This window comes from Bufo bufo, chromosome 1 (assembly GCF_905171765.1).
Source record: "Bufo bufo chromosome 1, aBufBuf1.1, whole genome shotgun sequence".
In the NCBI taxonomy this organism is placed as follows: domain Eukaryota; kingdom Metazoa; phylum Chordata; class Amphibia; order Anura; family Bufonidae; genus Bufo; species Bufo bufo.
Window position 1 is genome coordinate 290905083 of NC_053389.1, and position 60948 is coordinate 290966030.

A 60948-nucleotide genomic window follows, 5' to 3' on the forward strand; every position below is an offset into this window, starting at 1 on the left:
CCTTTAGGTGTTCCACAAGAGTTATTGGCAAATAGAGATGAAATTTCAGAATTTCAATTTTTTGGCAAATTTTCCATTTTAATCCATTTTTCCAGTAACAAAGCAAGGATTAACAGCCAAACAAAACTCAATATTTTTTGCCTTGATTTTGTAGTTTAAAGAAACACCCCATATGTGGTCGTAAACTACTGTACGGGCACACGGCAGGGCGCACGAGGAAAGGAACACCATATGGTTTCTGGAAGGCAGATTTTGCTGGACTGGTTTATTTACACCATGTCCCATTTTAAGCCCCCCTGATGCACCTCTAGAGTAGAAACTCTAAAAAGTGACCCCATTTTGGAAATTACACCCCTCAAGGTATGTAAAACTGATTTTACAAACTTTGTTAACCCTTTAGGTGTTCCACAAGAGCTATTGGCAAATGGAGATGAAATTTCAGAATTTGAATTTTTAGGCAAATTTTCCATTTTAATCCATTTTTTCCAGTAACAAAGCAAGGATTAACAGCCAAACAAAACTCAACATTTATTGCCCTTATTCTGTAGTTTATAGAAACACCCCATATGTGTTTGTAAACTACTGTATTGGCACACGGCAGGGCGCAGAAGGAAAGGAACATCATATGGTTTCTGGAAGGCAGATTTTGCTGGACTGGTTTATTTACACCATGTCCCATTTGAAACCCCCCTGATGCACCCATAGAGTAGAAACTCCAAAAAAGTGACCCAATTTTGGAAACTACGGGATAATTTGGCAGTTTTGTTGGGACTATTTTTAGGGTACATATGATTTTTGGTTGCTCTATATTACATTTTTGTGAGGCAAAGTTCCAAAAAATTGAAATTCTGAAATTTCATCTCCATTTGCCAATAACTCTTCTGGAACACCTAAAGGGTTAACAAAGTTTGTAAAATCAGTTTTGAATACCTTGAGAGGTGTAGTTTCTTAGGTGGGGTCACTTTTAGGGAGTTTCTACTCTAGTGGTGCATCAGGGGGGTTTCAAATGGGACATGGTGTCAAAAAACCAGTCCAGCAAAATCTGCCTTCCAAGAACCATATGGCACTCCTTTACTTGTGTGCCCAGCCGTTTGGCAATATAGCATTTTACGACCACATATGGGGTGTTTATGTAAACCACAGAATCACCGATTGTCTTAGGTAGGGGCTCATTTTTTTCAGGATGAGAGGACGGTTTTATTGGCATTATTTTGGGGTGCATATGACTTTTTGATCGCTTGCTATTACACTTTTTGTGATGTACGGTGACCAAAAAATTGCTTTTTTTACACCGTTTTTTTTTTTACTGTGTTCATCTGAGGTGTTAGGTCATGTGGTATTTTTATAGTTCAGGTTCTTACGGACGCGGTGAAACCTAATATGTATACTTTGTTAATTTATTTTAGTTTTACAAAATAATATATAAAAAAAATAATATGTTTTGTTTTAGTGTCTGAGAGCCATAGGTTTTTATTTTTTTTCTGGGCAATTGTCTGTGGCCAAATAGAATTACAATTGGGGAAGGGGATTATAAATTTAGTACTCCATGGAAGTGTGGTACTCCCTGAAGCAACTGTCAATGCATAGGCTCGGATGATCGGGGCATGTGTCACACTGAGTGGTGGTGTCCTTCCGTATCCCCCTCCTGTGACACACTCTGCACTTTTTTTGGGACCGTCCCTTCTTTCCAGTATGGGGGACCACACCCGGAAAGTGTTGGGCAGGGACGATCCAGGCGCCTCCAGTTCCCGAGGTACTCCGGCCTGCTCTTTCCTGGTCAGAAAAGATCAGGGCCTTGAGGGCTGCCTCACAGAACTGCAGGAATTTCCCTGTGTTGCCAGCGCTCTGGGACAGCACAAAAGAGTTGTACAATGCAACCTGTACCAAGTAGACCGCACATTTTTTGTACCATGCCCAGGTTTTGCGCATGGCATTATATGGCTTGAGGACTTGATCAGAGAGATCAACTCCTCCCATATACCAATTGTAGTCACTATACAATCAGGCTTGAGAACCGTTGCCGCGGTACCTCACACAGGGACAGGGGTGATGCCATTACTGTGAATTGTGGACAATACAAGGACATCCCTCTTGTTCTTATATCTGATCAGCAACAGGTTTCCACTGGTAAGGGCACGGGTCTCACCCCTGGGGATAGGTACCTGGACTGGGTGGGTAGGGAGGCCGCGTTGAGCAATAAACTGTTGGGCGAACAAGTTTGTTTGCTCCACCATCAGATTCACAAAGTGGTCACTGAAAAAAAAAAAAATAATTTCATATTCAGTGAAGCCCACTGTGCGAATCTGGATTCCTGGTTGGCCAACAAAGTCAGGAATCATGGGCTCTAAATCCTCTGGGGTACACCAGACAAGTTCACCGGTAGGGGGCTCAGGTGGACTTATCTGGTGGGCCGGAAAACTAGTACGAGCCCCAGGGCTGCTCATACTAGTGTGGGCCACAGGGTCCCTGGCATGGGGCCCCCCTGGCTCCGCCTGGCGGTTTCTCTGCCACCTTGGGGGCTCATCATCACTAGATGAGGAGGAGGACTAGGATGACAAGAGGAAAGTGGGGTCATCCTCGTCCTCACTGGGGCTCTCGGAGTTGGAGACAAGCAGGGCATATGCCTCCTCGGCCGAGAATGTCTGGCGTGCCATAGGGGAGTGTGTGTGTGCGTGTGTGTAAAACTTTATTTAGTGTGCGTGTGTGTGGGGGGACGGGTGTTGACGTTCACTTATAAACCTAACAGAAAAAATAAATAAAACAAAACAAAAAAAAATCGCCGGCACAATAGGACTGCAACGAAAGTGCGGATCCACAAGTGTGGATCCACAAGTGTGGATCCGCAAATGCGGATGCGGACAGCACATTCCGGCCCCATTAACAATGAATGGGTCTACATATGTTCCGCCAAATTGCGGAACGGATGCGGACCCATTTTGTGTATGTGTAAATGGACCCTTAATCAGTTTATTTTGGGGCAACAACAGGTATATCACACCCGTTGCAATTAGTTGTTCCAATAGTGTTTGTCCCTCTGTATAGCTGCGGTATCTCAGCAGAATTGCACAGAAATCCTGCACAATACAAATGCACTATATATAAATTATATTATAGGTATATCACACCCCTGCCTCAATCAGTTTTTTGGGGGGGCAACTGGTATTTCACACCAGTTGAAATTAGTTGTTCCAGTAGCGTTTGTCCCTCTGTATAGCTGCGGTATCTCAGCAGAACCGCATACAAATGCTGCACAATACAAATGCACTATATAGAAAGTATATTATAGGTATATCACACCCCTGCCTCAATCAGTTTTTTTGGGGGGCAACTGGTATATCACACCAGTTGCAATAAGTTGTTCCAATAGCATTTGTCCCTCTGTATAGCTGCGGTATCTCAGCAGAACCGCACACAAATGCTGCACAATACAAATGCACTATATAGAAATTATATTATAGGCATATCACACCCCTGCCTCAATCATTTTTTTTGGGGGGCAACTGGTATATCATACCAGTTGCAATTATTTGTTCCAATAGCGTTTGTCCCTCTGTATAGCTGCGGTATCTCAGCAGAACCGCACACAAATGCTGCACATGCACTATATATAAATTATATTATAGGTATATCACACCCCTGCCTCAATCAGTTTTTTTGGAGGGCAACTGCTATATCACAACAGTTGCAATTAATTGTTCCAATAGCGTTTGTCCCTCTGTATAGATGCGGTATCTCAGCAGAACCGCACACAAATGCTGCACAATACAAATGCACTATATAGAAATGATATTATAGGTATATCACACCCCTGCCTCAATCAGTTTTTTTGGGTGGCAACTGGTATATCATACCAGTTGCAATTATTTGTTCCAATAGCGTTTGTCCCTCTGTATAGCTGCGGTATCTCAGCAGAACCGCAAACAAATGCTGCACAATACAAATGCACTATATAGAAAGTATATTATAGGTATATCACACCCCTGCCTCAATCAGTTTTTTGGGGGAGCAACTGGTATATCTGCATTGTGCCAGTCCCCAGGGGTTGAACACGCGAGGTTCATGGTGGGCCGGAATGTACATACAGTTCATCAGTTACTCACGGTTTAGCAGACGCCTCCTTGGGTCAGCAGTGCAGTTAAGGGGAGAACAGCACTGGATTCTCCGGGGCTCACTCGGTTACAGGGGACACCAGCCAGGTGGTGATTGAGGTGCCCTTGATGGTGAATGGTTGCTGAGTGCTTGTGCAGCTGGGCCCCTGACTTAGGTATTGTCGTGACGCCAGCACCTTGACGGTGCAAAATGTTAAGAGTTGTAGTAGTATGGAGTTAGAGGAATGAGGCAGGTTTAAATCCAACTGTAAACTTTACTATAACCAGGTTCTTGATAGTTTAAATACAGTAGTAATGCAAGTTGGATGTGAGGAATCCCATTTCCAGACTGTGCTGGTAGTAATGTGTCAGACTAGGGTAATTAGTTAGGTACTCACTAACATTCAGCTCTTTGCCTTGCTTCAGTCTTAGTTGAGGTAGCTCCAGTCTTGATATTCTACACAAGTGATATGATAGAATCCTTATCTGTCTTAAGAATAACGGTGAGGCTGCCAGAAGCTAATAAGTCCTTCACCTAACTACAGAGGCGCCTAGAGCCCAGAATAATGGCCTTGTCCTTCCTTTGTCTTGATCCAATAATAAACTTGAACAGAAATTCCCATGTTACCCCTGAAGAGTGAATAGTAGAATGTAGACCTTCCTCTGCCTGTCTTCCTGGCTTTGTTACTGAAGTTTAAGCTGGTTCCTCTGGGCCGTGGAGCTCCAGAGAGAGAGAGAGCTGAGAGGAGAGGGGACCTCTCCTTCCCCCTTAGCTCCTCACTCCATCTTCTTCTCTCAACGACTCCCAACTCTCAACTGAGAGAACTGAGAGGACTCCCTAGTAGGGTTGAGTGAACCCGAACTGTAAAGTTCGGGTTCGTACCAAACTTTAGGATTTTTGGACCCCGGACCCGAACTTTTCAGTAAAAGTTCTGGTTCGGATTCGGTGTTCGCCGATTTAATGGCTCTTTTTGAAAGGCTGCAGAGCAGCCAATCAACAAGCCTTTATCTTTTGTGCCCTTAGAAGCCATCACAGCCATGCCTACTAATGGCATGGCTGTGATTGGCCAGTGCAGCATGTGACCCAGCCTCATATGAGCTGGAGTCACGTAGCGCTGCACGTCACTCTGCTCTTATTGGTGTAGGGATAGGATGCTGCTGCTGTGAGGGAGATAATAGGAAAGAATCAGTTCTCAGAAGTGCTTGTTAACTCAGCGATCTACAGCGATTTTGTTTTGTGGGTGCAGTGCACAATTTTTTTACCCTGCTCTGAGCCCAGTGAAAGAGAGAAATAACTTTTATCCGTCTGTTAGTTAGGTAGGCGTCGGTGGCCATTTTATGCAAGTTCAGTGCACCAGTAAAGCATATTTGAATTTGTGACAGTCAAATACAAGGTTTGAATACTGCAGTTATATTCAGGGTTTAAAAAAACAACCTTTTTTTGCAAGAAAATACATTTTGAGTCCTTTGCTGAATTTGTGACAGTCAAATACAAACTTTAAATACTGCAGTTATATTCTGGGTTTAAAAAAACACCCATTTTTTGCAATACCCTACATTTGGGGCCTTTGCTGCATTTGTCACAGTGAAATACAAGTTTTAAATACTGCAATTATATTCTGGGTTTAAAAAAACACCCATTTTTTGCAAGACCCTACATCTGGGGCCTTTGCTGCATTTGTCACAATGAAATACAAGCTTGAAATACTGCAATTATATTCTGGGTTTAAAAAAACACCCATTTTTTTAAATAGCCTACATCTGGGGCCTTTGCTGCATTTGTGTAATGACCGGCGTCACGCAAAGGGAGGGAAATGGGAAGGCCCTGTCCAAGGTAGAGGGAAAGATGGTGACCCCTGACTCACCTTGCGGCTGGCACCTGACTGCCCTGACGTCCCTAGACGGGTTCCTCACCCATACGCCGATCACGTGCCTAAACCCTGGCTTTCCCTAAGATGAGCCCTATGTAGTGAACGGGGCAGTGGGATCACTAGTCCGCACCACTGGCACTAAGAGGAAAACACCAAGGAGAGGACAGACAATACAGACAAACATATAATCCCAGGTGGGTGACAACAGCAGACCACCAAGGCCCAACAGGGATCCGGAGGGTAACGTTCTGGAACAACAACCAGGGAACACAGCCACAAAGCTCCAGTGGGTCAGTATAGAAGTCCAGGCAGGAAGCTCTATATCTGGCAACCAGAGAAGTGAGAGATGGGAATATAAGGAGGTTGGGATTGCTGGACAAGAAACAGCTGAGGAGGAGAAGCTACGGATCCCTGAGTGAGCCAAAAAGGATTGCAAGGCAAACCCAGAAAGCTACCATTAATAAACAGCACTGTCATTAGACATAGAGCGCGCAGCTACCCGCTGCGACTTCCTGACCCCGGGTATAACGGAGTCAGGCGTGGCTCTTGACACCCTCGTGACTATTTGTCACAGTCAAATACTAGCGTTAGATACTGCTGTTATATTCTGGTTTTAAAAAACAGCCATTTTGGGCAAGAGCCTACATCTGGGGCCTTTGCTGCATTTGTCACAGTCAAATACAAGCGTTCGATAGTGCTGTTATTTTCTGATATTAAAAAAACACCCATTTTGGGCAAGATAATAAATTTGCGGCTTTTGTTGCATTTCTGACAGTCCAATACAAGCGTGATATACTGCTGTTATATTCTGGTATTAAAAAAACACCCATTTTGGGCAAGATAATACATTTGCGTCTTTGTTGCATTTGTGACAGTCAAATACAAAGTTTAAATACTGCAGTTATATTCTTGGTTTAAAAAAATACCCATTTTTTGCAATACCCTACATCTGGTGCCTTTGCTGCATTTGTCACAGTGAAATACAAGCTTGAAATACTGCAATTATATTCTGGGTTTAAAAAAACACGAATTTTTTTCAAGACCCTACATCTGGGGCCTTTGCTGCATTTGTCACAGTCAAATACAACCAGTCAATACTGCAGATACATTGTTGGTTGACAAGTAAAAAAAAATTGTGACTGTGAAGAAATTGTATAAAATTCACCTGGCACACTGTTGTGTGACCTCTAGAAATGTTTCCTCTTTATGACACCGGCACTGCCTTACTCTCAGTGAACTTAATTGTTGACTATTGGCGGTTACATTGTCGGGCCGAATGCGACTCTACGAATGGTGAGGCCAGAGCAAGTACAGGCGATAGTAGATTGGGTGGCTGACAGTGCCTCCAGTTCCTTCACATTGTCTCCCACCCAGTCTCCTGCTGAAATGTGCAGGGATCGCGTAGTATAAGTATAAGTCTCTTTCCTCGGGTTAGGTTGGGTAATTTGTAGCTTGCAGGCTGGTCCTGCAAGCTACAAATTACCCACCCTAACCCGAGGAAAGAGACTTATACATCGTTGGTCAATATAAGCACATTGTTGGTGATCTGGATACCAGTGAAAGCGAAACCGGTTAGACCTATCGCGAGACTACGCGATCCCTGCACATCACTTCCTGGAAGGCGACACGGATCCCACATCGTGACATAAAGGACCCAGCGACCATTGGCAGCATAAATCACACAGGCATTCTAAAAGGGCAAGGTAAGAGGGTTTACGGATAGGGGGACGCCCCATTCATAAAACCCGTCTATTTCAATATATACTGAACCCTGAGTGCAGACTTTGTATGCTGGTGAAACCGGATGTTTCACATCTCTATATTAGCGCTACATTAGTTGCTACATCAATCTACATGGACACAATTATCACCTAAGAAGACACATGCAAGTTCTTTACAGCTGCTCAATCAGCAGTTTTTTTCACTTTTGAATAACCCTTCATTCACAGGTATCAATCCTTATACGGGACATTTCTGTCACAGATTTTTGATCTTATTTATTATACACAGTATCACTTTCTTTCTTTTTTATCAATCCATCATATTGAAGCAACTTTTCTAAATATATCGCTATAATATTTGTATTTTGCGCAACAGAGCGAATGTGATAGAATATATGTGCCAACCCCAGTGCATATTATGATACATTGCATTTTATTTTGTATTTTATATTTTATGTGATATTTTATGTGATATTTTATATAAACATTCTACTATAGACATACCAGCTGGTGAGTGCCTGTTTTTATTTTCATTTTACCAATTTTGCCATATACAAACCCCTGCTCTGCAGAGGTGACATGGACCTAATTTTTGTAAAATCGTCTGTTCAATTGGTGGGTGACATGAACACAGTTTTGCTGTGAATAAACACCTGCTCTGCATAGTTGACAGGGCCCGAAACTTTTAAAAATTGTCTGTTCCATTGGTGGGTGACATTAACCCATTTTTGCCGATGAAAAACCCCTGCTCTGCATAGGTGACAAGGACTTAAATTTCTAAAGTTTGTGTTTAATTGATGCGCGCCACCTCCATTCATTCGATCCTTCCGCTTTAATAACTTGTCACACATTTCAGCTCGATCACATTGCAGCCATTGACCTCACTTGGATGTGGTCTCCCTTTCTCACGCTCCCTCTCTGGCGTGGAACCCTGATTCGCCGCTAACCGTGATCAACATGGTAGGTGCAGAAAAGAACATCGAAAGTTGATAGAGACGATATCCAATTGGATCGTGGACATCACGGGGACGTGCGATCAGGCAGAAGTTATCTAGAGTCAACAAAGCGGCAGCAGGGCCTCTCCTGTCTAACGTTTCCAAATCCAAAATACCGCAGTGACATTCCCTGTAAAATTTTATTAATCATTCCAATAACAGGGCATCTTAAGAGTCCTGTATTGTTATTTATCCTCACTACCTCCCCGAGTCGGGAGTGGGTAATTGCCGCGCGCCCCCTTCTTTACTTGGAAGCTTTGGCTTCAATAATTTGTCCCACATTTCCTCTCGATCACATTTAATTTCACACATTAACGTCCCTTGGATGTGGTATCCCTTTCTCACGCTCCCTCTCCGGCATGGAACCCTGTGATTAACGCTCCCTCTCCGCTAACCGTGATTAACATGGAAGGCGCAGAAAAGAACATCGAAAGTTGATAGAGCAGATTTTCAATTGGATCGTGAACATCATGGGGATGTGCGACATGGTGGGGCAGTATGTGTGCACACACCTACACGTACTGACTGATGGGTTTGCCCCCTTCAACTTCTGGGTCTCCAAATTGGGCACATGGCCTGAGCTTGCCCTTTACGCCTTGGAGGTGCTGGCCTGCCCTGCAGCCAGTGTATTGTCTGAACGTGTGTTTAGCACGGCTGGAGGAGGTTATCACAGGTTATATTTCCCAATGTTTTGGGGTGTACTCTAATTTAAACAAAAAAAAATATTAAAACCAAAAACCAGTGTTGGCTACCTCCTCCTCCTCCGCCGCTTCCACCTACACCGCTACATCCACCGCCTCCTCAACCTCCTACTTCATATGGACCTCGTCCTCCTAGATCAAGATTATTATTTTTTATTTTTATGTATTTTATGTTATTTTAAGTCATTTTCCTATCCACATTTGTTTGCAGAGCACTTGCCATGCTCTTAACCACATTTTGATGCGATTTGCAGCCCTCTAGCCCTTTCCATGACTTTTTTAGAGCCATTTTAGTGCTCCAAAGTTCGGGTCCTTATTGACTTAAATGGGGTTCGGGTTTGGGGTCAAGTTCGGGTCCCAAACTCAAACTTTTTGGTGAAGTTCGGACGAACCCGTCGAACCCGAACATCCAGGTGTCCGCTCAACTCTACTCCCTAGCTAGGCCTAAACGTCCCTATATATACTTTGGTGCTACCCCATCTAGTGGTGGATGTATGTAGTGCACCTGACAGCCTGGTAAAAATGGATTTCACATGGTAGTACAATGCAGCATGATATTACAGAAGACGACAAAAGCTTTTGCAGTTCCCACTAGCTAATGGGAAGCTCCATATCACACCAGTTGAAATTAGTTGTTACAGTAGCATTTGTCCCTCTGTATAGCTGTGGTATCTCAGCAGAACCGCACACAAATGCTGCACATGCACTATATAGAAAGTATATTATAGGTATATCACACCCCTGCCTCAATCAGTTTTTTGGGAGGGCAACTGGTATATCACACCAGTTGCAATTAGTTGTTCCAATAGCGTTTGTCCCATTGTATAGCTGCAGTATCGCTGCAGAACCGCACATAACTGCTGCACAATACAAATGCACTATAATATACTTTCTATGTTAGAAAGGATATTATAAGTATATCACACCCCTCAGTATACCACACCTATCGATAGCACACCTATACCAGTCCTTAAAAGGATTTTTGTGGCCCTATTAGCTAGCGTTTAGTGTCTCTAACAGTCTGTCCCTGCTCCACACATCAACCTCTCCCTACATTGGCAAAAGACTGAATGTAAAAAGGCGGCCAGATCGGGTTTATTTATAGGGTAGGGGGGGTGTCCATGTGCTGAAACCTCTCAATTGGCTGTCCTGTCCCACCTGATGGATGTGTCATGGGTCAAAGTTCGGCACAATGCAAAAGAATATGGCGCTGGCGGACATCGCCATATGTTCGCCTGTTTGGCGAACCTCGAGCGAGCAAAGTTCACCGCGAAACGACCCCCGGACAAACCGCAAGGCCATCTCTATTAATTTCTACCTTATCTTTTTTGGTTGGCAGAGGACTGAGAAGATGGGCATTCTTAAAGGGGTTTGCCACTTCAAAACTAATTTCACCAGTATGAATTGTATTCTTGCAGCTTGAACCCCACCTCTCCTCCACCTTCACAGCCTGAACATCTCCCTCTCTTCTTCTTCATTGACATAGTCAGAATCACTCCATCTGCTACACCTACTCTTCCTGTATTGTTGCAGACGACATTTACTTCTGAGACGTGGCATGACTGATCCAGCTAATGTTTTCTACTCAACTAGGCCATTTTTGGGATTTTATTGGTTAGGCTGATTGGAGCTCACAGAGGCGGAAGTGCATGGGCACACATGTTGTTTGCATCTTGATAACATAGTACATGCACTGGACAAAGGAGATGGAGATGAGGAAGACAAGCGAGGAGGGGGAGGCATTTTGGTCATATTATGTTGTGACACTCAAAACACTACGGGCGTGTTCAGCATTGTGATGTATGTGACTTATGGTCATTACCACCGACGACCAATGACCTTATGGTGCTGACACAGTCGTGTGGCAGGTGGGAGAATGGAGATATTGTGGGGAGAATTTCTGGAGGTTCTTCACTCATACTTATGTGCCTGTTTTGCAGGAGCTTTGGTGGGATCTAAACACAGTAGGTAAACCATGGTGTACTGGTGAAGAAGGAAAGATGCAATACAATTGAATTATTGTTGGCGCCAATTGGGGCAACAAACAAAATACCAAGGGCATGTGCCCCTGCTGCAAGGTGTGAGCCATTTAAATTGTAGATTCAACATGACAGTGATGTGCCAGTATAGCCAATATGCCAGTGAAACAGTGGTAGGTAGGTATGGAGATGGTCTATCTGCCTATCTATCTTTAAGTTTTTCCAATCTCTCCATTTATGTGGACCTCCTAGAAGCAGTGTTGTGAATATCTCCCATGGTTCTACTGACTATCATTTCCACCCTTACATCTTTATGTAGTCTGTTAGCTTCCTGCCTTCCTATTTAGGTTTACTTGTGGTAACTGCCTATCGGTATTTCAGGAAACATATTCTGCCTTTGAAGATAACCAAATGATGACAAATTCTGGACTCATGCATGTTATTTCAGATTTTTGTAGCAGCTTCATTGATCCCAGGGAAACCCCTGTAAGGATGGTTTCACCAGCGTAATATTACCCCATTTTAGGGCTCATATTACAACTGCAACATCAGTAACCCATGAGTTCTAGTAAACTGAGCAAAGATTACTATAGTAGACCAGTGGTGGGGGGGGGGGGGCTGGGGGGGCATGTGCTTCTGTAATATAGACCCTGCCTTATTTATTTTATTTGTTTTGTGCACTTATATAGCGCTACTATATTCTGCAGTGCTTTACAGACATTAGCATCCAACTGTCCCCAATGGGGCTCACAATCTAAGTTCCCTACCGGAGGAAACCGGAGTACCCACGCAAACACGGGGAGATCATACAAACTCCATGCAGATGTTGTCCTTAGTCAGATTCGAACCTAGGACCCCAGTGCTGCAAGGAACCAGTGCTAACCACTGAGCCACCGTGCTGCCCGTATTATGATCAAACAATAATATGGTTAAATATTATTATATAATGGTCAAGCAACAATAGTTGAATTATATTTTAGTATATTAAGAACTTTTTTTTTCAGAAAATTTGCATCAAAGAAAATTTTTTCATAAATAAACTGAAGCCATTTTAAAAACAATCATGGATTAAAGTATTTGAGTATACAGCTAATATGCAGGCATTTGTGTCTCCATAGAACCAAACAAAAAAAGCCTCACTATAAACTCGTAATTTAGGGCAGGGAATAGACAACCATATAAACCTAGAGTGTTGTTATACAAACAACAAAAGAATGCCCAATGTATTCAAAAAATATATATACTTTATTTCATTATAATAAACATATCATGATTATTAAAATATTAGAGATAACAAGAAAGAGTATGAAGAGTCAGCAGAAAAACCGGATGCCGCAATCCACTGTCCGGTGTCTCTGCTACCCGCCAACAGATGGAACACATGTCAAGTATGCCAATATTATGCAGCAGAGTGATTCACAGAACAATAGCACATAAATATGACTGTTCAAATGTTATAACTGTGATCATCACTCTGGTGCATAACCACCAAAATAAGTCTCAAACACTAGAATCTAGCAATGCGAAAATAAAAAGAATGAAAATGCATGTAAAGCTCTCACATAGGTGAGACCACGCGCACCAAACCTTATTGTGAAGGAGCTCATCTGTGGACACCAGATAGAAAATTTAAGGCATACCATGAGACATGATGGAGGGTAAAGGCAGCAGGCAAGGGACAGGCTGGGAACCTCGATGAAGCATGCCGAATCCATCATGGCGACGCCGCACTCATCAGGAGGAGGGGTGGAACGCAAGCTAAGCGCTCCAGCCCGCCTCCCAAGGAGACGTAGCGGCGTCACCACGTGACCCGGCGCACAGCGCATCACGGCACAGCGCTGTATCAGCCTATCCGATCATAGAGGTGTCCGAACTGTATCTAACATATTAGCCACAGTCCTTCACACTGAAGAGCCCTATATGCGGAATCTACATAGGGGATATCAATTGTACAGAGGGCGTAAGTGGAAAGCTGAATACATCTGAATACATTTAAACATAGGTATCATTGAGAGAGAGTGGATATACAACGTCACGATTATTGCATCTGAACATAAATACTATTAAAAGGAAGTAATTACATAGTATCATCATTGTCTTATCATGTCATTCGGTACTATACATATCACATAATTTGGCCAAAAGACAGAATCTCCTATTAATATACTCATGGTGCATGTTGTGAATAGATACCATACATGATCATAAGGGCACAAGTGACATAGACAATACATAGTATATACTATATAGTCACACATATCATGATTGTATCCTATTGTCCTCAAGCCCCAATATACAAAAGAGTAGAAAGTACATGATATTGTCCCCATAACAAACAAAAGGTGATTAATTGCTTAATACACGAATATCTAGTATAGGCAGTCTTTTTTAATAGTAGCATAGTGAAACTGTCATGATTCATAATTTTAATGCAGAGCATAACCGCGTTGACAAGTACAACATGGTCATGTTGTCAACCCCCCCAGATCCGCAGTGTATATCCTCACATATAAAGTGCAACGTGCATAAAAAATAATTAACAGCAGAAATACAGAAATAATTCTCCTTAATCGTTTAAGTGAAAAATAATTATTGTCTAACCAGTGTGACTGGGGCAGCAAAGCCCTAACATAATAAGTCACATCAGCTGTACAATAACTAGAGTGTCCTTAACCCTTTCATGACCAAAGGTCATTGATGCCCCAGTGTCCAGGTCAAAATTTACAAATCTGACATGCGTCACTTTAAGTGGTAATAGCTTTGGAACACTTTTAGTTATCCACGCCATTCTGAGATTGTTTTCTCGTGACACATTGTACTTCATGACAGTCATAAATTTGAGTCAATATATATCACCTTTATTTATGAAAAAATCCCAAATTTACCAAAAATAAATAAAAATTAGCAATTTTCTAAATTTCAATTTCTCTGCTTCTAAAACAGAAAGTGATACCTCATAAAATATTTATTACATAACATTCCCCATATGTCTACTTTATGTTGGCATCATTTTGGAAATGTTATTTAATTTTTTTAGGACGTTACAAGGCTTAGAAGTTTAGAAGCAATTCTTAAAATTTTTAAGAAAATTTCCAAAACCCACTTTTTAAGGACTAGTTCAGGTCTGAAGTCACTTTGTGGGGCCTATATAGTAGATACCCCCATAAATGACCCCATTGTAGAAACTAGACCCCTCAAGTTACTTAAAACCAATTTTACAAACGTTATTAACCCTTTAGGTGTTCCACAAGAATTAAAGGAAAATGGAGAGGAAATTTCTAAATTTCACTTTTTTAGCAGATTTTCTATTTTATTACATTTTTTTCTTTAACACATTAAGAATTAACAGCCAAACAAAACTCAATATTTATTACTCTGATTCTGCGGTTTACAGAAACACCCCACATGTGGTCGTAAACTGATGTAAGGGCGCACGGCAGGGCGCAGAAGGAAAGGAACACCGTATGGTTTTTGGAAGGCAGATTTTGCTGGATTGGTTTTCTGAACGCCATATGTTTTTTATTTTTCTACCGATCGTCTTGTGCAGGGGCTCATTTTTTGAAGAAAGAGTTGAGGTTTTTATTGGTACCATTTTTGGGTACATAGGATTTTTTGATCATTCATTATTACACTTTATGGGACAAGGTGGCCAAAAAATTGGCTGTTTTGGAACCTTTTTTTTTTTTTTTTTTTTTTTCCGCGTTCATCTGAGGGGTTAGGTCATGTGACAGTTTTATAGAGCAGATCGTTACGGACGTGGCAATACCTAATATGTATACTTTTTCTTATTTATTTAAGTTTTACACAATAATAGCATTTCTGAAACCAAAAAAATGATGTTTTAGTGTCTCTATAGTCTGAGAGCCATAGCTTTTTTATTTTTTGGGCGATTGTCTTAAATATGGGCTTTTTTTGCGGGATGAGGTAACGGTTTGATTGGTACTATTTTGGGGTATATACGCCTTTTTTGATCGCTTGCTGTTGCACTTTTTGTGATGTAAGGTGACAAAAATGGCTTATTTTTTTACACCGTTTTTATTTTTTATGGTGTTTATTGGACGGGGTTGATGATGTGATATATTTATAGAGATGGTCGCTACGGACGCGGTGACACCTAATATGTGTGGTTTTTGTTAGTTTTTTTGTTTTTTTTTATAGGAAAAGGATTTTTTTTTTTACATTTTTATTTATTTATTTTTACTTTTATTATTTTCAATTTTTTTTTTATCAGTTCCCTCTTGGATCTTGAAGATCCAGTGGGGCTGATGGTTGTACTATACTTTGCAATGCTTTTGCATTGCAAAGTATAATACAATCAGATGCCTGTAGTGGCAGCACCGGACGCCTATGCCATGGCAACCGGACGCCTTTGCAAAGCGTCCGGTTGCCATGGCAACCATCGGGCGCTGCGATCGCAGCAGTCCTGATGGTTGAGAGAGAGGGAGCCCCCTCCCTCTATTAACCCCATGGATGCCGCTACTGCGGCATCTATGCGGTTACAGCAGTGTCAGCATAGAGCTGACACACGCTGCTGATGGCGGCGGCTCAGGAATGGAGACGCCGCCATCACTCACAGAAGGGGGACCGCATCGGGGGCAGCATTTTACTTATAACAGATCGGGGCAGGAGGGGGCGGACGCATCGGGGGCAGGGGGCAGCATTTTACTTATTACAGATGGCGGCAGGAGGGGGCGGACGCATCGGGGGCAGGGCGCAGCATTTTATTTATTACAGATCGGGGCAGGAGGGGGGGCAGGAGGGGGCGGACCGCATCGGGGGCAGGGTAAGAAGAAGGACAAGAAGGGGGCACAGATCGGGGGCTTCAGGACACATTACCGATTTCAGGCTGTGATCTGCAGAGCGCAGATCAGAGCCTGAAACCGGCATTTTAACACTGCCGCGATCCGATTGGTTAGTCTGCACAGACTAACCAATCGGATCGATTGCCGGCAAGGGGCCACTCTGATTGGCCCCTTGCTGGCATTACTAGACTGTATGCTGTCCGTGACAGCAGCAGGGCTCGGGCAGAAGCTTTAATCCAAGCGCTTTGCAGCGCTTGGATTAAAGAGCTGGCTTGACGTCTATACACATGGTAGCTGCACGGGGTATGTGCAGCTATCACGTATATATACAGATTGCGGTCGTGAAGAGGTTAAGAAACCAAGTGCTTAGCCGTGACAATAGGCCCACAAGTACATAGGTGTCACAAAGTGTATCAAATACAAATCTTAAATCTAAAAGTCTGTCCTAATATTTGCATGGTAATCCATCTCCATATTCACAGTGTGTTCAATGTCCATCTCCATGTTCACAGTGTATATGGATCATCTCTCTCCTCGCAACTCTACAATCATCGCTTTATATGGCCACACAGAAAACTATATAAGTAAAGAAACAGTTAAAATCACTGAAAAGGATTCAGTATAGAAACTTAACTAAATAAAGGATTTGAAACTCAATGTCTCATTCAATCTGTGAGGAGTCACAGTGTTGAGCAGAACCATCCACTTTGTTTCCTTTTGGAGTAGACAATGTTTTATGTTGCCCCCCCTGATCCCCAGTCGTACACGGTCTATCCCTTTAAAGGAGATGCCTCTAGGATTACAGTTATGGGCTACCCTAAAGTGTTTCGCCACTGGTTTAAATTTTTTGAGTTTGTCAAACTCAGTGATCTTAGCAGCCGCCTTAATATCACGGATGTGCTCCAAAACTCTCGTCTTGAGTGCCCTTGTGGTCATCCCAATATAGATCAGGCCACAAGGGCATTCAGCATGGTAAACCACTGCTTTGCAGGAAATATGATGTACAATTTTGTACTCTTTCTCCCTATTCTCCCTACTTGTGTTGGTAAACTTGTCCGTTCTCGCCATATATTTGCATGCGGTGCAATCACCGCATGGAAAGAATCCCCACTGTGGACCCTTGTCCCCAAAGATACCCCCTTTTTCCTGGTCACTACAGTGGGATGCGAAAGTTTGGGCAACCTTGTAAGGGCTCTTTCACACTTGCGTTATTGTCTTCCGGCATAGAGTTCCGTCGTCGGGACTCTATGCCGGAAGAATACTGATCAGGATTATCCTAATGCATTCTGAATGGAGAGTAATCCGTTCAGGATGCATCAGGATGTCTTCAGTTCCGGTACGGAACGTTTTTTGGCCGGAGAAAATACCGCAGCATGCTGCGCTTTTTGCTCCGGCCAAAAATCCTGAAGACTTGCCGCAAGGCCGGATCCGGGATCAATGCCCATTGAAAGGCATTGATCCGGATCCGGCCTTAAGCTAAACGTCGTTTCGGCGCATTGCCGGACCCGACGTTTAGCTTTTTCTGAATAGTTACCATGGCTGCCGGGACGCTAAAGTCCTGACAGCCATGGTAAGTGTAGCGGGGAGCAGGGGAGCAGCATACTTACCGTCCGTGCGGCTCCCCGGGCGCTCCAGAGTGACGTCAGGGCGCCCCAAGCGCATGGATCACGTGATCACATGGATCACGTCATCCATGCGCATGGGGCGCTCTGACGTCATTCTGGAGCGCCCGGGGAGCCGCACGGACTGTAAGTATACCGCTCCCCCGCTCCCCGCTCCTACTATGGCAACCAGGACTTTAATAGCGTCCTGGGTGCCATAGTAACACTGAAAGCATTTGGAAGACGGTTCCGTCTTCAAATGCTTTCAGTACACTTGCGTTGTTACGGATCCGGCAGGCACCTCCGGCAACGGAAGTGCATGCCGGATCCCAACAACGCAAGTGTGAAAGAGGCCTTAATCGTCATGATTTTCCTGTATAAATCGTTGGTTGTTACGATAAAAAATGTCAGTTAAATATATCATATAGGAGACACACACAGTGATATTTGAGAAGTGAAATTAAGTTTATTGGATTTACAGAAAGTGTGCTATAATTGTTTAAACAAAATTAGGCAGGTGCATAAATTTGGGCACCACAAAAAAGAAATGAAATCAAAATTTAGTAGATGCTCCTTTTGCAGAAATTACAGCCTCTAAACGCTTCCTGTAGGTTCCAATGAGAGTCTAGATTCTGGTTGAAGGTATTTTGGACCATTCCTCTTTACAAAACATCTTTAGTTCATTCAGGTTTGATGGCTTCTGAGCATGGACAGCTCTCTTTAAGTCACACCACTGATTTTCAATTATATTCAGGTCTGGGGACTGGGATGGCCATTCCAGAACGTTGTACTTGTTCCTCTGCATAAATGCCTTAGTGGATTTTGAGCAGTGTTCAGGCTTGTTGTCTTGTTGAAAGATCCAGCCCTGGCGCAGCTTCAGCTTTGTCACTAATTCCTGGACATTGGTCTCCAGAATCTGGGTAGCAGGTGTTTTTCTTGGAATGCTGTGTTCTTTTTCCTCCATGCATAACGCCCCTTGTTATGGCCAATTAACTCAATTTTAGTTTCATCAGTCCACAGCACTTTATTCCAAAATGAAGCTGGCTTGTCCAGATGTGCTTTAGCCCACCTCAAGTGGCACTTTTTGTGCTGTGGGCGGAGAAAAGGCTTCCTCTGCATCACTCCCGCATACAGCATCTCCTTGTGTAAAGTGCGCCGAATGGTTGAACGATGCACAGTGACTCTTTCTGCAGCAAGATGATGTTGTAGGTCTTTGGTGCTGGTCTGTGGGTTGACTCTGACTGTTCTCACCATTCGTCGCTTCTGTCTATCCGAGATTTTTCTTGGTCTGCCACTTCGAGCCTTAACTTGAACTGAGCCTGTGGTCTTCCATTTCCTCAATATAACTGTGGAAACAGACAGCTGAAATCTCTGAGACAGCTTTCTGTATGCTTCCCCTAAACCATGATGGTGAACAATCTTTGTCTTCAGGTCATTTGAGAGTTGTTTTGAGACCCCCATGTTGCTACTCTTCAGAGAAAATTAAAAGAGGAGGAACACTTACAATTGACCCCCTTAAATACTCTCTCATAATTGGATTCACCTGTGTATGTAGGTCAGGGGTCACTGAGCTTACCAAGCCAAGTTGAGTTCCAATAATTAGTTCTAAAGGTTTTGGAATCAATAAAATGACAACAGTGCCCAAATTTATGCACCTGCCTAATTTTGTTTAAACAATTGTAGAACACTTTCTGTAAATCCAATAAACTTAATTTCACTTCTCAAATATCACTGTGTGTGTCTCCTATATGATATATTTAACTGACATTTTTTATTGTAACAACCAACGATTTATACAGGAAAATCATGATGATTAACAAGGTTGCCCAAACTTTCGCATCCCACTGTATATCCTTGAGGTTTTTTGCTCTCTTCCAAGTGACCAGTGGTCTCTCAGAGATAACTTTCTTTAGGTCCCTGTCAGTTCGAAGGACCTGCCAGTGTCTTTGGAGAATATCCTGCAATTTTCTCCATTGAGCATTGAAGTTGGTAATAAATCTGGGGAAACCATGATCTCTTTCTTTTTTACGGGGAGAGTGATTTAACAGGTTATCCCTCGAAGAGTTCTTAGCCCTGATATATCGCTTCCTAATCACTTTCTTGATATAGCCCATCTCCAGGAATCTTCTCGATAGGATTTTCTTCCTCTCACACAAAACTGGCTTCACTGGAGCATATCCGCCTAGCCCTACAAAATTGGCCAATGGGTATGGCACGAGAGACCTGTGGGTGATGTCAAGAAGAGGAGAACAGCAATGAGTTGGTAGCCGTGGGCTTTCTGTGTATATCAAAACCTAGGAAGCCCTCATCCTCCACAGTGATCGCAAGGTCCAAGAAATCTACACGATCCCCACTGTAAATCCACGTAAATTTGATGTTCTGATCATTCGAGTTCAGATCGTGCAGAAACCCCTCCAAGTGCGACGTCGAGCCCTGCCAGATAAACAAAACGTCATCTATATACATCGACCACGAGACCACGGCGTCGTGACCCTCCAAATTCATGACTATCTCTCTTTCCCACAGCCCCAGGAACAAATTAGCATACGAGGGCGCACAAGTCGCCCCCATCGCCTTTCCCCGGAGCTGTAGGAAATAGCGATCTTTAAACGTGAACGCATTATGTTTCAATGCGAATTCTAATAATGTCATGACCAAATCAATTAAATCTCTATCCAGATTATTTGTTTCCAAAAAGAATAGTGACGCCCATAGTCCGTGGTCGTGGCAGATAGACGTATACAGGGACTTGACGTCACACGTGACCAAAAGCATATCACTGTCCAAATGCAACCCACCGAGTCTCTTAAGGACATCAGTGGTATCACGCACAAAGGAGGGTAAGGTCTCTACACATCTCTGTAGATAGAAATCCACAAAGCGGCAGATAGTCTCACATAGACCCCCAATCCCAGATACTATGTGTCTCCCTGGTGGTACTCTAGGGTCTTTGTGTACCTTGGGGAGTAGGTAAAATGTGGTGAGCACTGAAAACTCAGTGACCAGGCCCTCCCACATTTTAGCGCTGATAATACCACTCTCGTATGCACTCTTGAGTATTCCGTCCAATTCCAGTTTATATTGTATCGTAGGGTTGCAGTCCAATTTCCGGTTGCAAGACCCATCCCCTAATTGGCGGAACACCTCCTTTTCATACATTCGCACCGGCTAGACCACAACATTGCCCCCCTTGTCTGCAGGTTTAATAATGACATCTTTCATGTTCTTAAGTTCTTTCAATGCAAGCCGTAGCTCTTTACTTAAATTGTCATGAGATCTAACGTCACATAATTTTTCTAGGTCTTGTTTGACCAATTTAAGTTTGTCAGTAAAACCCCCATCTAAATGCCCAATAAAGATGTATAGATGTCAGAGAAGCAGTTACTTTGCTTGGGACCCCAATCTATTACTTACAATGAAAAGCTGCTGACGTGTGAAAATGTTTTGCATTCACTTACTGTAAATGGACATAATGAAATAACATACTTTGCCTGTAGCGGCCACTGGTGTTAAAGTACATGACCAACCAACCAGAGAAGAAATGTATGACCGCTTCAATCCAATTTTGATTATTTTTGGTGTTACTAAATAGCATATCCGTAAGGGAAATCCAGAGAATGAGGGTGAGCTGCCGTACCAAACAAAATGTATGGATATGAATGGTGCATGTCTGGGAAAAAGGAGATATGGGCATTGTGGGGACTTGCTCTGGTAGACAGGATTAGCGGACGCAGTATAGAGGCAACAACGAGTTCTTTGGATCAAACAGTTCAGTGTTTTATTCACACTTTAGGCAAGTGACAAAACAAGCAGTCATATTCAAACAGTCACCTTGCGGTGTTGGTGGCAATTCACACCATGCAGAAATTCTGCCTCAAAGAGTCCTTGCTGATAGCAGCACCAACCTGTTTTCAAGCCAAACAGTTAGCAAGCCTCCATCCAGACACAAGGCTCCCAGATCCCAACACAGAGACATGGCTTCTGAGCCCAGCTGCCTATTTAAGGACAGCCAGGTGCTGCCAAAACCCAGACCAGCATTTAAAATCCGGTCCGATATTTGGCCTTACCTGGCTGTAAATCAGCCCAGCAGCACATGCTGGGAGCAAAATACCTGTTTTCCCAGACCAAACCTCTCGCTGTGTCACATACTTCCCCCCTTTGTTCAACCTTGAGGGGGTGAACACACGCCAGACAGTGTACCTGGGACAGGGCATCCGCATTTCCTGTAACCGGCCTGCCCTGTGTTCCACTGAAAACTTAAAGTTTTGTAGGGAGAGAAACCATTGGGTGACTCTGGCATTTCTGTCCTTGGCCTGGCTCATCCACTTGAGAGGGGAGTGGTCAGTCACCAGGCAGAATTTTCTCCCCAACAAATAATAGCGGAGAGAGTCTAGTGCCCACTTGATAGCCAGGCACTCTCTCTCCACTATACTATACCGGGTCTCGGCTGGGGTGAGCTTACGGCTGAGGAAGACAACGGGATGCTCCTCCCCGTTGACTTCCTGAGACAGTACAGCACCGGGGCCTACTTCGGAGTCATCGGTCTGTACTATAAACTCCCTTTTGAAGTCGGGCGTCACCAAAACCGGGGACCCGCACAGGGCCGACTTCAAAGCGGAAAAAAACTCTTCCGCCCGATCATCCCAGCGAACCATCATTGACTTGTGTCCCTTCAAGAGTCCTGTCAAGGGCGCGGCTAGAGTAGCAAAGTGGGGAACAACCTCATGTAATAGCCCACCATTCCCAGGAATTACTTTATTTGCCTAGTGGTGACAGGTCGGGGCCAATTCCGTATCACCTCTATTTTGTTAACTTGGGGTTTGATGACTCCGCGCCCGATGACATACCCCAGGTACTTAGTCTTTTCTAACCCTATCGCACATTTTTTTGGGTTAGCAGTTAGGCCAGCTTTCTGAAGGGAGTCCACTACAGCCTGCACTTTGGGTAGGTGACTTCCCCAGTCGGTACTGTGGATGACAGTATCGTCCAGGTAAGCCGAAGCGTACCGACGATGTGGACGAAGCACAATGTCCATTAGTCGCTGAAAAGTGGCGGGGGCGCCATGCAGACCAAAGAGTAAGACCTTATATTGATACAGCCCCTCAGGCGTCATGATGCAGTTTTCTCTTTGGCAGCCTCCGTTAAGGGCACCTGCCAGTACCCTTTCATGAGGTCCAAAACAGAAAAATACCGGGCTTATCCTAACCTCTCAATAAGCTTATCCACCCGGGGCATGGGATACGCATCGAATTTGGAAACCTTGTTACGTTTTCGAAAGTTGTTACAAAACCGCAACGTCCCGTCCGGCTTGGGTATCAATACTATAGGACTGGCCCACTCAATTTTTGACTCCTCAATGACATCTAGCTGCAACATTAGCTGGACCTCCTCCGATATAGCTTGTCTCCGAGCCTCGGGCACTCGGTATGGTTTTAATCAGACTTTTGCCTGAGGCTCAGTGACAATGTCATGCTGGATTATGGAAGTGCGTCCAGGGAGGTCCGAGAACACATCCATGTTCCGACTAACGAACTCCCTGGCCTCCTGAGTCTGTTTAGAGGAGAGGCTGTCAGCAATTTTTACTGTGGCAGCCTCCTCTCTTGCATCAGACAGAGGGGCCGGTACCTCTTCTCCTAGAAAACACGGCCGCGGGCTGTCTTCTATACAGGTTTCCCTATCTTTCCCCGGTTTGAGTAAATTCACATGATAAACTTGCTCTGGCTTTCGCTGTCCTGGCTGGTGCACCTTGCAGTTTACATCTCCAATTTTCTCGAGTACCTCGTATGGCCCCTGCCACTTAGCCAGGAACTTACTGTCCACGGTCGCACCAGAACCAAAACCCGATCACCCGGGTTAAAGATCCGGACCCAAGCCTGCCGATTATATACCTGACTCTGGGCTCACTGAGCTGCCTCCATATGCTCCCTAACAAGAGGCAACACTGTCTCTATCCGATCTTACATCTGGGTAATTTACTTAATGACACTTTTATGTGGAGTGGGTTGTTGTTCCCACGCCTCTTTGGCCCCGTCCAAGAGACCGCGAGGGTGTCTGCCATATAGCAGTTTGAAGGGTGAGAACCCAGTAGAGGCCTTGGGTACCTCTCGCACTGCGAACATGAGGTAGGGCAGAAGGAGGTCCCAGTCCTTCCCATCTTTAGACACTACCTTTTTCAACATATTTTTTAATGTTTGGTTAAACCGTTCTACCAGACCGTCCGTTTGCGGATGGTAAACGGACATCCGTAGTTGTTTTATGTGCAGCAACTTACAGAGTTCCATCATCACCTTGGACATAAAAGGGGTCCCTTGGTCGGTCAGAACCTCTTTAGGTAGTCCTACTCGGGAAAACATCGCCATTAACTCCTTAGCTATGAGTTTGGCCGAGGTATGTCGCAGTGGCACCGCCTCCGGGTATCAAGTGGCGTAGTCTAGAATGACTAAGATGTGTTGATGCCCTCTGGCGGACTTCGGTACTGGGCCTATGAGGTCCATAGCTATTCGGTCACTGTACTTCGATAATCGGGAGAGGTACTAGGGGACTACGGAAATGTGGCTGGGGGCTAGTTATCTGGCAGGTCGGGCAAGACTTACAAAACTGTTCCACTTCTTTGAATATGCTGGGCCAGTAAAACCGCTTTAGAATACGATCCTGAGTTTTCTGCAACCCCCAAGAACATGTTGGTGGGCTAGATCTAACACAATCTTGCGTTAAGCCTTGGGGACCACCAAGTGTCCAATAGGCTCACCCCGTAGTTGATTTACCCAATACAACATATCTTGATGGACCACAAAACGGGGAAACACTGACTCTGCCCCAGGTTGTTGTGGTTCACTATCTACCATTAACACATTTTCCCAGGCGAGGGATAGGGTTAGGTCCCGACATTGGGCGGTACCAAAATTATCCCTGGAGACATTGAGGTCTGCCAATTCAGGACCCAGCGGCAAGTCCTCAACGTCTCCCACCATCACACTTAGCGGGGCTCTGGTCCCCCTCCGGTCTCAGGTTCCCAGGGTTCTGGTCTCCCCCCTTAGTCAGGCCACTCTGCTAGGGTTACCCCTGTCTCATGGGTATCAGTCACTCTCATAGCAGGCCACAGTGCCAGGAAGCCCGGGAATTCTCTCCCTAATATGAGTTCATAATGTAGATTTGTGGTGACAGCCACCTCGTGGGTCCATCTACCGGTCACCGTGGTTAGAGACACCAGCGTGGTGGGGTAGTCTTTTAAGTCTCTGTGAATGCACGGAGTCCAGCAGAGCCTCCGCTGGAGTGTCTCCCACTTCCACCTGGCACAAGTGATCTAGAGACTCTGGGGTACCTGTTGCACACAGCCTCTTGGCATATAGAGACTGACGGTAGCCATAGTTAGTGTCCATGGGCTCAACCCGATGGGGACAGTCAGCCCTTACATGGCCAGGCTCCTGACACCGCCAGCAGACTATCGGAAGCAGGTCCGCCATGGGTACATCCCGCGCGGGTTTTATCGGCTCAAATCTCCGGACCTGGGGGTGGAGATTTCCGGGGTTTGCCGATCCCCCTCCCGACAAAACCCTCCTTTAGATTCGTGGTAGCTTCATAGCGTTCCACCAGGTCCACCATCTCAAGGCCATTGCCAGGAGACTCCTGACCGATCCAGTGCTGGAGAGGGTATGGCAAAGCCCTTCAGAACATATAGGCTAATAGTCTATCCAGCATGGCCGGGGGACTCAGCACATCAGGCTCTAGCCACTTTTGCAAGAGGTGGAGTAAGCTCAGCCTGCTTAAACCCCCACTGATGTACCCGCTGGGCCCAAACCAACACATTTACCCCCAGTCTTGCCAAAATCTCACCCTTTACTTTTTGATAGTCGGTTGCTTGATCATCAAGGTGATAATCGGCAAGATGAAATACACCCGCTGGGAATCGGATGCCAGGAATGGAGCGACGACCTCAGCCCACTGGTCACGGGGTAGCTTTTGCCTGATGGACACTTTCTATGTATATCGCCAGGTAGATTTGGATGTCGTCTGCGGGGGTTATCTTAGGAATCGCGGCACGGACTGCTTTCCGGGCATCATGGACTCTTGGAGTTGCTCCTGCTGTCTGCAAAGCCATCAGGTGTTGTAGCAGCAACTGGTTAGTCTCTTGCTGCTGCTTATTAGCCTCGCGTTGCTGCAGGTTTGTTTCTCCACGAGGGCCTTCACAACAGCCTCCATTTTGTCGTGGGGCACCGGTTGTAATACAGCTAGCTGGTTTAATGTACGACATACAACCGTGCCTGAAAAATGCAGAAACCAAAAATATTGGCGTTTACGCCAGCCTCACTGCTTTGTCCGCATCCTCCACCAATTGTGGGGACTTGCTCTGGTAGACAGGATTAGCGGACGCAGTATAGAGGCAACAACAAGTACTTTGGATCAAACAATTCATTTTTTTTTTTCACACTTTAGGCAAGTGACAAAACAAACAGTCATATTCAAACAAAACGTCACCTTGCGGTGTTGGTGGTAATTCACACCATGCGTAAATTCTGCCTCAAAGAGTCCTTGCTGATAGCAGCACCAACCTGTTTTCACGGCAAACAGGTAGCAAGCCTTCATCCAGACACAGGGCTCCCAGATCCCAACACAGAGACATGGCTTCTGAGCCCAGCTGCCTATTTAAGGACAGCCAGGTGTTGCCAAAACACGGACCAGCATTTAAAATCCGGTCCGGTATTTGACCTCACCTGGCTGTAAATCAGCCCAGCAGCACATGCTGGGATGAAAATACCTGTTTTTCCAGACTAAACCTCTCACTGTGTCACAGCATACACATAAAACATGAGACTGAAATGGGCTGTATACTAGCTGTACAGTCAGTGTATTCCTCCATGCTATACTTTATTACAGCACTGTATTAGTGAATATGGTGATATTTCCAGAGGAAAGCACAAGTATAGTCTGACAGAGAAGAAAAGCATCTAATTTGAACATTTTCAAAATAAGACAAATGAAACAAGTGCAAAAAAATTATAAAACAATATTATAGCAGTAAAATAATTTGTGGACATATTTTTCAGTTGTTTTTAGTGCTTCTTTATGACACTGGATTTAATACTGTGTCTTCTGCATCCATATATACAATGTACAAGTTCCGCCACCGCCATTCTTGTCAATAGTCCCGCTAACCACACTGTTTAAGGGGTAGAGTTTATGGTAATTTCTAAGACGATTGGGGTGGTCTTTGTATTGTTTCTCAGTTTTTTCAAATTCAAAGGTTGGTAGGCATAACAGCAAGTATAGAATGCTAAATGTCTGTGTAAAGTAGGTGCTTGAACCATTTAGGCTCTTGAACTCTCTCAGTGCCACTTTAGCTGAAATCCAAATTTCTAGGGGGAGAGCGCCATGACGTCTTTATTTTAATATGGGCCCTTCCATCCATAGCTCTCCTGTCAACGGGTCCTCTCTGTCCACCAAATGATACCAATATCCGGAATATCATTTTACAGATTTTAGTGCTATTGGCTACTTCTGATTGGATGTGTCCGTACTCTGTAGATAACGACGGCTGCAGCTGGAAAGAGAAGAAGTGATGTCATCACCAAGATTGTAGCCAGGATGATTAGAACGATGACCCAAATATCCAGTATATGTTTGGGGATATCTTCCGGTGTTGGACTCACAAGAATAGGCATAATGGCTTTTGAAGTAGATATAACAATCTGTAAGACAAAAAAATATAGTCAGTTCATGAAGCTCTATTGTGATGTGTCCCAGTTTAAAAGGGAACTAAATTAATTTAAAATAAATTGATTTATAGAATAAGAAACAAATACTGTAGTTGTCGAAGAGAAAAACCATCAAAAACAAATACATTCACAGTAGTCGTAGTCAGGGTCAGCCTGATGACCCAAAAGGATAGAGGACATTCTCGATAAACACTAAAAAATAAGATTTAACACTCTGTCCACCACTTGTATTGTGCCATTGCATCTAATATAAAAATGAAGCATCTTTGCCAACAGTCTTAAATTAAAAATCCTCTACCATTTTGTGTCTACTGCCACTATGCAAACCTATGTCTCTCCATGGTTACAGACTACAAATAAATCCTGTGTAGTCTCATCCTGCAGTCACAATTTCTTCCATCTGTTCCCTACTTCTTGCCAAACCTACCCAATATATATTAGAAAGAAACAGGGGACAGATGGGAGGGAATATGCCTGCAGAGTTTATTTGTAGTCATTAAACATGATGACATTGGTTTGCATAGTAGCTGTAGACACAAAATGGTAGGAAATTTTGCTGCTCCTGCTTACATTTTTACATATCGATATGTGGGGACAAATTTACTAATTCTGTAGACAGCCTAAACTTAATCTAAAGAGGTACCAAATCACAGGGGCTCAGGCTGGGTGATAAATTTGGTACATAAACAGTTTTGTTGACACCACCTATTGGATGGCTTACTTTGTAACAAAATTTCATGCCAAATTTTTGGCACATAATGGTGCATTTTTGACTACACCCCTTATCTGCTATGCCACTTCCCTTCACACTGAGCTGTTCTGTTTTCTAAAATTAGATGTTCCAAATTGCTGAAGAAAAATTATCAAATTGTGCGTTTTACATGTTTTTTTATAGGTTCAATTACATTAGTAAATATGGGCTTATGTGTTTTTTTGACTATTATGACTAGTCATTATAAACTACATAAAGTTTGGTTCCTTGTCTGTGCATCTTTGTTCTATAGTTTATTGATCATATTCAGACTTCAGCACCACACAGCTACATACTGGAGATGAATGGTTCCGTAGCACCAGTAGGAGTATATGTACACAGCAGAACTGTTCACAAGTGACCCTGTGTTGTAATGCACTTACTGACATCTTTTAATAAGTTGCAGGCCACTCTTTGGATCACTGCACTGTAAACACTCTGTCCTAAGAAGACCTTGCAGGCCATCAATCAGAAATGCACGAGTTATTTTCTGAACTTACGTATTTCCATCTCTATACTAGATGTTGTCAGAGCCGGCCTAGTGCTTAATTAAAAAAATACATTATGAAATTACTTAAAGAAGAACTTCTACAAAAATGTTTACTCTCTGACCTGTTAGAAAGGTACATGATGTAAACTGTAGTGAAGGTAATCTTCTTATCAGTGATTGTATTTGTGAGTTAAAACCTCCCTTCTGATCCTCAGCTGTGTCATGTGACCAACACTCTGACTCCAACTGACACAGGACAGGAAGTCAATTACTTCTGTATTCATTCCCATGAGACTGACATTGAAGCTCCCATAGGAATACATAGAGAAACTGGCTTTTTTTTCTCCACACATAAGATGCTGTGTTATTTTTAAAGTCTGATGGTCACATGACACAGCTGCGGATCAGAAGGGAGGTTATAACTCACAAATACAGTTTCTGGTAAGAAAATTACATTCACTACAGTTTATATCATGTACCCTTCTAACAGGTGAGAGAATAACATTTTTTATGGGAGTGCTTCTTTAAATGGAAATTGGCTAAGATAACGTTTTTATACAGTAGTCCATTTTCCATTTGAAGACAGGAATGTTCCTACAATAACCCATCAATGATCTCATAATTAGGGTGGGGTCCTTTCACAGCCTTCAGCAGAATACAGACTGTTCTATGCCAGTGTCTGCTGAAAGATTTGTAGGGAGATCCAGGCCCACTTTAATGAGAATGACATCACGTGAAGCACCATCTGTTTTCCCTCCCTATGACCTAGTATGAGTTGTATACCACTTTCCACTACTGTGTAGGGCTATTGTCTGATCCTTAGCGGGTATCCTGTGTCTTAAAGGGTATGTGTCATCAGAACATGACCTATTGTTTAAATCAAGTTTTTATGTTAAACAATTTAAAAAATAAAAAATAAACATTTTCCGATTGTCACTATCCATAGTTTAAAAAAATATTAAACGCATGCCGTTTTCACATTGGCCACTGGGCCTAAAATATGTAAAGAGGACCTGTCACCACTCCCCACAAGTCTGTTTTAATAGCTTTATGCATTCACCATGTAATAACAATTCTGGAACATCTATTCTTATGACTGTATGTTGTCCCATTCCTTTATTATTTCTACTAGAAGTTATGAAAGAATTGCTAGCAGTCTGCAGTAAGGGTACAGAGGGGAGGTAACAAGTTGGGGGTGTGTACCTGCACAGACTCACTCTATCCAATCAGTGCTGCCATTTTCAGACTGTGCAGGTACACACCCCCAACTTGTTACCTCCCCTCGGTACCCTTACTGCAGACTGCTAGCAATTCATTCATAACTTCTAGTAGAAATAATAATGGAATGGCACAACATAGAGTCAAAAGAATAGATGCTCCGGAATTGGTATTACATGGGGGATGCATGAATATATTAAAACAGGCATGTCAGGAGCGGTGAAAGGTCCTCTTTAAGACTTACTGTGCTTTGAGAGCAGCTACATGGGTCAGAGATACAATGGACCTATAGATGGATCTAAATGGATCTAATTTATTTCTATGGCATAGTTTTCTTGGCATGCTCTGTGACCTGTGCAGAGGTCAGTAGGGAGAAGAGAAGCTGTGATATCACCTATTGTAAATGCTGGATCCTGTGTTATCTATATAGAGGTGTTACTTGTCATTGTAATTCTGCCTGTAGTGATAATGATATTAGCTACTGAACAGAAAAATAAATCTTGACCTTCACGCTAGGTCGGAAATTATCAGACCTAGTGTGAAAATCCTAGTGTGAAAATTGCACGATTATATACATTTTTAACTATAGCTAGTAACATGGAAAATGTAAAAAAATCGCTAAAGATTCTATAAAAATATGTTTAACATAAAAACATGATTTTAAAAATAGGTCATTTTCAGATGACACATTTCCTTTAAATAGATATTAATTTTAAAAGAAAAGCAATGAGAATAAATGCATGTTATTTTTCAGTTTGCTTTCATTCTGGTGGAAGCGGTGAGTTGTACTGTTACCATTTTTGCAAGGAAATGACCTGAACCCTGTAGGAAGGTATTGGTATCTGTAGTGTTTAATATAAGGGTGGACCTTTAGGGACAGTTATTTCATTGGATACATAAAAAAAAAAAATATATAAATATATATATATATATATATATATATATATAATATATATATATATATCGGGAGAGGGAGAGAGAGAGACTGTATATATATATATATATATATATATATATATATATACACATACATTCAGTATAATTAAATGTAATTGGCCTAAAATATGTAGGGCTACTTTCACACTTGCGTTTGGGGTTCGGTTTGTGAGATCCGTTTGAGGGCTCTCACAAGCGGCCCCGAACTGATCCGTTCATCCCCAATGCATTCTGAATGGATAAGGATCCGTTCAGAATGCATCAGTTTGGCTCCGTTCCGCCTCCATTCCGCTCTGGAGGCGGACACCAAAACGCAGCTTGCAGCGTTTTGGTGTCCGCCTGGCCATGCGGAGCCAAACGGATCCGTCCTGACTTACAATGCAAGTCAATGGGGACGGATCCGTTTGACGTTGACACAATATGGTGCAATTGCAAACGGATCCGCCCCCCCATTGACTTTCAATGTAAAGTCAGGAGTCCCTATTAATATACCATCGGATCGGAGTTTTCTCCAATCCGATGGTATATTTTAACTTGAAGCGTCCCCATCACCATGGGATGCCTCTATGTTAGAATATACCATCGGATTTGAGTTAGATGTGAAAACTCCGATCCGACAGTATATTCTAACACAGAGGCGTTCCCATAGTGATGGGGACGCTTCAAGTTAGAATATACTGAGAACTGTGTACATAACTGCCCCCTGCAGCCTGGCAGCACCCAATCTCTTACAGGGGGCTGTGATCCGCACAATTAACCCCTCAGGTGCCGCACCTGAGGAGTTAATTGTGCGTATCATAGCCCCTGTAAGAGATCAGGTGCTGCCAGGCAGCAGGGGGCCCCCCCTCCCTCCCCAGTTTTAAATTCATTGGTGGCCAGTGCGGCCCCCCCTCCCTCCCCAGTATTACATTCATTGGTGGCCAGTGCGAACCCCCCTCCCTCCCTCCCTCCCCAGTATTAAATTAATTGGTGGCCAGTGCGGCCTCCCCTCTCCCCCCCCATCATCATTGGTGGCAGCGGAGAGTTCCGATCGGAGTCCCAGTTTAATCGCTGGGGCTCCGATCGGTTACCATGGCAGCCAAGACGCTACTGCAGTCCTGGCTGCCATGGTTACTTAGCAATTTTAGAAGCATTATACTTACCTGCGCTGTCTGTGGCCGGCCGGGCGCTCCTCCTACTGGTAAGTGAAAGGTCTGTGCGGCGCATTGCTTATAGCACAGACCTTTCACTTACCAGTAGGAGGAGCGCCCGGCCGGCCACAGACAGCGCAGGTAAATATAATGCTTCTAAAATTGCAAAGTAACCATGGCAGCCAGGACTGCAGTAGCATCTTGGCTGCCATGGTAACCGATCGGCACCTGAGGGGTTAATTATGTGGATCACAGCCCCCTGTAAGAGATCGGGTGCTGCCAGGCAGCAGGGGGCCGTTATGTACACAGTTCTTAGTATATTCTAACTTGAAGCGTCCCAATCGCCATGGGAACGCCTCTGTGTTAGAATATACTGTCGGATCTGAGTTTTCACGATGTGAAAACTCAGATCTGAAAAAGCTGTTTATGCAGATGGATCCGTTCTGAACGGATGCAAGCGTTTGCATTATAGGTGCGGATCCGTCTATGCAGATACCAGACGGATCCGCACCGAAGGCAACTGTGAAAGTAGCCTAAAACCAACCTCTGCTATGATGACTCTATTTGTGCATTTATTGTATGAGGACTTTAATTGTGAAATAGTCTAGAAAGGCCATTACTTATCTTTCTTTTCAAAAAAACTTCCACCAAAAAATCAGCAATTAAATCAGTATCCCTAGGATAAGTCAGTTAAAGGTCACCCAGCTGATAGCATGGCACAATTTATGACCCTTCAAAGGGAAGTAAAACTGAAAAACACAATTCTAGTAATTTTCCCCTAGTTCTATTATGTTGAGCGCACTTGCACAATTCAATGCCGATAAACCTACACTCTTCAGTTTCAGATGAAACAGATAAAAGGGGCTTAAAGGAGGAACTAAATTCCTTTTTCTCACAGGCTTGCTATGCACATTACTGGTAATAGAACTTGTCTGAGATATTGGTGCACGTCAATGGGATTTGGAGACACATGTTTGAAGCCAAGATATTCTGCAAATGTAATACATAATTTTCCAGTAAGCTGTGGACTATTGTCTGCTCTCACTTTAGTTGGTAGATATACTCTCAATCTTACCCTATTCCCTCACAGAATTTCAGCCCATCTCTGAGGAGAGAATGATTGAAATCATTGGAGCTCTCAGATCCTCCTCCTCGCCTCTAGACCCATGCCCGGCCGCCGTGGTGAAGTCCGCCGCGGTTGCAATGGCACCATACATTTGAGACATTATAAATAGCTCCTTTTCCAGCGGTCAGGTGACGGCTATTCTGAAGCAGGTAGTGGTAACACCCCTGCCTAAGAAACCGGCACTACCTGTGACCGATCTGAGTAACCTTAGACCGATTTTGGGACTGCCGTTCGCTGCAAAGATAGGCGAGAGGGAGGTTGTTGCACAACTACAGGGATATCTGGAGGCCAATCACATTCTTGATGACTTCCAGTCGGGATTCCGACCTGGAAGGGGCACTGAGACCGCTCTGGTCAATGTCCAGGATGATCTACTGATGGCATTAGACCAGAACGACTCTATGGTCCTAGTCCTTCTGGATCTATCATCCGCTTTTGACACTATTGACCATCAAGTGTTACTGAACCGGTTGAAAGTGGTAGCCGGACTAGATGGAAAGACCTTGGCATGGATGGTCTCATTTCTCCAGGACAGGGTACAACGAGTGAAGCTTGGGGTATTCCACTTAGCTGATCTGCCACTGTCCTGGGAGTACCACAAGGCTCGGCACTGTCTCCAGTCTTGTTCAACATCTATCTGAGACCATTGGCCGACATCATCAGGAGCCATAATCTTCAGTTTCATGTTTATGCGGATGATAAACAACTGTACTTTAGTCTTGCCAAAGGTACAGTTGATCAAGTCGATCTGGCCGGATGTCTCTTGGAGATCGATCACTGGATGAGTGCCAATTATTTAAAGCTTAATGGCACCAAAACTGAATGTATTACATTCAGTGACCAGAAAATTACACCCTCAGCACCCCAATGTCCATTGTCTTTTGGACCTGTCCCTGAGACAGCCACCCAGGTCAGAAGTGGTCTTGGACTCCAGATTAACCCTGGCTCCTCAGATAAATCAGGTGGTTAGTACTTGCCACTACCAGCTGAAACTTCTGAGGAGGATCTTAAAATACATCGAATCCCCTCTCAGGAATGCCTTGGTCGGAGCAGCGATCAGCAGTCGGTTGGACTATTGTAATGCCTTGTACATGGGACTCCCTAAGAAGAACTTGCATAGACTTCAACTTGTGCAGAATGCCGCAGCAAGGCTACTAACGGGTGCTGCCCGCCGAGAGCATATCACTCCCTCTCTTAATGCCTTGCACTGGCTCCCCGTCCAACAACGGGTGATGTTCAAGATTGGATGCTTCATGCATAGGGTATTCCATGGTGTGGGGCCCTTGTACCTGCAACGTAAATTCACTAGGTACGCCACGTTGAGGACATTGAGGTCTAGTAACTCTGCGAATTTTAACATTGCGCAAGTTAATAAGATCAGACATGGCGGTAGATCCTTTTTGGCTCAAGGGGCCAGATTTTGGAACCACCTACCTCTGGCCCTGAAAATGATCCCCAATCTTACATTGTAAGTCTGGACGGATCCGTTTGGCTCCGCACGGCCAGGCGGACACCCGAACGCTGCAAGCTGCGTTCGGGTGTCCGCCTGCTGAGCGGAATGGAGGCCAAACGGTGCCAGACTGAGGCATTCTGAGCGGATCCGCATCCACTCAGAATGCATTGGGGCTGTACGGATGCGTTCAGGGCTGCTTCAAATGGAACTCACAAGCGGAACCCCGAACGCAAGTGTGAAAGTAGCCTTAGTGTGCACTTCCTTTCAGTCCGGCCAGGTACAGGAAACAAATGCTCCTGTACCGCAGACCGAACAGAGCTCGGCCACGCTACACTAGGGGGGGGGGAGGAGGAATGAGAGTGACAAGGGAGGGGGGGGAGGAATGAGAGTGACAAGGGAGGGAGGGGGAGGAATGAGAGTGACAAGGGAGGGAGGGGGAGGAATGAGAGTGACAAGGGAGGGAGGGAGGGAGGGGGGAATGAGAGTGACAAGGGAGGGAGGGGGGAATGAGAGTGACAAGGGAGGGAGGGGGGGAATGAGAGTGACAAGGGAGGGAGGGGGGAATGAGAGTGACAAGGGAGGGAGGGGGGGAATGAGAGTGACAAGGGAGGGAGGGGGGGAATGAGAGTGACAAGGGAGGGAGGGGGGGAATGAGAGTGACAAGGGAGGGGGGAATGAGAGTGACAAGGGAGGGGGGATGAGAGTGACAAGGGAGGGGGGTGAGAGTGACAAGGGAGGGGGGGAATGAGAGTGACAAGGGAGGGGGGATGAGAGTGACAAGGGAGGGAGGGGGGAATGAGAGTGACAAGGGAGGGAGGGGGGGAATGAGAGTGACAAGGGAGGGAGGGGGGAATGAGAGTGACAAGGGAGGGAGGGGGGGAATGAGAGTGACAAGGGAGGGAGGGGGGGAATGAGAGTGACAAGGGAGGGAGGGGGGGAATGAGAGTGACAAGGGAGGGAGGGGGGAATGAGAGTGACAAGGGAGGGGGGGGAAATCAGAGTGACAAGGGAGGGGGGGGAATGAGAGTGACAAGGGAGGGGGGAGGAAATGAGAGTGACAAGGGGCGAGGAAATGAGAGTGACAAGGGGGGGAGAAAATGAGAGTGACAAGAGGGGGGAGGAAATGAGAGTGACAGGGGGGGGGAATGAGAGTGACAAGGGAGGGGGGGAGAGAGTGACAAGGGAGGGGGGGGGGGGGGGGACAAGGGAGGGAGGGGGGAGGGAGAAGAGAGTGACAATGGAGTCCCCAGAGCCAGACTGCAGCCAGAGACCAGATCATCTTATTGTCCTGGTGGTAAGTAGACAATGCAATATGTTTATTATTTAATTGTTTAGTTATTAATACTACATTGGAAACTAATTTACCTCACATTTAGGGTCCATTCACACATCCGTGTGTGTTTTGCGGATCCACAAAACACGGACAGCGGCAATGTGCGTTCTGCATTTTGCGGACCGCACATTGCTGGCACTAAGAGAATATGCCTATTCTTGTCCGCTATTGCGGACAAGAATAGGACATGTTCTATTTTTTTCAGGATCGGAATTGCGGATCCGGGTCCGCAATTCCGGATTGGGGCCGCACGTCGTGCGGCCCTATAGAAATGTATGGGTCCGCAATTCCGTTCCGCAAAAAGAGACAGCCACAAGAAGCTTGATTAACCCTAAGGGAAACATAGCAGTTCTTTTAATTTAAAAGCTCAGAAAGAGGTGGAACATATGTGATGTCATGATATGGGCAGATCATCTGATAAGGGATGGGGGGGCGTCAATTTTTATCTTGCCTAGGGCGGCAAAAATCCTTCCACCGGCCCTGCCCACTCCTATCTCAAAAACAGGGCCCTGAAGTGAATGGAAAATAAGCCATTCCTCTATTCACCAGAATGGTACAACCAATTATAATGGAGCCCTGGCTTGGCTATTTTCAGAAGTGCCATAGTGGTCAGTGGAAGGTTGGCCACACGTACGTTCTCGGATATGTGACTTCTGAAAATAAGCGCGCTCGTTTAGCTATTTTTTTGAAGTCCTATAGCAGTAAGTGGAGAGAATATGGTGTGCTCTCCATTCACAGAGGGGCTCTTGAGATAGGAGCAGGTTCCAGGGGTGGGACCTTATCAAACCTATTTAAGGAATCTGTAATTGACCATGAGAAGCCATGTTCATTTCAAATTTCTTACACATTTCTCCAGCCAATCAGCAGCCAGCCAGCCCTGTGATGTCACAGCCCTATAAATAGCCTCAGCCATCTTGGATTCTGCCATTTACCAGTGTACTTAGTGCAGGGAGAGATGTCAGCAGGCGCTAGGGACAGTGCTAGGAAAGACTTCATTGTGCTAAAAGATTTACAAGTGCAGGGAAAGATTATTGAAGGTGTAGGGAAAGGATAGGGAGAAATCATTCCACAGCATTTATGTAGAAGAGGGTTCAGTAGGGGAGGTTACAGCCTCGGTAATAGGAACAATCCTATTACACCTTGCTGCACTGACTGGGGATCCAAATTGCCATTATACAGCTCTGTAATTCCAGCAAAACTTTCTTGTTATTGGGTGCAAGTGCTGTTTGATACAGGCATTAACAGTGTTTATTACAAGGAGATATTTCTATGTCTTATTTGCCCTTGTGCGGTGCAGTTATATGTTATAAAGCATTTTTTGGCTTTTATTAGTGGGGAATAAGGGCTTATTAGCTTCTGTGTGGTAAAGTGAGAAAATTACAGCCCCTTTTGGCGTCTATAAGTGGAAAAAGAAAAATATATTTGCCGTTCAGCGGGAAAAAAAGGGCTTATTACTAGCCGTTGTGTGCTGAAGTGAGAAAATTACAGACTTTTTTGGGGTGTTTTAATTTCCTTTTTATTTATTTATTTGATCTAACAGTATGTCAGACAGAGAAGTGCCAGGTCCTGCACAGGGGAGTGGCAGAGGCCTAAATGTTTCTGGCGCATGCACAGGTCGCAGCAGAGTAAGGGAGCGTGGCAGCAGGAGTCGCAGCGAGAGGCCTGAGCTCCCGGTGTCATCTCCCGGTTGTGTCTTGACCAGCAACCCAGTGGTTCTTAAATGGTTGACTGGGTCATCCACTTCATCCCAAGTGACATCAGACACCCCCAGCCAATCAGTGTATAAGCGTTTAATAGAACAGGTTCTGTAGACATCTATGTGTAATCAGCTGACGGTGTAAAAGGAGTGCGCTTGTTCTTGACGCTAACATCGACCTGTAAGGCTGAGTTCATACTTGAGTTACTTGGTCAGTTTTGGTCCCCGTGACTGCCCAAATACGTGAAATATGCAGTGATTCTAATAGCGACACCTGTCATCTGCATGTCATACTGATTATTATTTCACTACCAGAGCAGGCTCCCTATGCGTGTTACTACAAGGCACAGTGTTTTACACCACTATAAAGGCTCTCTGCAGCCAGAAAATAGCTGTTTTTTAACGCAATTCACCGCGAATAAATTCGGATCGAACCAATTTTTTTTTTAAAATTCGGCAAACTGCCCGAATCAATTTTTTAAAAAATTTGCTCATCTCTAATTGTTAGGCTACATCCACAAAACTGTATCCACTTTGCAGTCAGCAAACTGCAGATCTATAAAATATAGATAACTTCTGTGCGCAATCTGCATTTTTCTCAGTGCCATTAACAGACATGGCTATTCTTGTCCACAGAAAGGACAAGAATAGGACATGTTCTATAATTTTTGGGATGGACATATGGATGACATCTGTGTGCTGTACTTTTTTTGTGGACCCATAAAAATGAATGGGTCCATATGCAATCCGCGGACATGGATCCAAAATACGGTTGTGTGCATGAGGCCTTAATGTAGACATTCACACTTGTTTCTTTCTCACTTTTAGAGGCCACATTTTTATCAATCCATGTCCTAGAAGAAGCCTCAGTAAGTAGTAGGAATCATCCTGGTGCAAACTCCACTGTATGTATAATGTATACACTGTGGGTACGGTATATACTGTATATTTCAGATGTTAACTATGTGAGGGGCATTTTACAGCTTCTCCTATGTACTGATGTAATGGCTTCTGATGTTTCAATAGTAAAGTTTTCTCCATACACAAAGTTGTGAAAATATTCACATCCAAAGGTGATACCGAGTCTTCATTTCCATAGGGGCATATTTGCGTGAATGGGTGTAATGCAGAAGCTATTGGCTTCCATTCTGTGCGATGTTGCTGAAGTAGAATCGCACCTATTCCATATTTGGATGAATCTGTTGATAGTTTTGAAGGAGCAGCAGAGAAGGGCTTTCAGTAAGATGGACTCATTTTTCGGCTTCCTGGCATTTTTGTAACAGGTTGCACATATTAAGTTTTGTCTGCTCCCTTCAGAATGTGCTTCCTCAATAATTTAACATGTCCATTAATCTCAAAGGTTCCTTTTTGGTTCTGGGGACTGGCCATTCTTCTAAGTGCTAGAACCGTAGATGGATCTGGCTTCACTCAACTATTAGATGCTAAAACTGACAGTTTCAGGCCACTTTCTTTTGCAATCTTTTACGCTCATTTTAACCTTTCGTCATTCTCAGCTTCTGTGACACAGCAATGTCATCTATGTAGACTTTAACTCCTTCAGCCCACCTAGAAGCTGTTGCATTGTTCTCTGGAAAACCTCAGGAGCAGAACATAATCTAAATGGATGACACGTATACTGTCTGGGACCTTCCTCAAATTTTCCATCACTATTTCAAAATTATTACTGTCATCTGTGAGTGATATATTTGTAAGGTCTCCTGCTCTGTGAAAGTTAAAGGGTTTCTACCACTTAGGCTACTTTCACACTAGCGTTCGGGTGTCCGCTCGTGCGCACCGTTTGAAGGGGCTCACGAGCGGCCCCGAACGCATCCGTCTGGCCCCAATGCATTCTCAGTGGAGGCGGATCCACTGAGAATGCATCCGCCTGCCAGCGCTCAGCCTCCGCTCCGCTCAGTGAGCGGACACCTGAACGCTGCTTGCAGCGTTCGGGTGTCCGCCTGGCCGTGCGGAGGCGAGCGGATCCGTCCAGACTTACAATGTAAGTCAATGGGGGCGGATCCGCTTGAAGATGACACCATATGGCTCAATCTTCAAGCGGATCCGTTCCCCATTGACTTTCAATGTAAAGTCTGAACGGATCCGCTCAGACAACTTTCACACTTAGAAGATTTTCTAAGTTTTAATGCAGACGCATCCGTTCTGAACGGATGCGAACGTCTGCATTATCGGAGCGGATCCGTCTGATGAAACATCAGACGGATCCGCTCCAAACGCTAGTGTGAAAGTAGCCTTAGTTTTCACATAATTAGCTTTCAGACACTAGCGATCCGCTAGTGTCTGCTCTACCAAACAATCCTAATATAATAGGTTTTGGTGCAGCTGTTTTGCTAAAAAAAGAACTTATATTGATATGCTAATGAGCCTCTAGGTGCTATGGGGGCGTCATTAGCACCTAGAGGCTCGGTCTACCTTCACAAAATGCCGAAACCCCGGGGGCGTCCCTCCAGCCCGCCCATCTCCTCCGGAATGCGATCCTCCCTGTGAGCCAGCGGACGAATTCTCGCGCATGCGCCATGCCCGTCTGTATTCGGCGCATGCGCAGTGAATGTCTGACCGCTTCCCTGCTCAGACATCTCCACTGCGCCTGCGCCGATGACGTCATAGTGCTCCGAGGAACAGGCGCAGTGGAGATGTCTGTGCAGAAAGCGGTCAGACATTCACTGCGCATGCGCCGAATACAGACGCGCACGGCGAATGCGCGAGAATTCGTCCGCTGGCTCACAGGGAGGATCGCATTCCGGAGGAGATGGGCGGGCTGGAGGGACGCGCTGGGCGGCGGCATTTTGTGAAGGTAGACCGAGCCTCTAGGTGCTAATGACGCCCCCATAGCACCTAGAGGCTCATTAGCATATCAATATACGTTCTTTTTTTAGCAAAACGGCTGCACCAAAAGCTATTATATTAGGATTGTTTGGTAGAGCAGACACTAGCGGATCGCTAGTGTCTGAAAGCTAATTATGTGAAAACGAAGTGGTAGAAACCCTTTAATAACAGTACTACCTTCTGAATGCTAGTATTAGAAGCCTCCATGTCTTTGTTTAACCACTTGCCTTCCACTGCAGGACTTTATACGTCAGATGGTAGGCTGTTAACTGTAACCTGCCATATTAAAGTGGCGAGTTACATTACTACAGTATCTGCCAGCGCCCTGTGACGCTGCAGATAACTGTGACAGAACAGCTTCGGTCACAGTGAAGATTCCGGAGACCAGCCAAAGTGGTCTCCGGGCATGTGATTGCTGTGACAGACTGTCACAGTAATCGACTGTGAAGAAACATTCTTGATGTGAAAGCGACCCTGGTTGTAAAGCTAACTGTGATGCTGCTGTCTCTGGATTAATCTCTTCCTGCCCTGACAGTGGCAGGAAGGGGTTAATTCACTTTCGTCCATAAAAAAGAAATAATCAAATAAAAAAGTTAAAAAATAAAAAGTTATATAGCTATATTTATTATACATACACACATTTTTCCCCAATTGTCTTTCACAAAAAAAATATATACGGTATATATTTATTCGTTTTAACAATAGTATAGAAGAGTTTGCGTGTGTAAAATATACAAACATACACACATTTTATTTTCCTCACAGAATTTTTTTTTTTTAATATAGGAATTTGTTTTAGCTATATTAGTATAGGGGACTTTTTGTGTGTAAAATATACCAACACACATATTTTTGTCATTGAAAAAAAAAATAAAAAAATACAAAAACTTAAAATGTCCAAGTTTTCCCACGATTTATACTTTAAATATAAATATATTTTTTTTTCAGAATTTTCAGTTTTTCCTTCAATATTTTTTTTAAATATTATACCTGCCATCTGATGGCACAAAAGAAAGTTCTTATGTGTCCTCTGAAAAATAATATCAAATACATGTACTTTGGCTCAGAAATAAATAGTTTTTTTCAGTTAGACAGTTCCGTTGCTAATACTGAAAAATTGGCCTGGTGAAGAAGGGTGATAAACACTCTGGTAATAAATTTTTTTCATCCGTAGTCACACCCCTTTTAACAGACTCCATCACCTTTCTGCTAATCCGTCCTCTTTCGGCCCTCTCCATGCACATTTGTGCACAGAGGCTGCATCTAGTATGGAACATGAAGGACTGTTTTCCAAGAGAAAGCAGCCCTCCATGCAAAACATGGGAGACTTGCCAGGTCGTCTTCTGGGAGTCCAGGACGTCTCTCCTTTTTCTGTGACAATCCTGGTGAGTTGACAATTATGGAAAATTGGCAGTCTGTCCTGGTCATTGTAGGAATCACTGCAGTCATTGGTCATGATGAGAATGTGGGGGATTCAGTCAGCACAACCCTGTATGCAGGTGCATATCGCTATGGCGAAATACACATACAAACGCAAAAACACAAATGCAATAGCACTCTGCAACCAGCACTCTGCCCTGCCTCTATGCTGGATGTTGAATGAGGCATTGGTGTACATTTTGGCCAAAGCATAATAAGCCACTCACCACGTCAAGGTCGCCTCTATGAGTGGTCCCTAACACTAGTTCCTACCTGTTATGGGCCATGGTAGCCACACAAAGTCCAGGGAGCGCAGGTACAGCATGCACGCCAGGCACACTCTGCTTTTAACCCCGTCCGGTGCCGTGACAGCTTTCATCGGATCCAGGGATGCAAGTACCAACATGCATGCTGAGCCCACTATATACTTCTCCTGGAGCCAAATGGCTACTGGTAGGCGCTGTAAAAGCAGACTCAGTTTTATACTGACTTTAAAACCAGCCTCCAGCGCAGACTAACTGGTCAGGTGTGCATGACTGCATGGAGATCGCCACGCCTCCAATATATACTACAAAGAAAAAAATGTGGGGGATTCAGTCAGCACAACCCTGTATGCAGGTGCATATCGCTATGGCGAAATACACATACAAACGCAAAAACACAAATGCAATAGCACTCTGCAACCAGCACTCTGCCCTGCCTCTATGCTGGATGTTGAATGAGGCATTGGTGTACATTTTGGCCAAAGCGTAATAAGCCACTCACCACGTCAAGGTCGCCTCTATGAGTGGTCCCTAACACTAGTTCCTACCTGCTATGGGCCATGATAGCCACACAAAGTCCAGGGAGCGCAGGTACAGCATGCACACCAGGCACACTCTGCTTTTAACCCCGTCCGGTGCCGTGACAGCTTTCATCGGATCCAGGGATGCAAGTACCAACATCCATGCTGAGCCCACTATATACTTCTCCTGGAGCCAAATGGCTACTGGTAGGCGCTGTAAAAGCAGACTCAGTTTTATACTGACTTTAAAACCAGCCTCCAGCGCTCCCTGGACTTTGTGTGGCTACCATGGCCCATAACAGGTAGGAACTAGTGTTAGGGACCACTCATAGAGGTGGCCTTGACGTGGTGAGTGGCTTATTACGCTTTGGCCAAAATGTACACCAATGCCTCATTCAACATCCAGCATAGAGGCAGGGCAGAGTGCTGGTTGCAGAGTGCTATTGCATTTGTGTTTTTGCGTTTGTATTGGTCATGAATGAACCTGCTGTATTCTCAATACCTCTTGAATGGTTCTAACATGACTCTCATGTCTATCTTAGGCTTCTTATTCTACTAATTAGACGTCTCTGAGTGCAGCTCCTAGTTATAAATGTATGGGGTGTCCAGTTTAGAAAATCCATTGTCATATACATTATTATGGAATTCTGAGTTCAAAGAGAGAGTTCCTCTGTTGAGGATCCTCATCTCTTGACCAGATTGGAGAGCGTTATAAAGAGGACCTATAGAGGACCTGTGCAGCATTACACAAATGTAAATGGGAACTGTGTTATGGTTAATTTCTCCTATGGGGGAGCTGTAGGGCGTTTGAACACTTAATATATGTGATCACTGGGGTTCCTAGAAGGTGTACACTTTGTTACCAGCTTATTATCAAGAAACCCTTCTATCAAGTAGGGATTGTCCAAAACATAGAACCCCTTTAACAAATATTAACACATATACTTCTATCTTTTTAATGTTTATTGCTTTTTAGATATAACTGCTGGTGGCTTGTAGAATATCATCCATTGGTTATCACGAACATGGCGGTAGGGTTTAATAAAGGATTTTCTGGAGGGCACAGCATCTGATACAAAAAACCTTTAAATAGCTGGTATTCTTAGATATCAAATTCAGGTACCCTATAATTGCATCACATAAACCAAGAAAACAGTGGGTTACCTTTAAAATATAACTTTTAATGATATATATATATATATATATATAAAACGCCCATATGTGAATAGTGCAAATTAAATGAGCGGGATATAATTTACCCCGATTTGGGTAGGTTTATGGTTGTCTAGGGAGGGGAAAGGATAGTGGGGGAGGGGGCTGCTGGGTCTCTGCCCCTACTACGCAGCCTAATTGTAGAGTCCCTATCCTAACCACCGCACACCTCCTATACCGTCCCTATGTCCTTCCCTAAACAGTGCAATGACTGCCCAGCTTCGTCCCTGGTACACAACCAATCTATACAGTGCTTGGATTAATAAATCCTGCGTCCTGCATATCCAGGCACTCAGGCGTCACAATTCATGTAGACACCCAATTACAATAGTGTGAGATCGATGCTGGAATATATGCTTAAAAGACAGCCCGACGTGTTTCTCTGGTCTTACCAGTTCATCAGGGGCCTTGACACATTGATGTCAGCAACAGAAATGGACTGTCCCTCCAAAGGAGGGGGTCAATACAAGCATCACAACAAGATACACAGTAATCAGTAGCGAATACTGTCTCAATATAAATGTCTTGCCCGCCCCCTACTTCACAACCTCCCAATGTATTGGCAGTACACCAATATGCCAAAACTACATAGGGCGGTTTGAACAAAAGGATTACTTATCTTTGGGAGAGACAGTCAGTGGACATCTTCCCAAGATTGCAGGCCTCGCATCGTGTTTCCTGCTGGCCTGGCAGCTGGATCCCGCGTATGGCAGTACCGCTCCGAAAGCAGGCACGGCCGCACTATTTAAAGCCGCCCGCGCTGTCCAGAGACCGCCCATCCTTCCGATCACATGATCCATCACGTGATCACGTGACCGCAACGTCATGGTCACGTGGGGAAACGTGATCGCAGGTCCTGCGACCACACTGCATCGGAATGAGGTACGTGGGGAGGCAGCCAGGTAGGGGGCAGGCAAGAAATGTACAAGAGTACAAGAGTACCCTACGGAGGTATTAGATATTAACCCCTGTGGGAGTAGAGCGGCAACTAATGTGCGGGGGTTAACTTAAAGGGCAATGTATCCCCACACCTTATATTAAACTAGGAAATCAAATCCATATATAGGGGCAGCTGTTCCTCACCTAGTAGTGCCAGAAACATTGCCCAGAGTATTTAAATGCCAGTGGAGGATTCAAAGGCTATGAACTGAAATCATTCACATCGTCCCCTACCCATCACATAGGGATCTTACTGATGCATTCACTAGTCATGAGAAATTCAAAGAAGGAAAGTATGTCTCCACAGCATGATAGGCAGAGTGAACTAAACCTATATTGAGAGCTGCGCAGGAGGCTTTGGGTTATTTCAAATGAAGCATCTGATAAAACCCCATATGGAGGTGACTTTGGAGCCAATGTCTTACCACTAGGGTTTATTTCTTATGGGTTGATTCAGATACGCCTGATGATATAGCCTGTGGGTGCAATGATAATTTAACCACAAAGATTATAAAGTGTTTAAAGAGGACCTTTCATCAGTTTATCCCTAGTCTAGTTATGGTCTTACCTTATAGGGCGGCCCCCACTGATGCCATGGCACATTTTTTTTCCAAGACCCCCCCGTTCTCCGTGGCTAAGAGCGGTGCGCTCTGATTGGATGCGCTCACAGCCAGGGAGAAGAGAACCGCCGCCAGCAAAACTGCAAGTCACCGCCTAGTATAACGAGTCGGCTTATTATAATATAAGGCGCCAAAATCAACGGGGCCAAGAGCGGACGAACGGGAGGGGGGGTCTTTGGAAAACAAAAAGTGCCATGGCATCAGTGGGGGCCGCCCTATAAGGTAAGACTATAATTAGGCTAGGGCTAAACTGATGAAAGGTCCTCTTTAAAGGTGGTCATGCAAAGGTTTCGTATAGATTAAGAATGGCCCAAAGGACCATAGTCTGACACTGCTAATTTGGCATCAATTATTATAATGAATGAATCAGTCACAAGCCTTCGTTACTGAAGAGGTCCATGCACTCTGTGAGGTTTCTAGGACTCTTGCAGAGAGATTTTTGGCGTGTTCAGACACATCCTTAAAAATGTAATGACTAAAGCCATGGAATTACAAACAGGCATAAATAATAATTTCATATAAACTGTACAGTGAGTTAATACTGTTAATACGGGATATTATTAACTAGCACTATTAGTGCTGCCTTGGACAAATGTTAACCAAGGGCAGACCCAATTTCAGTTTATCTGAGCTGGTTTTGTCAGAGCTGGCCTTAAAGGGAACCTGTCACGGGGATTTTGGGTATAGAGCTGAGGACATGGGTTGCTAGATGGCCGCTAGCACATCTGCAATACCCAGTCCCCAAAGCTCTGTGTGCTTTTATTGTATAAAAAAACGATTTGATACATATGCAAATTAACCTGAGATGAGTCCTGTCCCTGACTCATCTCCCATACAGGACTCATCTCAGGTTAATTTGCATATGTAGCAAATCGTTTTATTTTTACACAATAAAAGCACACAGAGCTATGGGGACTGGGTATTGCGGATGTGCTAGCGGCCATCTAGCAACCCATGTCCTCAGCTCTATACCCAAAATCCCGGTGACAGGTTCCCTTTAAGGGTGTGCGTCAAGTGCAATCATACAGGGTGTATCACATCTCATAACTGAAGGGGACACAACTGGTCATGATGGCCTACTTATCCAGAGCTTGTATTTCCTTCATACCCAAAACTGTGGAAATTCAGCTGCAAGGGATCCTTTTGTTCTTAAAGAAGCACTTCCACAAAATGTTTTATTATCTGACCTGTTAGAAAGGTACATGATGTAAACAGTGGTGAAAGTAATTTTCTTACCAGTGACTGTATTAGTGAGTTATAATCTCATTTCTGATCCTCAGCTGTGTCATATGACCAACTCTCTGCCTCTCCAACTGACACAGGACAGGAAGTCAGTTACTTCTCTATTCATTCCTATGGGACTGACATTGAGGCTCCAATAGGAATACATAGAGAAACTGGCTTCCTCTCCACACATAAGATGCTATGTTTTTTGGAAAGGCAGAATGCTGGTCACATGACACAGCTGAGGATCAGAAGGGAGATTAGAACTCACAAATCACTGGTAAGAGGTTTATCTTTACTACTGTTTATATCATTTACCTTTTGTTGCAGGTTAGAGAATAAACAGTTTGGCAGCTGCTATCTCTCCTCTCCTCATTCAGAAAATATGTTTGAAGATAAATGTGCATGGAGAGGGATGACAGAGATAGTTTTCATCTGAACAAATGTTGGACTGACACTCCTGACAGCTATCAAAAGTGTATAGCCAGTCTAAGAACGGGACAACCAACCAAAGGGTGTAAAAATTTACATACAGACTGTGTTCACCACTCCCACTTGCTGGCCTGTGCTGCTTGGTGCAAGTTTCAGTGGCAGGAATGGACTAACCATTGTGACCTTACATTGAACTGTGCACTGTGTGGGCCTGTTTGACACGACCGTTGCCTGTTTTGCTGTCAGAAAAACACAGATACCGGCCACATGGGTTCTGCATTTTGCGGAACGGGACATCCGGCCCCTAATAGATCACTACTATCCTTGTCTGTAATGCAGACAAAAATAGTACATGTTATATACACTGCTCAAAAAAATAAAGGGAACACAAAAATAACACATCCTTTAATTAAATATTCTTCTGAAATACTTTGTTCTTTACATAGTTGAATGTGCTGACAACAAAATCACACAAAAATTAAAAAATGGAAATCAAATTTTTCAACCCATGGAGGTCTGGATTTGGAGTCACACTCAAAATTAAAGTGGAAAAATACACTACAGGCTGATCCAACTTTGATGTAATGTCCTTAAAACAAGTCAAAATGAAGCTCAGTAGTGTGTGTGGCCTCCACGTGCCTGTATGACCTCCCTACAACACCTGTGCATGCTCCTGATGAGGTGGCGGACAGTCTCCTGAGAGATCTCCTCCCAGACCTGTACTAAAGCATCTGCCAACTCCTGGACAGTCTGTGGTGCAACGTGACGTTGGTGGATAGAGCGAGACATGATGTCCCAGATGTGCTCAATTGGATTCAGGTCTGGGGAACGGGCGGGCCAGTCCATAGCATCAATGCCTTCGTCTTGCAGGAACTGCTGACACACTCCAGCCACATGAGGTCTAGCATTGTCTTGCATTAGGAGGAACCCAGGGCCAACCGCACCAGCATATGGTCTCACAAGGGGTCTGAGGATCTCATCTCGGTACCTAATGGCAGTCAGGCTACCTCTGGCGAGCACATGGAGGGCTGTGCGGCCCTCCAAAGAAATGCCACCCCACACCATTACTGACCCAATGCCAAACCGGTCATGCTGGAGGATGTTGCAGGCAGCAGAACGTTCTCCACGGCGTCTCAAGACTCTGTCACGTCTGTCACATGTGCTCAGTGTGAACCTGCTTTCATCTGTGAAGAGCACAGGGCGCCAGTGGCGAATTTGCCAATCTTGGTGTTCTCTGGCAAATGCAAAACGTCCTGCACGGTGTTGGGCTGTAAGCACAACCCCCACCTGTGGACGTCGGGCCCTCATATCACCCTCATGGAGTCTGTTTCTGACCATTTGAGCAGACACATGCACATTTGTGGCCTGCTGGAGGTCATTTTGCAGGGCTCTGGCAGTGCTCCTCCTGTTCCTCCTTGCACAAAGGCGGAGGTAGCGGTCCTGCTGCTGGGTTGTTGCCCTCCTACGGCCTCCTCCACGTCTCCTGATGTACTGGCCTGTCTCCTGGTAGCGCCTCCATGCTCTGGACACTACGCTGACAGACACAGCAAACCTTCTTGCCACAGCTCGCATTGATGTGCCATCTTGGATAAGCTGCACTACCTGAGCCACTTGTGTGGGTTGTAGACTCTGTCTCATGCTACCACTAGAGTGAAAGCACCGCCAGCATTCAAAAGTGACCAAAACATCAGCCAGGAAGCATAGAAACTGAGAAGTGGTCTGTGGTCACCACCTGCAGAACCACTCCTTTATTCGGGGTGTCTTGCTAATTGCCTATAATTTCCACCTGTCTATCCCATTTGCACAACAGCATGTGAAATTGATTGTCACTCAGTGTTGCTTCCTAAGTGGACAGTTTGATTTCATAGAAGTGTGATTGACTTGGAGTTACATTGTGTTGTTTAAGTGTTCCCTTTATTTTTTTGAGCAGTGTATTTTTGCGGATACCACGGAACAGACATACGGTGTGCTGATGGCATCTTTTGCTGCCCCATTGAAGTGAATGGGTCTGAATCTGTGCTGCAAAAAATGCGGATCGGATGCGGACCAAAACCACGGTTGTGTGCATGAGCCCTAAGGCTAGCTCTCCGACTGACCCACCAGGGTACTAGAGGATCCTCTGGTAGACCAAGGCTCTAACACAAAAATAGTCCTCAAAAGACATCCCCATTTGGAACCAACCTCCTACTAGACAATGTTGATTATATGTATGATATACATGTTCTGTATAGATGAAAGAAGGACCATCAGAATCATTTCCTTCAATAGACTTTAGGTATGGTCCCAGTATGATACTGCTCATTTGAAAGTAACCGACCAAAATATATTGTAACGGGCAGCACAGGCTTCTGCTGAAAGCAAGGTTGAGCAATTTAGTTCCTCTCTGGTCTCGCAATACTCCCGAGTCCCAACAGAAGAAAATCTTTTCCAGTATCTAAAAAATGGTTCCTTATTGCCAGCATATAGACACCATGTACTGACCGACATGGAGGTCTTTATCAAGTGATTACTTCAAAAAGATCACTGTGTGGGTCGATATGTGTTGTTGTGTCGAAAAAGAACTGTCTTTTAGATGCTAGCAAAGCTTTTCTTTTACTTACTGTTCAGTGGATAGACAGGGGGGCACATGGGGTTCCTTAAAGGTGAGAGTCTGAGTCAGTGGTGTTGCGAGGGGGGTGCGAGGGGTGCGGGCCGCACCGGGTGACACCAGTGATGGGGTGACACCAGTCTGATGGCGGCTGCGGCAGGGCACAGGGAGATGAGCGCTTCCATTGTGGAAGCGCTCATCTCCATAGTCTTCTGTATCGCCGTCCTCAGGACAGCGATACAGATGGATGCTGCGGCGGGGCAGGGGAGGGAGAGGCGTGTCCCTTCCCTGTTCCTCTGATAGGCTGCCGGCACTAGGCCATCTGCTTAGCCCCCCCCACTTCAGCGGTCTGTTTACTATCCAACCCCCCCTCCCCCCGTTACCGCTTGGGTCGGTCAGCAGGCACAGTGAAGGACGTGAAGGGACGTCAGCAGTGCCGCAGAGGCAGGGCGGAGCTTGATGGACGACCCCTATGTGACTCGTCCGCACAGGTCAGAACACAATGACCACACAAAGAAGCTGTCACCAGAAGAAATTGAACAGCATTTGGTGTCTCGGTCAGCCAGCCAGCGAAAGTGGAGTGCACTTGACCTAGGTGAGCTGCTGCCAGCAAGGGGGAAAGGGGGTGCTGGGGCTCTAAGCTTTGGGGGGGTCTGCTGAGCTAACGGATGCCCCCCTACGGCAGTAGCACCCCCATAGCCCCGATATATGGCTAAAAAATTATTGCTTCGGGGGGGTGACACCATTTTCTACCGCACCGGGTGACACCAGCCCTAGCAATGCCACTGGTCTGAGTGCAACTAAAACCTGTGCACCCCATAGCTATGTTACTGGACTCAGGAGCTTACCACTGCTACAACCCAGGGATCGATCAAACCTTTTTAAGACCTATTTATGAAAACTAATATACTGGAAGAGATTGCAAGATGGAATTGCAACATTTCGTAAATTGATGGATTCTAATAGGATTGACACCAGTCTTAAGTCTCATCATTCTTGTATCGGCCAAACCACCCATCACAGGGCAAATGTGGCATTACTAAGTGGGCGCCAAAACAAACATGCTGTATGAGAGTCAGACTCCTTATCTATAACTTTCATCAGGTTCAAATATTGAAAATGAAAATGGCAAACAAATGGCTTATGGTTTCAGGGGATTACTTGGTAATGTGTTTGCTCTTCCACTCTGCACTATATACATTAGTTGCTGCTTTCCTTACTCTGTCTAGCAATTAGGAAATGAGGGTTTGGCTCCAAAACAAACAAGCAGTAGGCAGGCGATATGCTTGACTTCAGCAAACTAGGACAGAGACACAGAGAATACAAGCAATTATTCCAAGTGAGATTTCATCGATATCATCAAGATAATTGCACTTAAAATATGCTAGCGTGGGCCTGGCTTTTTTGATCTTGGCTAAATAAAAGAAAAAGGTTTTTACAATTTCAGTAATTGCCTCCATTTTTAGCATTTTAAAAGCCTTAGACGGATCAGTTATAAAGAATGATTTCCAGTGTTTGAAAAGTTCACTGAACACTGAATTCACAAGAAGCACTTCGAAGCAAGTTAGGAATTAGCAACCCCTGCTCGTAGTTTCAGATGTTGTCTCATTCAGAATGGTTCACCCCTAAAATTTGGAATCAAGAACGTAGCAAAAGCGAAAGATACCTTACTGCAGTGAAGTTTTTTTTCTTGAAAAAGGTCCATCCTGTTTGGGCCAAAACGTTGTCTGTTACTATGCATAAGATGTTGACCAAATAGATAGCACTTTTTGTGAAAAAGATGCCTATACTACATTCTACATTTTAAGGAGTCAACAGACTACACTGTATCCTGACTTCCTTCCACACATCACCTTCAGTCGGACCAGAGGGACACATCGCCATTGCCCCTGAACAGAGAAGCTTGCAGACCAGCCAGTCCTAAAGACTACCAGGCAGAGGAGAACCTCCAGCACAGGTGCAAGGTATGAGTCATCCATGGTGTGGAAAACAACAGTTTGCGCCAAAGCTCTCCACAATTATTGGACAGTGTCAGAAGAGGTAACATAGCTCCACTTGTACAAAAGTGAAGTGGTTGCCATCCCTGTACTGTGTACTGTTAATTTTCAGGGGACATATCTTATAAAAGGGGGCTCGTGGCAGAAAAAAAAACTATTGCCATACAAAGGGAACTATCAGGAATTAGGCTATATAAACATTTAGCATTTTTCAAAATGATGTCGGGTCTCGAAAACCAGATTGGTTTTGGAAAGCAATAACTTTTAGAATACCACTAACCATTGTCCAGGCCATAATGGGATATGTAGTTTCACAATGTCAAAACTATATAATTGGAGTTACTCTGAGGGAGCTTTCAAAAGTTTGCTATGGGGTCCATCATTTTCTAGTTACATTTCGGCAGTCACATGGGTGACTTCTGGGATCCCAAGTTGTTGGGAAAATGGAGTCCACTGATCCTGTTATCCTATCCAGCAATACTCTTCACTGGAGAGGTCCATATGCAGCTGGCATCTGAAAGATGCCAGGGGAAAGAAGGATTGTTGGATTTCAACATGCCCGATCCTTTTATTCTCTGGAGAGAAGCTGTTGCAGGAGGACTCTGGCAGCAGCTTACTTCACTCACCCTATTAAGAAAAACTGCACGCAAATGTACTGGGGGTAGGGAGAGGTAGCTGTCCACTGAACAAGAGTTATGTATATATACTAATATGTATGGCCCCACCTAGTATCAGACAAATGTTTTAAGCATATTATGCAATTGATCAGACTGAATGGAGTAGATGTTTCAATGATCACATTTGTCAGTGAGACATCTTAACATCTATGGCCATCCCTCCTAGGATCCCTGAAATGTCTTTAATATTCTGTAAAAAAAATTGTGGGTGAGTTTTTAACTAGCTGTGCCTGCACCAATACACAATGTATGTCTGTGTGCATGCACGCTGACAAAAATGGTGATGTCACTGCTAACACTTATGGACGTGGACCAAGGACCATGACTCATCTTGTAAGGAGGCATCTAAACTGCCAGGGGAGGCAAAACACATGGATGTGAGAAGTAGTAGCTTGCTTTGTTTTAAAGGAGACATGTGTATGAAGTTGTACTTAGACATGTATACATACGTATAGACGTGGCTTTATTCCTATCATAGAGGAAACAACCATACCACTAGGAGAGCAAAGTTTACAGGAGAGGTTTAGTGTTTTATTATCGCTCATTATAACTTCATTATCAGCAATTTCCTGCAGATTCTCTTTACATGCAAGAGAGAGAGCTAAGTAATAGGAAAATGAAATGTTCTGAGGCGGCTCTCATCTGTGCTATAGGCCAGGGACAGGTGGCCGATGCCATAATATAGAAGGTGACGATGCCAGAGATGTAGCAAGGTCACCTCAGGTAGCCAACGCAGTTTTCAGACAGCTGTTCAAACTAATTCAGGCCCTACATAGCAAACACAAACAGTTTTATGTACTCCTTAATAAATACTTACAATGGATAACTTGGTTTGCACCACTGGAAATTTCCTAGCAAATATTCTAATTAAACTTACATTTTTTCAGCTCTTTAAAATTAATCTCCACCACTATGGGGTTTTAATCTTGATGGATCCTGCACTCTACAATTATTCATTTTTAATATATGTTTATTTGAGGTCAGTAGTTTCTAATATCGAGATCCAAATCCCCATGTGCAGAAGTTTTCCAGGACCAATATATTGATGACTTAGCCACAGGTTATCAATATGAGATCAGTGGGGGTCTAATAACTGGCACCCCCACCGTTCAGCTGTTAACAGCAACCGCAGGTTCCTGGAAGTAAACAGTCTACGGAGCCAGAACACCACAGCTCTGAAAACACTGCGGGAGATTTATCAAAACTGGCGCAAAGGTAAACTGGGTCAATGGCCCATAACAACCAATCAGATTCCACCTTTTATTTTCCAAAGGAACGCTAAATAAATGAAAGGTGAAATGTAATTGTATGATTTAGAGGGATTTTCCAGGACTTAAGTATTGACGACCTATGCAGAGGATTTGGAGCTTGGTATCAGAAAACAAAGCTATAACTTCGATAAAGATATATAATGACATTTTATAAGCCCAGAAGGATGGGCCTAAAAACAAAATTATCTCAAAAGGTGGACATTTATTTTATGATAATAGCTGGTAAGTTGTGTTCACAACAATACGTTTCTCAAGGAGAAGTTGATCTTTTTAAGTCACAATCAGCTTTATGCTGGCTAGACCGGGGTGCAGAGCCTAAGGCGCCTCCCTGTTCTTCATTTTTAACCCTGCAAGGCAACACAGACTTTCCTGATCAGATTACCAAGTCATCATCCCTCGTATAGTTACTAACTGGTGGCTGCTGTGCTGTAGCTGTTACCGATCCACTGATATGGATCAAGACCCATCAGTGGTAATATGGAACCACTGTGCCAAGTAATTGGTTTGACGATGGGACAAACCCAAAGAGCGTTATTCTCGCGCCTCCCCGGTATTCACCCTTGGGATGTGGACTTCGCTGCATGTTAGCGACCAGACCGCTACCTGCTGAGATGGTCCAGGTGTACTTGACAGAGGACTCTGGTAGGATCAGGAAATGCACCCTGTACAGGCACAGTCTGAACAGGAAATAAGATTAAAACACAGGTTTCTGGAACACCACAACAGGAAGACTGTAACAAGAGCAGAACCACCAAACTGAACATGAACAGAAGTAAACTGAGACCAAACAAGCAGGGTAACACAGTAACATTTTAGAAAACAGGGATTCTACACACATTTACTGGATCAACACGTGCCTGTAGAGCACTTAGGTCATAGGTCGACTACCACTTATGTTGCTCAATAAAAACCACTACTTGAAATGGATGAAGCAAGTAATGGAATGGGAAAAGTCATGACATGGTCACTCCTCATAAAAACAAATCAGGTTAGTTTGACAGCTTCTGTTCTTAGTAAAACCATGTTGGCTATAACTTATTATAATATTCAGTTACACAATCCTGTATGTAGTCCAGTAGAAGGCCCTCAAACATTTTTTCCACTATGGATGTTAAGCTTACTGGTCTATAATTTCCTGGTGAAGACCTAGCACCCTTATTAAAAATGGGCACCACATTCGCCTTGCGCCAGTTCCTTGGTACAATGACTGTCATTAAAGAATCTGTAAATATTAGGAACAGAGGCAAAGCAATAACTGAACTGAGCTCCTTTAGAACTCTAGGGTGTAGTCCATCTGGACCTGGGGCTTTGTTCACATTAATGTTTTTTAGCATATTATGGACCATATCTACAATCAGCATGTTAAGTATGTTATTTGAGGTATTTACACCAGTGGCAACACCCTCATGAGACGCCCTCTCTTCTTTTGTATATACAGAGCTAAAAAAAACATTTTAGAGCTCTGACTTATCTTGATCCCCAGTGACCAACACCCCGTTACCATCATTTAGGGGACCTACATGTTCTGACCTTGGTTTTTTTGCATTTATGTATTTATCTATCTTACTTTCTTTGTCCACCTGTATTTCATTGTGTATTTTCGCTGATTTTATTACCACCTTACATAATTTAGTTATTTGTACATATTAAAGGCTACAGCTGACCCCTCATATTTGCATTTTTTAAAGGTCATTTATTGCCCTTTTTACACTATTTGTAAGCCATGTGGGGTTATTCACTTGTACCTGTTACCTCTAGGAATGTATTTAACAATATACTTATCCAAAGTAGGTTTAAAGCACTCCAGTTTTGCAGTAGAGTCATTATGTGACAGTAGTTGCTCTCAGGCTATTTCCTGAAGTGTTTTTGTCCTACCGACCCATGTTTGTTTTTTTACAGTTTAGTTGGAATATAATTATATTGTGGTCACTGTTACCAAGGTTTTCATGGACAGTGACAATTCTCACAAGCTCTGCATTGTTAGAAATTACTAGATCCAGAAGAGCATCGCCTCTAGTGAGATATTTTACAAACTGGCCCATAAAATGATCCTTCAAAAAGCTGAGGAATTTTCTCATTTTTGCAGCAGAGGCAGAACCAGGTTCCCAATCTATGTTTGGATAGTTATCTCCCATTATCACTACTGTGCCAGCATGAACCACCTGCTCCATTTGCACGTACAGTTGATCTTCTATCTCTTCAGTAATATTGGGGAGGGGGTGGTCTATAGATCACACCAAGAATTATTTTTTTATAATTTGTTTTAACTCTGTAATTCCACCCACTAGGTTTCAACATCCTCACAACCTTCAACCACAATTTTTTCTTTCACACTTACTTTCATATGGCTCCTAGCATACAAACATACACCACCACCTTAGCCCTATCATTTCTCAAGAGTGCAAAACATTGAAGATGTACAGCCCAATCATGAGAAGAGTATTACCGTATATATCAAACATATCTATACAGCTCCATTCACCTGAGGGTACCAAAGAAGCGTATTCTTGGCAGTTGTCAGGCTAGTAAAGGTCTGTATACTTCTTTTTTATGAATAGTAGACTATGCTAGTCAATGCACATGCCTCCCTCAAAAAAATATTTTTTTTAACGCCTATAGTCAACATATGCCAGTGTTTACTGAAGTACATTTAATGTACTGTACCATCAGTAACATAAAAGAACTTTGACATTTTGTACGGTAGATTTTTTGACACCATGAACACAACAACAGGAATCATCATTTTCAAACTTAGGGTATGAAAATCATTAGGTCTCCAGCCCGTTCAGAAGTATGGGTTAAAACGCTCTCCTGAAAGCCACAATGTGGAGAGAACAGACTTTGCTCTGCACATTAGTTATCCTCCAGACTGTGTAGATGTAGTTTTGATAATATTTGGGACTTACCTGCTTAGTTGTGCTCCAGAGAAGTCAGAATGTATGAAAGTTGAAGCGAATCAAGACTTATAACTCATGAGAGCCCCCAGACACACATTGTAGGATCCTTAGACTGTGGGTGGCACTCAGTCTGTTCTGTGCAATGTGTCTGCAGTGCTTCCTTCTCTCTGTATCATTGAGGGGATGTGTCTTGCCTTGAAGAGAGGAAGGCTAACTCCTTCCCCCCTCCCTCCAGAGATAAAAGCTCTTCAAGCTTGTCATCTTGGGAGGCACAAGCCACCTAGTGATAGAGATACAGTCTGCACACTGCCACAAGTCAGGCACTGTCAGAATTTTAATAGAAAACACTGCAGAATGTACTATGCAGAGGACTGGGTGAATCGGGGAACGAGAAATCAAAACGACATTGCAGTTGTCAAATGCGAACTGTTCCTTTCACTAAAGAGACCTCCAGTTTCTCCTATAAGAACTAAAAGAACATGTTCATTTAATACAATCTCCCCTGGAAACATTTTTATTCTTCTAAGGTATACCTATTGGTAAAAAAAAACAAAAAGCAGCGGTCAATCAGAATGATCGTCATTAGGGCTCCCACAAGTTTCATCACCCAGCTTTCACAGTCCTGTAGGTGTAGTGCTCCTTTAAAGGGATTCGTTAGGACTTCAACATTGATGATCTATCCTTAGGATGGATTGGTGGAGATCTGACCTCTGTGATTCCCACCAATCAGCACCATGAAAGGACTGTGGCATGTCTGTATTGTGGGGTCTTAGACATCGGATACCTACCACTGATGGCGAGGTGATAAAACTTAAAATCCCAAAGAGCCCATTGAACCCCCTAAGGTTGAAACGAAAGAGGCTAAGGCTACTTTCACACTAGCGTTTTTTGCGGATCCGTAATGGATCTGAAAAAACGCGTCCATTACAATAATACAACCGCATGCATCCGTCATGAACAGATCCGGTTGTATTATGTCTTCTATAGCCAAGACGGATCCGTCATGAACTCCATTGAAAGTCAATGGGGGACGGATCCGTTTTCTATTGTGTCAGAGAAAACAGATCCGTCCCCATTAACTTACATTGTGTGTCAGGATGGATCCGTCTTACTCCGCAGCACATTGCGGACAGAAAAACGCTGCAAGCGAATCCCTCGAATGTTGCTGGATTCGTGGACTCGAATCCCGACGTAATTTACTGGATACTAATCCGACGAATCCCGGTGGGGCCCAGACTGGTGGCGGCGGCAGGGCACAGCAGGAGATGAGCGCTTTGCTGCTGCGGCAGGGGAGGGAGAGGCGTCTCCTTTCCCTGTTCCTCTGATAGGCTGCCGGCACAAGGCCCGCAGCCTATCAGAGGCTGCTGCAGGCGGCGCGAAGACATCATCGCGCCGCCTGAGCCGTACAGCGCGGGATACAGGCCAGAAGAGGCCTGCATCGCAGCGGAGGTAAGTAAAAGTTTTTTTTTTTTTATATCTGTTACTGGCACATGGGTGGGGGGGGAGAGGCACTATGATACTACTGGCACATTGGGGGGGGGGGCACTATGATACTGGCACATTGGGGGGGAGAAGGCACTATGATACTGGCACATTGGGGGGGAGATGGCACTATGATACTGGCACATTTGGGGGGGGGATGGCACTATGATACTGGCACATTATGGGGGAGATGGCACTATGATACTGGCACATTTGGGGGGAGATGGCACTATGATACTGGCACATTATGGGGGGAGATGGCACTATGATACTGGCACATTGAGGGGGAGATGGCACTATGATACTGGCACATTATGGGGGGGAGATGGCACTATAATACTGGCACATTGGGGGGGGAGATGGCACTATGATACTGGCACATTGGGGGGGGAGATGGCACTATGATACTGGCACATTGGGGGGGATAGCAGTATGCTACTGGCACATTATGGGGGGAGATGGCACTATGATACCGGCACATTGGGGGGGGAGATGGCACTATGATACCGGCACATGGGGGGGAGGAGAGAGGCACTCCGCACTTGGTACTGGCACATGTGGGGGGGGGGAGGAGAGAGGCACTTGATACTGGCACATGGGGGGAGGAGAGAGGCACTTGATACTGGCACATGATTAGGGGGGCATCTATGGGGACACTTACTGGCACATTATTGGGTGGCACTATGGGGGCATCTACTGAGGCCACAAAGAAGGGGTATTTTATATGGGGGCTCTGTATTATCAGGGGTATTATCTGTTTCTGCAGTATAGTATTGGGGAGCACAGCGGCACAGTATTGGGGGTGGTAGGATGATTTGTCCAGAAGATGGCAGGATGATGGAAAAGTAGAAAAATGGCAGAAAAATGGTGGTCTGGTCTGACGGTCTGAAAGGAGAAGATGAGGAAAGAGACCATGTACGTCACTGGATGTAAGAGGTATGGGGCGCTGTATTTCTGTAGTGATAGGAGCAGGGACGAAATGATCGCGGTCATAGAGGGTGCGACTGTGACTGGAGGGAGGGTGGAGGTTCAGACAAACTAACGCGGTCTGACTTATGTACAGGATTTGTAGGATTCGAGATTCGAAATATTCGAGACCCTTTTCGGATTCGGATCTTTAAAAAAATTGGATTCATCCCACCTCTAAAAAACACTAAGTATTTCATTCCTTCATTTTTCCTTTACCTGTCTACATAGCAGTATGATGCCTTGATTTTGTATGAAGGATTTTTGTGGGAAAAAGAATTGGGCATGCTGAGTGTCAGCTCTCACTAAGGCTAGGTTCACACCTGAGCGTTTTACAGCGCGTTCCTACGTGCTGTAAAACGCTCAACTGGCAAAAACCAATGTTTCCCTATGGGCATGGTTCTCACCTGAGCGTTTTACAGCGCGTACGAAAGCGCTGTAAAACGCCCTACGCCCCAAGAAGTACAGGAGCTTCTTTGGGGCATATTGTCGCGCGTATTGTGGCAGTTTTTCATTGGTTGCCTCTGTGATTAATCACACAAACGCGCGTACTACGCGCGTTTCCAAAATACAAAAGCGCCTCAAAAACGCCCGATAAAAACGCCTGTAAAAAGTGCTTATCGAATACGCTCAGGTGTGAACCCAGCCTAAAGGAGACAAGCTGCCACCAAAGGTGTCTGGGAGTAATTTACTTCCCTCTCTGATCGCATGCATTCCAGCATGTGTATGGGGGAGGGGAGTCAGGAAGAATAGCTGTCAAGGGTATGAGCACCTTAACAATTTTTATTTTTAATCAAAAAGTAAATCCTGTTTGTTGACATGACCACGATTTGCTTTCTGACCCCTTCAAAGGGTTATTCCAGCACAGTAAAAATGTTCCACATTGGCCTCCAAACAGTAAAAAGAAAGTTCATTTCACCAATGTCAAAATTTGGTGAGATTGGTGATTGTGTCCCCACTGTGCTCCACACAGTTTCTCCTCCTGTTTTCAACACAGCAGTAAATGGCTGAGAATGCTCTTCAGCCAATTACTGGTTGCAGTAACGACCTGCCTCAGGTTTAAACAGTTTGGGGGAAATTTATCAAACTGGTGTAAAGTAGAACTGGCAACTAAGCCCATAGCAACCAATCAGATTCCACCTTTCATTCTTCACTTCTCCTCTGGAAAATGAAAGGTAGAATCTGATTGGTTGTTATGGGCAACTAAGCCAGGTCTACTTTAAACCACTTTGATAAATCTCCCCCTTTGTCTCATCTTAGATATTGCTGGCATACCAAAACGAAAAACAATGTCCAAGTTAATACCGGATTTGTGGACCCATTGAAGTGAATGGGTCCGCATCCATGATGCGGAATGCACACATGTGTGACACTTTTTTGCAGCCTAGGTGCGCAAAGGGGCACAAATTCCAATGAGAATCTTTACGATTTCACAGGGCATTTTTTACGCATTTGGATTCCAAACTACTTCTCACGCTTTAGGTCCCCTAAAATGCCAGGGCAGTATAAATACCCCACAAGTGACCCCATTTTGGAAAGAAGACACCCCAAGGTATTCTGTGAGGGGCATGGCGAGTTCCTAGAATATTTTCTTTTTGGCACAAGTTAGTGGAACATGATTTTTTTTTTTTTTTTTTTACAAAGTCTCATATTCCACTAACTTGTGACAAAAAAATTAAATTTTACATGAACTCGCCATGACCCTCACGAAATACCTTGGGGTGTCTTCTTTCCAAAATGGGGTCACATGTGGGGTATTTATACTGCCCTGGCATTTTAGGGGCCCTAAAGCGTGAGAAAAAGTCTGGAATATAAATGTCTAAAAATTTTTACGCATTTGGATTTCGTGAGTGGTATGGTGAGTTCATGTGAGATTTTATTTTTTGTCACAAGTTAGTGGAATATGAGACTTTGTAAGAAAAAACAAAAGAACAAAAAGAAAAACAATTTCCGCTAACTTGTGCCAAAAAAATAAAATCTTCTATGAACTCGC

The 60948-nt window shown here is 44.3% G+C and overlaps 1 protein-coding gene across 1 annotated transcript; it reads right to left on the bottom strand.

Annotated features, from left to right (window-relative positions):
• Positions 1-26992: 26992 nt before the first annotated feature.
• SMIM3 (small integral membrane protein 3) lies at positions 26993-56662 on the bottom strand. The gene is made up of 2 exons (XM_040440451.1): positions 56517-56662; positions 26993-27444 (listed from the first exon to the last, which is right to left on the bottom strand). Exon 2 carries the CDS (start codon positions 27415-27417, stop codon positions 27241-27243), a length of 177 nt encoding a protein of 58 aa, XP_040296385.1. The 5' UTR covers positions 27418-27444; positions 56517-56662; the 3' UTR covers positions 26993-27240.
• Positions 56663-60948: the final 4286 nt, after the last annotated feature.

Bases quoted from the DNA above. Each gene is read 5' to 3' on its own strand.
- SMIM3 (XM_040440451.1), bottom strand. From the start codon at position 27,417: ATGCCTATTCTTGTGAGTCCAACACCGGAAGATATCCCCAAACATATA.